The sequence below is a fragment of the Amblyomma maculatum genome, chromosome 4 (assembly GCF_055883805.1).
Source record: "Amblyomma maculatum isolate TAMU_Amacu chromosome 4, ASM5588380v1, whole genome shotgun sequence".
Classification (NCBI taxonomy): domain Eukaryota; kingdom Metazoa; phylum Arthropoda; class Arachnida; order Ixodida; family Ixodidae; genus Amblyomma; species Amblyomma maculatum.
Window position 1 is genome coordinate 141,137,553 of NC_139347.1, and position 71,934 is coordinate 141,209,486.

The 71,934-nt window shown below is 45.2% G+C and overlaps 3 protein-coding genes across 6 annotated transcripts in view; all 3 read left to right on the forward strand.

The window, feature by feature from the left end:
• Positions 1 to 17,125: 17,125 nt before the first annotated feature.
• On the forward strand, positions 17,126 to 27,388 carry LOC146193192 (uncharacterized). Its single transcript, XM_084602610.1, has 2 exons — positions 17,126 to 17,300; positions 20,242 to 27,388. The coding sequence occupies exon 2, from the start codon at positions 20,248 to 20,250 to the stop codon at positions 22,468 to 22,470; it is 2,223 nt and encodes a 740-aa protein (XP_084458736.1). The 5' UTR covers positions 17,126 to 17,300; positions 20,242 to 20,247; the 3' UTR covers positions 22,471 to 27,388.
• Positions 27,389 to 29,911: 2,523 nt separating this feature from the next.
• Vha13 (V-type proton ATPase subunit Vha13) lies at positions 29,912 to 44,808 on the forward strand. The gene is made up of 3 exons (XM_084602611.1): positions 29,912 to 30,127; positions 34,008 to 34,108; positions 44,498 to 44,808. Exons 1-3 carry the CDS (start codon positions 30,046 to 30,048, stop codon positions 44,669 to 44,671), a joined length of 357 nt encoding a protein of 118 aa, XP_084458737.1. The 5' UTR covers positions 29,912 to 30,045; the 3' UTR covers positions 44,672 to 44,808.
• Positions 44,809 to 65,565: 20,757 nt separating this feature from the next.
• Positions 65,566 to 71,934, forward strand: part of LOC146193194 (uncharacterized) — a 14,904-nt gene continuing 8,535 nt past the window's right edge. For 2 of the 4 annotated variants that reach the window (XR_014706795.1, XR_014706796.1), the window contains exons 1-2: positions 65,572 to 66,665; positions 71,762 to 71,918. Coding sequence is in view for 1 of the 4 variants with exons in the window: in XM_084602613.1 (XP_084458739.1) it covers positions 66,291 to 66,665; positions 71,762 to 71,918 (532 nt within the window). In the remaining 3 variants the exon portion in view is untranslated. Of the gene's footprint in view, positions 66,666 to 71,761; positions 71,919 to 71,934 lie in introns of all 4 variants that reach the window. The other 2 variants (XM_084602613.1, XR_014706794.1) reach the window with 2 other exon arrangements.

Here is a 71,934-nt window from a genome sequence, read left to right on the forward strand (position 1 = left end):
AAGGTTTCGTGTCAAAGTTACTAACACTCGGGATCTAAATCGATTGTTCCAAGGCTTTCGATACAATAAACCATACCACATTGCTAACAAACCTAGAGTGATACGGCATCCGAGGAAACACCCTTAACCTAATAAAGCTTTATTTCAGTTACCGTCTGCAATTCGTACCAAAAACTGCACACAATAAATCATTTTTCCAATTAATGCAGGTATTCCGCAAGGCAGAATTGTTGGGCCGCTACTTTTAGCCTATATATAAACGACATTGCCCTCGTCAACGAGACACAAAATTCGGAATATATGCCGATGATACTACCCTGTTTATCACTGTATCCACTACTCAAGACCTGGCCAGAGACAGCAACTTCATATTGGAAAGATTGCATGAATGGAGCATAACCAGTTCGCTTATTATATATACAAAGAAGACGAAATCATTACTGCTTAGAAGTAAAAATAAGGCTCTACAATCTCTACCAGAATTGTTTCTAGGTAACACAAACATACCCCGTGTAAATGATATTATACCGAAAAACTGAAGGTCATACTCTCAAAAGCATGCGGAGCTCTAAAGAAATTTAGGCATGTTTTGCTTTAGAATATCAAGTCACTAATGCATAACTCAATTTCCGCTAGTCATGTAACTTACGCCCATTTGGCAATGACAACCACAACAGAAGCGAATATAAACAAGAAACAAATTTTGCAAAAGAAAGCCCTTCGTATTATAGCTAACCTTCCATATGACTCCTAGGCTACACATATATTTGCCGATTTTGAAATTGTGCCAGTAAAACGGCTATGTAAATACATGCTTATGCTTCAGTATTTAAAAGGAATAAAGACACACAACATAATAGTGCAAGACAGTGCAAACTTAAGACCTAATGCAAAAACAAGATCCTTTCGCCACATACCGCCCTGGTGCACTCCGGCAAGCCGCAAGAATTATGGACAGCAAATAATTGAACGCCAGCTACCGCATATTCTGAACAAAATATATGCCTCAGTCATCTGTCCCCATCCGCTGAAAGCCAAAAAAAAATGGAGTCTACAGTGCCTTGTATAAATCTGTTCTATTCCAGTTTTATTTTCAAATATCTTACTTGTATTTTGTCGTGTAATTCCTAACGTCATAGTGTATTCGTTTTTGCGACGCCAGTTGTGATGGCAGAAAGTGTCCGTCACACACACACAAAAAAAAAAAAAAAATTATGTGAATGGTGCTCGCATTTTGTGGTGAGATTTCTTGTCATTTCTCCGTGTCTATAACTTGACTTATTTCTTCAAATTGCTGATCCACAGTGCCACTAAATATAATTTTCTGGTGCGATTTCTTGTCATTTCTCCGTGTCTATAACTTGACTTATTTCTTCAAATTGCTGATCCACAGTGCCACTAAATGCGGCGCCGCTGCCGCTGCCACTGTTGTTTGTAAAAGGAGCGCGGTTCCCGTGAAGCCAACGACTTTGTTGGCTTTTGCCGCGCTCCCAATACTACGTAGTGGCGCTGAACGAATAAAATTGAGTCGAATAATTTCATTTTCATCTGATTTGATTTTGATTTTTATTCAGACAAAGTCTCGGATACAGAGGGAAAAAGGCAGATGAACTCTGCCTGACGGGGTCCAAGCACCCGACACAATGCTCACAACAAGCAGCAGAAGCAAGATCATCATGCGCTCTCATTACAACTCATACTTAGCCAAAAAAAAAAAAGGGTGAAAGTTCACACTTTTTCAGTGACATAATTATACATTGAACATTCAGAAGGAATATTTAGAATAAGAAATATAAGAAATTTCACACAGTTAACAGAACATCAAGGACAAGGCATTTCTGCATAAAGCAATCCTTTAATCACCCGGACAAGAAAGAAGGTAAGCTATAGCCTTCTTTTTGAAGGCGTTCTAGGAAGCACATTTCTGAATAATTTCCATGGCCAGTGTGTGTTTATTAAGAATGCTGGGAATTAAAAATGAAAGCAACGTATTTCGTTTCTGTCCCGTAGTTAGTCCGAACAAGTGGTACTCTGTAACTGACGTGCCTTAATCTATAAGGCGCATTACTACTGGAGAATAATTGAGCATATTTAGTGGGATTAAGTTTGAAATCGGTAAAGACATAACAAAGCAATTTAAACTCAGATAATTTGTTCACTTTTAGGACGGAATGCTCTGAGAAGTACAAACCTGTATGATCATTGTACACAAGGTTTTCGACATATCGTATCGCTTTTTTCTGCAACACTATTAGCCTCGAGAGATTAGTTTTTGTTGTAGACCCCCATACCAGTAAACAATAATGAAGATGTGAATGAATTAAGGTATAATATAATTGCCACTTCAACCATTTCGGAACAAGGTTTTTAATATTGTACAGTACACAGAGTGATCTTCATATGTTGGCATGAATCCTATTAGTATGCAGAGTCCAACTCAAATGTTCTTCAAAAATTACACCTAAAAATTTGTAGGAAGAAACACGTTCAATTGCACTGTTTTCAAATCTAAGCTAAATTTTGGAGTCATCAGGCTTGTTACGTGCCTTAAATACAACAACCTCTGTTTTATTAAAATTTAATTCTAGCTTATGTATATTCAACCATAAAGATAATTCATGTAACCATGCATTTGCCTCGGCCTGAATATTACTAAGGTGCATGCCAGAAAAAAATACACTGGTATCATGTGCATATAAAATTATTGCTGGAGTTCTTTAGATGGCAATTATATTTATATAAATAATAAAAAATATTTGACCCAAAATAGAACCTTGCGGAACACCATATAATTATTGAACATATATCCCCCCGTATACTTCTAAAGCGCAATCAGTAATATATCTGAAATTCTCGTTCCTGTCTTCTACACCAAGGTCGTCTTCCTTAGTTTAAAGCTTCTTAAAAGATTAAAACAGGTTAAAGATCCTTAAGATTGGTTAAGAGATCCTGAATTCGTCTACAGTCCCTCTCACCACTAACTCGTTATTTGCCTTCTTTCTTACTAGTGAAATGTGTATTTAATAGTTGATTGGAATGTCTAGCGCTGGCAGTAATTCGGGCACAGCAGGATCGGAATACCAGCCGCAGGGCACAGCTTCAGCGCGAGAGAGATGGGCGCCGGAGACCAGCGATGGTGATGGCGATGCCGCAGCGTTGTTTCTTCTTCATCTTCTTTACATTTCCCCCGCGTGAAGAAGTCGCCATCCTGGCGACTCACGGAGAAGAGACAACCAGAGGGTTGTAATACGGCTTGAGGCGGCTAACATGGACAACCCCACGGCCGCGGCGGCGGTGGTCGGAAGAAGGGGTGACTGGCTCGATGATGTAGTTAACAGGGGATGTGCGTTCCAAGACGCGATAAGGTCCGTGGTATTTTGTTTCTAGTTTGCTGGTGGCAGGAACGCATAGCCAAACGAAGCTTTCGGCCAGGAACGTCGGAGCAGGGGTATCGCTATCATGCTGATCTTTGCGATAGCCTTGAGTGTTGGAGGTAAACGTGCGAGCTAGCTGATGGCATTCCTCAGCCTTCTGTACAATATCGGACAAAGCACTGTACTCAGAGGCATCTGGATGGTATGGCAAAATTGTGTCCAGAGTACAAGATGGTTCACGGCCGTATAAGAGAAAGAAGGGCGAAAAACCAGTTGTTGCTTGGGTGGCAGTGTTGTACGCGAATGTTACGAATGGCAGTACCTGGTCCCAGTTGGAGCTCCCAGATTCAGATGTAATATACATTGCGAGCATGTCCCCAAGCGTACGGTTGAAACGCTCCGTGAGGCCGTTGGTTTGCGGGTTGTACGCGGTTATAGCCCGATGTATCGATTTGCAAGACGACAGGAGCTCTTGGACTACTTCGGAAAGAAAGACACCTCTATCGCTCAGTAGTTCGCGAGGGGCGCCGTGTCGAAGAATGAAGTGGTGCAGGAGAAAATGGGCTACCTCTCGGGCTGTCGCCGCGGGAAGTGCAGCAGTCTCCGCATAACGGGTCAGGTGGTCGACGGCGGCGATGACCCATCGATTACCGGCGGCACTGCATGGTAGCGGACCATAGAGGTCGATTCCCACGCGATCAAACGGGCGAGCTGGACACGGTAAAGGCTGGAGAGGGCCAGCGGGATGGCGAGAACTCTTGCGTTGTTGACAGGCGGTACTAGAGCGAATGTAACAACGTACGAAATTGTACATTCCCCGCCAGTAATACCTCTGACGAATTCGATCATAGGTTTTCAGGACGCCGGCATGAGCGCTTTGCGGGTCAGTGTGATGGTGGGCACAAAACTCGAAGCGGAGGTGGCGCGGAATGACAAAAAGCCATTTTCTGCCATCTGAGTTGCAGTTCTTTCGGTAGAGCAGGCCGTCCCGAATGGTAATATGGGAGGCCTGCCGGCGGAGTGCCCGAGGATGCATAGCCGCGGAAGTAGTGCCAAGGACATCTAGCAGGTTAGAAACCCAAGGATCTTGTCGTTGCTCGAAAGGCATATCCTCAATGCTGAGTGCTGACAAAGAGGCTTGAGGAGGGGATGATGAGTTAGGCGAACGCACCGGTGACCGAGAAAGAGCGTCGGCGTCAGAGTGCTTGCGGCCAGAGCGGTACACTACACGGATGTCGTATTCCTGAAGCCTGAGAGCCCAGCGCCCGAGATGGCCAGACGGATCCTTGAGAGACGCGAGCCAGCAGAGAGCGTGATGATCTGTAACTACATCGAAGGAGTGGCCATATAAGTAAGGGCGGAACTTCGTTATAGCCCACACGATTGCTAAACACTCCTTTTCGGTAACGGAGTAGTTGGCCTCGGCTTTGGTAAGAGCACGGCTTGCGTAGGCGACAACGTATTCGGAGAAGCCAGGCTTGCGCATCGGTGTGAAGTTCTGTAGGTGCAGTAGGGTCGTAATGGCGAAGAATTGGCGGTTACGTCAGAACATTGCGCAGCGTCGCGAATGCATCATCGCAGGCTGGCGACCAAGAGGGGAGGTTAGGGGCGCCTTTCAAGAGCTGTGTAAGGAGGGCTATGGTGGTCGCGAAATTGCGAACAGAACGACGAAAGTACAAGCAGAGGCCCACAATGCTTCGCAGTTGTTTCGAAGTGGTCGGTTTCGGAAAGTCAGCAACGGCGCGGAGCTTCTCAGGATCAGGCAGAACTCCATCTTTGCACACATGTCCGAGTATTGTGAGCTGGCGGGAACCGAAGCGGCACTTTTTGAGGTTCAGTTGAAGACCGGCGCGGGTTAGGCAGGTGAAGACCTGGCGAAGTCGAGTCAGGTGGGTCGGGAAGTCGGTTGAAAAGACGACGATATCATCGAGGTAGCATAAACAGATGTTCCATTTCAGGCCATGCAGTACAGTGTCCATCATTCTTTCAAATGTGGCTGGGGCGTTACAGAGTCCGAACGGCATAACATTAAATTCGTATAGTCCGTCTGGAGTAATAAAGGCGGTATTAGCGCGATGCTCCTTTGCCATGGGCACCTGCCAATATCCAGAGCGCAAATCGAGTGAGGAAAAGAATTCTGCGCCTTACAAGCAGTCTAGAGCATCGTCGATTCGTGGGAGGGGATACACATCGCAACAAGTAATTTTGTTTTGGTGGCGATAATCAACACAAAATCGTATGGAGCCATCCTTCTTCTTAACTAGGACCACAGGAGACGACCATGGACTACAGGATTCTCTAATTACTCCGCGTTGCAGCATGTCATCGACTTGTTGGGCAATAACACAGCGCTCAGTCGGGGACACCCGATACGGCCGCTGATGGAGAGGTGGGTGAGCGCCAGTGTCAATGAGGTGAGAAACGGTCGTCGTGCGGCCGAAGGAAGATTGCGGGATGTCGAAGGAGGAGCGGAATTGGTGTAGAAGGTCAAGAAGTTGCTCGCGGTGGTGCGGTTCTAGAGCGCCGTTCACAGAATGGTCAAAAAGGTCCCGCTGTAGCGGATCTGAAGCCACACAAGTTGGAGTCAAGGCGTCAATTTGGCAAACAGGGAATGACAAATCATCAAAGGCGAACAGAAGGTCCACGGGCTCGATGCGGCCGAGGCACTCCCCTTCGATCAACATAACGGGAGACGCAAGAGGATTGGCTACCAGAAGTGTGCAAGCGCCGTTGTTCATGTCAAGGATGGCAAACGGCAGTGGCGGCGGCGGCAGACAACGTTAGAGGGCACAAAGAAGACTGTCGCGGTGGTGGTAAAAGGGGCAGTGAGGGGAACCAGAACAGCGCTAACGGGTGGGATGGTTGTGTCATGAGCTACGAGGAGTTTGGCCGCAAAACGAGGACACGACTCGTGGAGCAGGGCATCAGACGGTGCATCACTTGGTTCAATGAGCTCTGCTTGAGGATTGGCGCAGTCAATGATAGCATGATGCTGGGACAGGAAATCCCAGCCGAGAATGACGTCATGAGAACATGTGGGAAGAACGACGAATTCGATGATGTACAAGGCTGCAGCAATGACGACGCGAGCAGTGCAGACAGCTGTCGGCTGTATACTGTGAGCAGATGCCGTACGAAGCGATAGTCCCTCGAGAGGCGTAGTCACCTTTCGGAGGGAGCGGCAGAGTTTTTGGCTGATAACTGATACAGCGGCACCGGTGTCGACGAGTGCAAGAGTATAAACACCTTCAACGATGACAGCAGTAACATTCGCGGGATTACGACGAGGACTTTGAAATTCTGTCGAATACGCGGTTCGGGCCTCGCGAACTGCGGCGGTTAGTTTTCCGGCTGAGTAGCGGGTCGTCGGCGCATTGGCGAAATGGAGCGGCGACGTGGTGATGGCGAACGACGAGGCAGGAAGTCCGGAGGATCGTGGGGTGCTGTTGGAGGACCCGATGGGATGGGTAACTGGGGGGGGGGGGGGGGGGGGGGCAAATAAGGTGGCGCAGGCCGTGCAGCAAAGGCCATATTTATTCGGCGCCGGCAGTAGCGTGTAGTGTGTCCAGGGATGCCGCAGTGGTAGCAAATAGGCTTGTTGTTTGCAGTGCGCCATGGAGATGGTGTCTGACGCAAGGGGGGAGCAAAAGCTGTTGGTGCCGAATGCATAGGGGGCGAAGCATAGGCATATCCTGGCTCAGGAGGTGGGCTTGAAGTAACTTCGGCATACGTGCGACGCAATACATGAGGAGGAGCCGGCGCGAATGCTGGAGCGTAGCTCAGTGGCGCAACGCCGGACGATGAAATTGTGCGCGTGGGGAACGGCATTGAGGGTGCGACCGGAGCTGATTGAGGAGCAGGATTAGGGACGACTTCAGATACATGTTGCTGGATTGCACGGCGAAGCTCCGGAACAGGGCCAGTTGGTGACGACTCCTTAACATATGGCTGGAGGGACAGTTGTCGCGCGACCTCCTGACGTACAAAAGCCTTGCTGTCTTCAGAGAGGCTAGATGACTCCCTCTCCGCGGCTAGTCCAGCGAGTGATGCATGAGGCTGGCGAATCAAAACACGCTCCTTGCGGAGCTCGTCGTAGCTTTGACAGAGGTCGTAGATTTCCTTGACCGTAGTGGGGCCTTTGGCGATGAGCATGTTGAAAGCGCCGTCATCAATTCCTGTGAAGACATGACGTATCTTAACGGCCTCGGCCATGGTCGGGTCAACGCGGCGACACAAATCAACGATGTCCTCAATATAACTGCTGGACGTTTCACTGGGCATCTGTAGTCGCGATCGAAGACGCTGTTCCGCGCGGAGTTTTCGGACTGTGGGGCGGCCAAAGACATCGGAAAATTGGGTCTTGAAATTCGCCCAGGTGGGTAAAGTCCGACTCGTGGTTTCGAAACCACAGATTAGCGACATCGCTCAAGTAAAAGATGACATTATTGAGCTTACGGTTGTCGTCCCAGTTATTGTGACGGCTGACCCGTTCGTCAGTGGACAGCCAATCGTCGACGTCGTCATCGCTGCTTCCACTGAAGGTAGCGGGGTCCCGTTGACGAAGAGCACCTGTGCAGGTGGCTGGTGGAGGTAGGTGCAATGAAGTAGGCTCCGTCATTGGGGTAGTTAACGTTCTCCTGCGAAGTTCCAGGGCGAGATGGGTACAGGGAACCTCAGCTTGACCTCCACCAAGTGAAATGTGGATTTAATAGTTCATTGGAATGTCTAGCGCTGGCAGTAATTCGGGCACAGCAGGGTCGGAATACCAGCCGCAGGGCACAGCTTCAGCGCGGGAGAGATGGGCGCCGGAGACCAGCGATGGTGATGGCGATGCCGCAGCGTTGTTTCTTCTTCATCTTCTTTACACTAGCCTTTATTGTTCCCTCTTCAAATGTACAGACTAATACGAGACCTTACCATCCTGTAGTCACTGCATAGCCCCTTTCCGATTACATCTACATCCTGCACAGTGCCAACTTTAGAACACAACTCCTTAACGAGTCTGTCCCCATTTACGTCGAGTAAATGAAGCGCCTCTTCCGCCGCACTAACCCAAACATGACGGACGAGGAGAAAGTGAAACTGTTAATGACAGGTGTGAAGGAATCGCTTTTTGCAGACAGCTGTGGCCGAATTCGAAAAAGAAGTGTCGACCATCGAGAGGAATATTGAAGCCGGCAAGCGCCGATACAGTCGACCACTTGAAGCGGAGTATGCAAGCCCTTACATCATCATCATCATCATCATCAGCCTGATTATACCCACTGCAGGGCGAAGGCCTCTCCCATATTTCTCCACTTAACCCGGTTCTGTGCTAGCTGCATCCACTTGACCCCTGCGAACTTCTTAATCTCATCCGCCCCCCTAACTTTCTGCCGCCCCCTGCTACGCTTTTCCTTCCCTTGCAATCCAGTTTGTTACCCTCAGCGACCATTGGTTATCCTCTCTTCGCACTACATGTCCTGCCCATGTCCATTTCTTCTTCTTAATTTCTACTAGAATGTCGGTATCTTGAGTTATTTCTCTGACCCACTCTGCACGCTTTCTATCTCTTAATGTTACCCCTACCATTTTTCGTTCCATAGCCCTCTGGGTTGTCCTCAACTTAAGTAGAACTCTCTTTGTTAGCCTCCATGTTTCAGCTCCATAGGTGAGTACAGGCAAGATGCAACTGTTGTATACTTTCCTCTTGAGCGATACCGGTAAGCTGCTAGTCATAATCTCTGCGAGTGCTTCCCAAATGCGCTCCATCCCAATCTTATTCTTCTTGTTATTTCCTTTTCATGGTTCGGATCTGCGGTTACTACCTGTCCTAAGTAGACATATTCGCCTACTACTTCCAGTATTTCGCTACCTAATGTAAACTGCTGTTCCTTCCCGATGCTGTTGAACATTACCTTAGTCTTCTGCATATTGATTTTCAAGCCTACCTTTCTACTTTTCCTGTCTAGGTCATCAATCATTATTTGCAGTTCATCCCCCGAGTTGCTTAGCAAGGCAATGTCATCAGCAAATCGCAGATTACTGAGGTATTCTCCATCTACCCTTATCCCTAACTGCTTCCATTCCAAGTCTCTGAATACTTTCTCTAAACAAGCTGTGAATAGTACTGGGGAGATTGTGTCTCCTTGCCTAACACCTTGCTTTATGCGAATTTTGGTACTTTCTTTATGCAGAACTATGGTTGCTGTGCAGCCACTATATATATCTTCCAGCACTTTCACGTACGGCTCGTATACCCCCTGATTTCGCAATGCCTGCATCACCGCCAAGGTTTCAACTGAGTCAAATGCTTTTTCATAATCAATGAATGCTATGCAAGCCCTTACAACTGATCCCCTACAAGCGCAGACAGCCTGCGAGACATAATCCACGAGGTCGTTCGCGAAGAGCTGCACCGGCTGCTTTCATCATGCCAACAACCACAGGTAGCGACACTTACCGACGTCGTACGCGAAGAAGTGCAGCAGGCACTGTGCGTTCCTCAAGCGACAGCTCCAGTGCAAGAAACAGCAGCGATGAACTATGCTGCTGCTTTACGTCGTCCTGCACCATGAAAAGATCTTCCAAGCCGTCGTCGCTACCGTCCTGTTCCCGAAAGCCGCCCCTTGGACCCCGCTCGCCAAGCCTACGAACGACTTTCAAAGAAATGCGACAACTAAATGACGTCAACAACCGACAACTCTGCTTCCATTGTGGGGAGGCTGGGCACATCTTCCGTCACTGTCCCTACAGGCGTATAGGCCTGCGTGGTTTCGCCCCGTCCTAACAACCCCGTCCTGACAACCCCGTCCTGACGAGCGACCAAAGGAAATTGAAGACTTCCTCCGAAGGAGAAAGCACACGTCGACAAGACGTCTGTCATGCTCCTCATCGCCATACAACGCCCGATTTGCGTCATCGGGTCGCGGTGTGCCCCGGCCGTAACCTCAATAAATGATGGAGCCGAGATCGGACATCAAGGCCCATGTGTAATGCGAGGACGCGGACAAGCGACCTTGAAGTTGCTGTCTACGGTAGCGTAGTCACTGCCCTAGTAACGCCGGAGTTGACTATTCGGTCATTAGTGGACCGTTTGCCTCCCAGCTCAGAAAAGTAACGACAACGTGGGATGGCCCGCTGATCGCACCGCTGGTGGTTTTTAGCCTCATTACTCCGTCGGGGCGATGCACTGCGAGAGTAACCGTAAATGGGCGTACTTACCTCACGAGCTTTGTGGTTCTATAACAGTGTTCCCGTGACTTGATTCTGGGCATGGATTATCTGAACGAGCATCAGGCGATCACCGACCTCCGATCCAAACTCATCAAGCTCTCCACCGACAAAGTCCTACCTGCTACGAGAGCTTCGACGCACCACGCCACTCTCAACGTTCTCGACAGAGAATTGACCTTACCGCCCCGATCAAGCGTCATCGTCCCTGTGGTTACAACAGAAGTCGAAGTCACGGAAGGGGTTGTCGAAGGAAACACTCAGTTGCTACTGGATAGAGGACTTGGAATCTCAAGAGGCGTCGTCCGTTTCCGTCATGGACAAGCTCATGTGCTCGTCACGAACTTCACCAACGAATACCGGCACCTGAACAAGAGCATGGCGATTGCTTTCCTTGACGAGTTAGCGTACTCCCGAGAAGTATTCGCCCTCCCCAGCCAACTTGAAGACGATGCACCCAACCGAACCAAGCAGCTCAATTTCGACATTAACCCAGCGCTCCCCCGAGACAGACAAGACCGGATTCACACTCTTCTTGAAACCTACAGCGAGTGCTTTTCTTCAGCGTCGAAGGTGCGGCAAACTCCGTTGGCAAAGCAGCGCATCACCACGGACGAAAACGCTCTTTAAAGCGTATCGCCGCGAGAACGCCAGGCCATACGAGATCAAGTTTAGGAAATGCTGTGTAATGACGTGATCCAGCCATCCAACCGCCCCTGGGCGGGACCAGTCGTTTTGGTGAAGAAAGACGGCACACTTCGCTTCTGCGTTGATTACCGCCGCTTGAATAGCATAACTAAGAAGGATGTCTACCCGCTCTCCCGTATCGACGACACACTGGACCGGCTCTGTAACGCTAAGTACTTCTCGTCGATGGACTTGAAGAGCGGGTACTGGCAAATTGAGGTCGACGAAAGAGACCGCGAGAAGACGGCGTTCATAAAACCGGACGGGCTCTTCGAATTCAAGGTAATGCCATTTGACTTGTGCTCCGCACCAGCCACATTTCAACGGGTAATGGACACTGGCCTGGCGGGCTTAAAGTGGCAGATTTGTTTGGTACATTTGGACGACGTCGTTGTGTTCTCGTCAAACTTTGAAGACCGTCTCAGAAGGCTTCGAACAGTATTTGACGCAATCAAGTCCTCAGGTTTAAAGTTAAAAGCAGAGAAGTGTCACTTCACCTACGAAGAGATGTTGTTTCTTGGTCCCGATCGCGCTCATCCACTTCTATCTGCCAATAACCACTTTTTAAATCAATGGAGGAAAAGAACTTGGCGTTGCGAAGTCGATCGAGTGAATCGTCGATACGGGGCAACGGATATACATCTTTTTTTGTGATGTCATTCAGTTTCCTGTAATCAACGCAAAAACGCAGCGTGCCATCCTTTTTCTTAACCAACACGATGGGCGACGACCACGGACTTTTAGACGGCTGAATAACATCATCATTAAGCATTTCCTGGACTTGTGTCCGAATTGCCTCACGTTCTTTGGCCGAAATACGGTACGGCTGCTGTCGAATAGGTCGGGCATCGTCAGACGTTATGATGCGATGCTTGGCGATAGAAGTTTGCCGGACTTTCGATGATGAGGCAAAGCACGGGGCGTACTCCAGCAGTAAGGCACGCAGGACGCGTTGTTGACAGAAAGAAAGGTCACTGCTAACATTGATGCGGTCTAGAACACTGGGAGTATCGATAACGTCAAACGCAAAACATTCAGAAACTTCATTTAACAGTTCGCCGAAAGCGATGGCAGTAGAGCGATAGAGGTGGCGAGATTCATTCGTGAAGTTCGTGACGAGAAGCTCAGAGTGACCATTGCTGAGAATAATTAAGCTTCGAGCTGCACAGATGCCATGAGAAAATAAAAGAGAACGGTTGCTTTCAGCTATTATCGGCCCGTCACGAAGCCCGTCGCACACAACACTCACAAACACGCTGGAGCGGGGAGGCACTGAAACACACTCGGCTGAAACCCGTAGGGCGCACGTACGTTGGCTATCGGTGGGGCTGGCAGCCGCTTTCTCCGTTGAGAACGAGACCGTTCGCTGTCGGAGATCGATGATGGCGCCATATTCCCGCAGGAAATCCACACCGAGAATCAAATCACGAGAACATTCCCGGAGAACGACGCAGCTGACAACGAACGTTGAAGTACGAATCTGGATTCTAGCCGTGCACTGTCCAATAGGAGTAATTACATGCCCCCCAGCCGTGCGTATATGCGTGCAACACCATGGTGTCATAACCTTCCTAAGGGTCGCTGCCAGTTTCCCACTCAAAATCGAAAAGTCTGCTCCGGTATCCACTAAAGCGCTGACATTATGACCATCGATGCACACAGGGATGTCCAGCGATAGCCGGTCTCGTGAACCAAATGCTGTCGTTTCTGCTCCAAAATCCATATCTGTTCTCATTGGGGGGACTTCTTTGTGCTGACATTTAGCGGCCCCGCCCCCGGAGGTCACTCTACTCAGTTTTCCCGGTGGGGGCTTGGCGAGCGACCAGGCGGTGCTCGCGGGAAGTTGCCAGTTGTTGAAGCGGTTTGCCGACGTGGGGATGGAGACCTGGATTGTCGGCGCGCCATCCGGAGGCTCTCTTGTGCGAGGTTGTCTCCAATGTCACGAGGTAGTTGTCCGAACGTGCGTCTAGGTGCGTTGGTGTAAAAACCCTCCGGTCCGAGTTCCCGATAAGGGCACCACCGGAAAATGTGACCAGGTTCCCCACAGTGGTAGCAAAGGCGGCGGCTCCGAGGTGCCTGCCAGACGTCCGTTCGTCGAAAGTTTGATCGCGGTGGCCGCACGTACCGCGTAGGCTGCTGTACAGGAATGTATTGCATTGGCTGCTGGACGGGCATGCACTGGGTTGGTGGTAACGTAGACAACGGAGCTTGGACGGGAACTGGGCGTCGGAGAATGTCAGCGTAAGTCGGACGAGAATAATCAGGAACAGGGGTACTTTGAGCCTCAGCAACATGCAGAGATGGCTGCGTGACTTGCTGAATCTCTTCGCGGATCATATGTGCGAGAGAATCACCCCTGGGTTGGAACGTGCCACAAACCTTCTGCAGTTCCTCGCGTACAATCGCACGAATAAGATCTCGGAGCTGTTCAGTATTTCTTACAGCAGCTGTAAGAGGCTCGGCAGCAGTCGTAGCGAGGATTGGGCTGTCGTAGACCGCCGAGCGGCGCTGGTGTAGGATCTTTTCCATGGTGACCGCCTCTGTTAAAAATGAGGTAACTGTAGTTGGTGGGCTACGTACAAGACCAGCAAAAAGCTGTTCTTTAACCCCATGCATGAGGTGGCGCAGCTTTCTCTCTTCAGACATGTTGGGATCCGCACGTCGAAATAGTTTCGTCATGTCCTCAACATACATCATGACGGACTCGTTTGGCATCTGTTTTCGAGATTGTAGAGCACGTTCTGCTCGTTCGCGCTTATCCAGGCTGATATACGCCTCTACGATAAGACGGCGGAACTGAGGCCATGATGTTATTGTGCCTTCTCGGTTCTCATACCATGTCAAAGCATGGTCTTCCAGGCAGAAAATGGCGTTCCGTAGCTTTAAGCTGTCGTCCCACTGATTAAAGGATGCGACTCGTTCGAACTGAGTTAGCCAATCCTCAACGTCTTCATGCGCAGTGCCATGGAACGATTTCGGCACTCGGGGGTTTTGAACGTAAACAGGAGTACCTTGCATGACTGTCGTAGTGCTTTGCGTGGCTGGCCGGAGGCTCGTTGTTGAAGTGGACTCCAAGGGCCCGTGTTCGGGAGGAAGGCCCAGGTTCCTCCGGCTGACGCGATGAACTGGCGTGTCCACAGGCAAAAGCTCGGTGTCGTTGGTTCGCGGAGGGGTGTGCGACATTGAGAGGACAATTACCCAGCACCTCCACCAAAACTGTCACGAAGACAGGGATTTAGGGGTATCGGCAACAGGGGCAGATACACACAGTCAAGAGAGAGGTTCCCGAGAAACGGTAGCACGAAGACACAAGCTCAAGAGTCCACAAGGGTTAACTAGCCGAAGCGCGCGAGAGTCTCTAACTTCTTTGTCGTTCAAGCGCTACCTCGAACCGTCAGGTGGCAATATTGTAAGCAATGAGGGAGTTCGTCTCGACCCACAGAAAACAGCTGCGATCGCACAGTTTCCACAGAGATGTTACTTACGAGATCGAACCCTTGGAACCCATCTCCTCGTCACCCGCACCACCATCTGAGGTCGCACACGTGCCCCGTCTCAAGCCTTGCGGAGCCGCCTTTTCATGTGACGAAGAATTGAGGGTTTGTGCTGAGAGACGTTGAAGTGTGTGCAGTTAAGTGGGCGGTAGTGTATTTCTCGCTGTGCCAGATAAGGCAGGCTGAGTTAACTGGCCATCAGTATCAATATAACCTGTTTTTATAGAATTCATTCTCAGTTTCAGTTTTCCTTGGTATGTGAGCTTTATGAAAGTTGCGAAGTGCCTGAAAAAAAAATGGAATATGCTCCTCAACACGTGGAAAAGGTTCGAACTGCGACTGAAAATTCGAGTGTTTCGGTTAGTAGCTGCGCCAGCGGTCATTAAAAGTGAATTGACTGTCTCCGACAGCATTCTTGTCTCCAATTAAGTTGTAACTTTAGTGTTGATATACACGACCGCCCCTGGCAACAAAAGCAGTTGAAAATATGCAGTAGCAACTGTTCTTAGACACACTACCGTTGGGATAGTTAAGAGAGGGGAAAAAAAAGGAAAGGCGGCGTTTTTCCAAAGGAAATGACAACGATGGCATAAACTTGTTACGGGCGCGTCTACAGGTTTTCCATCTGAATTTAATCCTAATGCCAGCGGAAATAATCTCAGCGCCCACTGATACCGCGCAGTGTAATTTAATTCGAGTTCCAAGCGCATAATCAAAACGCCAGCGTATTTAATCCAAGATCCGACTCGAGTAACGCCATCGCCAACCAATTTAATCCGAGTGCCAATGTAATTAATACCAGCGCCAGCGTATTTAATCTGGGTGCCAAACAATTTAATTCATATGCGGAAAATGATTGTGGTAAAGGACTCCAAAACACGAAAAACGAATTCCAGAAACGCCTTCCTCCCTTCCCTTACGGCGCGGAGAGCAAGCGTGACAGATACTGCGCTTTTCCCTTCCTGTGAACCAATTAATATTTATTAAATCGAAATTGAGATCACTTTGCAGACCATGTAACACTGAATTGTAACATCTGCGTGCACTATTTCGCTTTGGTCTTATATCTTGCAACAACCAACAACAACACGCAGCTGAAAAACTGCCGTTTAGGACATGTTTTTTGCACTTTTTATCTTAGTGACATGTCAAGTGAATAAATATGTCATCTTCTAATTGGACGGTTAAGCACTGCTTATTATGAGTTGTCATATGCACATAATCTGCATGCTGATGGCAAGTGCAGCCTTCACATAACAGCTGGCTGTTTTTATGAAATTGCAACCCGTGCAAAAATATATTTCTGTTTATAATCATGATTCAGCACCACTAGCAGAAAAGAAGGATTAGTGTAAATTAAAGTTGGTCCAGGCGAGAACACTTGGAGCAAAATAAATATTACCTCATTTTACCATTTTTTCAACTATACACGGTCACTACCATGTAAAGGGAGAGCATACGCCGCTGCATTCAGTCTGGCCGTATCATGGCAAAGTGAATGAAACTATATATGTACAGCGGAGCTTGCAACCCAGGCCAGGAATAGCTACTCCTCATGGTCACCTTAGCAGCAGTGCATAATTTTCCTGGGCGGCAATCCTAGCGGCGTATGTTGCTAACAAGCTATGGGCTTGTACAAGCACAGAAGGGGCCGTCTTTGTAATCCAATGCAGTATGTGCTTTGTACCTCATCGTACTTTTTCTATTTTTTCAATTGTGCAATTCTTTGGACCTCCTTTCTTTTTTTTCGATTCTTTTTCTCATTATTATAACCAGGCCTTTTGTTTTAATTTGTTGCAGTTTTTCTAAAAACCCACAGCTCTGAGCCCCCCTGCTTCTTTGTTTGTTTCCTACCTGGAGACAGGTTTCGATTCGTCGGTCTTCAAGCTCCCACTTGTTTAACCATCCTGTTAATTTTCGCCGGCACATACACGCGCCGACAGTTTTTCATTCATTCATTCATTCATTCAAGCCGCATCGCTCCCCGTTCATACGTCGTAAGGTGTGGTTTTAATTTTCCAGGGCAGCTGCATGCAGTTACCGTTTAGAGCAGACGATGCGCTGCAGTCGGCGCTGTTTATCTGTGAACGAACATGGTTTCTTTCTTCTGGGCGTTCAACATTCGCTTTGTTGTCTACGGTAACGCTGCTTGAACAATATAGTAACATTGGCTTGAACAAACTACGCATAGCAAGCGTGGATTAAAGCGTTCCCGTTGCGCATGTAAAATGCGCACGATACTGGCAACGTCGGAGCACGCTAGGCAGCCGACTGCGCCACTGCACAACTCTATGCACTGCACAATAGAGGAGGCTATGACTGCACCAACTGCACTCCGATCGCTCCGACTGCGTGCAGCGCCACCACAGCGTGAATCACGAGAGCGGAGAAAATGGGTCGGGAATGAGCAGACGCATGCGGACACTCCTCTCCGTGGTATTCCAGTGTGGATGCTGCAGGCTGTCAAGTTTTTCCAGGGACCATAACAAACAGCCGTCATTTACTTCTTTTGGGCACGATTGACAGAAAACAGGTATTTTAGCGACCCCTGCGAGGCACTTAGGAGCAGTACATGACGGAAATGGTGCCACGTCTTCCGCGTCGAGTGGCCGGCCGTCGCATGCGAATTGGGTGCTGCAATCGCTATCGCATTGGCACCCCGAAACTCGAGCAGCTAGAATTCCGCCCATCTGCTTGCCCAGCGTATCGCTTACCGGTGTGGTAGCTCTTTTTGCTCTAGTAATGACGAAGAAATTTGTGACGAATGAAAGTCACGCGAAACGAAACCTCGGGAAGGCTTCGCCGCATAACCGCATAGACCGCAACATGGCGCGGCTCAGGTCCGGCAAAACTATCGCGCTGACGGGGAAGCTCAAGCGTAAGATAGACATTCACGAAGGCAACTGCATGCTAACTCAAAGGTGACCTGCACGAATCCCGCGCGTAACTGCCGTTTCAGGACTGTGCCGTATATAGGCAGTTGAAAAAATTCTATGTGGTGTAGCACATACGTCCACCTGTATGACAGAAAAAACCTAACCTCGCACACCGTCCTTTACGAACATATGCATCTTTTCAATTTTATTTGATTTTAGCATAGCCTCAGTAGTACAAATCGAAATATAAAGGTGCTCCGAATCGAAATATACTCTGATCGAAATATAAAGGTTGGGGAAAAAGAAGTGGAACGCGACCTTTGAGCAAGCTTCTCTGCAAAATCTCCGCGAGAATATTCTAAATGTTCAAGGCGCCTTCGTATGAGTGGGGACCAGTGTCATTATTCACTCAGAAATTGGTATGAAATCTGCTGATAAAAGGAGAGAAGATAACTATATTTCGAGAAATATGTTTAAGAAATCGTGAGGAAAATGGCTTAATCAACAGCATACCCACCATGCAGCATATAGCGCATATGAGCATCAAAATCATCATTTTGTCAAACTATAGTTATTCATAAATGAACCTCTAATTAACAGGTTACCTCCCACAAACTCTATTACTTTACATAGTACATATGCCCAAAAGTTGACTTTGTTTGCAGCATGTTCATAAATTAATTTATATTTATTTCCTACAAAACAGACAAGTGCCAATGTTTAGCGCGAGCCTTCTCAGGTGATGCGGCACTCTGCATGTATATGTTGAAATTTTGATGCAGTATAGGATCAGAAGGGCAAAGTGTTATGAAAAGGAGATGCTATCAGTAAACCATATATGTATGCAGTAAATGAAACGTGGAGAAATGCACTGTTTGCTTTCTGCTTTCATTCCCGCGTAGAATGTATTTTGTCCAGAGTAAAAGACGCAGGCGTTTGTGTGACTGCTTCTCACCTTGTGACACCCACTAACCAGCTGCTATCGCGCTATTTGTGGTGGTGTTACGTGGGGTAAGTCTTCACTGCAGTGAAATTGCTTCATTGAAGGCACCATAATTGTGTTCAAAGCTCTACTGCAAACCCCACCTGGAAGGTCTTCCCTGTAGGTTGGATTTTTTTATGCATTAGAGTAGCCTGCACTGCTTAGCACAAACAGCAAACCAACAAAACCACAAAGGCCTGCAAGGAGTGGAGCATTCTTTTCCTGTTTTGGGAAAGTAGCAACACGTGACTTTTAGTTGAATCCTGGGCCTCTCTCACTTGGTGGAAAGAATACTTTGGATGCCATGCTGTGTTGCCATTCCAGCGTTGTTAGTCTTCATTGCCAAAAGAGAACACTGAATGGCCAAGAAGCAATCGCATTCTGACACCACCTGCTCACATTCTGGGGAGTAGTATAGAAGCATCGCTTGCATGTTTTAGTGTAACATGGTGCATTTAACATAACGACGCATGTACTTGAATCAGTATGTAATTACTCTTATAGTGCAGTCCTCCCACCTTGAGATAATGTTATGAAAGTGTGATTGGATATGCGAAACAAAGAAGACTTTGGAAAATGCAAATGAAAGTGCATATCTAAATGAACATAAGATTGATTGTCTTATTGTTGAAATGAAGTGTTCGACTTCATGGCAGTCGGTAAGGCCATCACTTTATTAATAATTACAGTCGTAAAAAATGGCCTCTCGAGTAACCTGGAGGAGCTGTAACTGGTGAATAGGCTATTAAGAGCAAATTTACAAGAGGGCTATTTTATGCAGAATTCCTTGCTAATGACAAGATCATGGTAGAGCAGGCAGTTGGTAGGAAGAATGCAGAGTAATGTGCACTGTGCATCTTGTGGTTTCAAGTGTACTAAACACAATCGGGCCTACAGCACTGAACATTGCAACTGCATTATGTCATCACTAGAAAAAAAAAGCAAAGCACAACGGTAGCAGTGCATTTTAAAAACAGTCGACCATGCTTTAATATGCGGTGCTATGCCAAAAGCAGTCTTTTCTGTTTGAGGTTGGCAGCATGGCATGGAAATGTGGCATTAGTGCCACTGTGCGTACGAAGAGGTGACATGCATACTTAGTTTTAGCAGGAATGTTACTGTCAGAGCTAGTTGCTGCAGAGGGAATGAGGCACTCAGACCTCGTAATAATGCAGTAGTATACGCAGCATTGCAAAGGCCATGCTTTTTCTCTTTTTGCTGAACTCTGTGACCACATGCAAAGAGGCCACTTTATTTGTGCCCCACAAAACAGTGCAGTAGATGATAGCCACGCTCAGGCTCATTGACAGCCCGGATGGAAGTAATGCTTTAAAGTGAGCATGGTTCAGGTTTAGGCATCAATCAGTAAATCATTGGATTGTTTTCTTCTCAGCCCATAGCTGCAACTTACTTAGAGATCATCAAAGAGATGTCGCTGACATTGGTAGCATGTGGGGCACATTGTCACAAAAAAACAAAAAACAAATGTACCAACACATGGCTGGCACTGGCATCACGCTGCCATAATCTTCAAATTAAATATTGACATTTTAAGGCAGCGAAAGGTGAATGCTTGTCAAGAACAGTGTCTGACTACACTTCTGTTTGCTTTCTAGCATACCATGGCGTCAGGACAAAACATGCTGCGTTCACACGCTGCCAACTTGAGGAACCTGTGTCCACAGTTGCCTAGGGCATCTAAACTTGTGCGCATGCTTTGTCCAACCATTGCCGGCTCCAATGACTGCAGTGCTGTGTTCTCAGTGGTGTGCACTGGCAATGATGGTGGCTGTTGTAGGATATTCAAGCACCTACCTCTGTGCAACAGGCTTCTGCACTTCATCAACCTGGAGCTCATAGAAGCCAGTCCATGCAGTTTAGCCATTGTCGTTCACGAGTTCCCCGTCATTTTGGCGAGCAAGAGCAAGAACTTCATTCGTGCTGCCACCTTGTTCCACTGGTTGCTCTCAAAGCACGAGTGCATTGAATCACTCGCTATTGAGTGCAACACATTCGAGCAGTACCCTCAGCTTTTTTGTGACGCCATGCGACGGAGCACGTCCATCAAGAAGGTCTGGCTAACCACGAACAACCAAGACCTGTGTACAAAGAGTGACCTTGTTGCTGCCATTTGTGAAACTAGCCAGCTGGAAGAATTGCAATGCGACGTTAAACTGGTGGACAATGACAGGAAGCTTGAGGCTCGCTTTGCAGACTTCGTGAGAAACTCAATTTCACTCAGCAAGCTGAAGCTGGCTCACAGTGGCCTGTTTGGCAATGCCAAGATGGTAATCCGGTCCCTGGAGGACAACTTGAGCATCACAAAGCTGGACATCACGGCTACCTTCCTGAATCCAGACAATGAGGCCACTTTCTCTAAGTTTCTCGCAAACAACACTGTGCTGAGAGAGCTGACAGTTTTGGGGGGATCCAGCGAAAGTTCACTCAACATGGCGGCACTGTCCAAAGGCCTGGCTAGGAACCATACAGTTCGCAGGCTTGTCTTGAGGGATCACAGTTTTAGCCTGGCCGATGCAGCTGCATTCTCCGACATGCTTGCTGCGAACACAGCAGTCCAGGAAATCGATGTGCAGACTTGCGAATGGACATTCCTTTCACACATCAGCAATGATGAGCAGCCTGCGAGTGAGATGGTGAACAGCACTGAAGCAAAGAAGTGGGGTCAGTGGTGGCGTGTTGAACCATTTGCCAGAGCTCTTAGGAAAAGTTCTTCTATTAGGACACTTCTATTCGGGCAAAACCACTTCAGTGATGATGAGCTGAGAAGGCTCTTCACAGCAGTGAAGGAAAGCCACTCACTTCGCAAGCTCTGTTTTTCCCGCATTGAAACGGACATTTGTAGTTTCCTGAGATGCTGTTTTGATGCTCGTGTAATGGGTAAAGTTATTGTCCTTAGCAGCCTATCCAAGCCAGTATGCTTCGCTCAAACTTTGAAGTTGTTCAAGTATTTCTTACCTATCAGGCAATACGAGTTTGACACTTCTAGCTCTTTACACTTGCGAGATATCTGTGACACATTGTCATCATACGACAATGTCACTGCGATTAGCTTTGACCTCGATCTTACCAAACAAGAAGGCATAGACACAGAATGTGCCAAATCTCTTGCAACTTATTTGGCAAAATCCGTTACTCTCGTAGACCTCAAGCTGTATATTAAAGGCCAGAACTCATGCTCTCGTATCATTATTGAAGGCCTTACAAAGAATGAATCCATCGAGTTGCTCACCATGCAAAGGTGGAGCCCACATAACAATGATACGGGCATCTTCTGCAGATGGCTTCAGCAGAGCTGTACTCTGCATTGTCTTTCCTGCTCCTTCATTTTCACTGAAACAGCCGGTTTGTTTCTGTTGGAGCTAGAAAAACACTTAAGTGAAAACTATACGTTGACCATGCTTGATAGCGACCAATTTGGTGAGGACCAAGGGCGATGGCAGACCGTCAAGGGTCTGCTGCGGCGAAACGCATCGCTGATCAACCGTGCCGCACATTTTGTTCTTGGCTCAAAGATGAAGCGCTGTGCTGTTGCATTTGAGTATGTCTCGTGGCACCCACTTGTTTTGTCCAGGGTGATGGAGCTGGCACCCGTGAGTGCAGAATTAGCGCAGCTGAAGCTTGAGAAGAGCCAGGCACGTTTGTTGAGAGACTTTTGGCAGCTGACGGGTGTTGTGAAAGAGTGTCTCAGCTGCCACGAGTGTGCTGATGGCAGGATTCAGATAGACGAGCTGGGGATCGATGCCTGGATGACCATTCGAAAGTTCTTAAGTGTGAGTGACGTTCTTGACAGCGAACCAGAAGCACAAAGGAAGGTACGCAAGTGAGCTGTTCGTGAGTAATGTATTGTGAGAGCCCTCTTTTTGGTTTGCGGTATGGCTGCAATGACTGGACTACCGTTCTTTCCCTCCAGGAAACATTTTTTGTCATACAATTATGACCCAGTATTCCGTATGGCAGCAAACTGTACAACTTCAACGTAATGTGGCAGAGATGTGCTAGCTGGTTTGAAGCATGAGGAGTATGTTTCGAATTGTCAATCGATGCATATCAAACTGAGCCTGAGTGGTTTGACTGTGCCATTCTTTTGGCCCCAGTAATTTTCAAACTTATGGCCTTGAAGAGATTGGCGGAAGTGCTGTGCTGAAAGACAGCTTGTTGTGTGATTCTCTGATCGAAGCAGCTTTAGATGTATCAATGGCGAGAGGGCACTTTGGCTGCCATGTCAGAGGCCCAGATGTGTTTGTGTGTGCTTTGTTCTCTGACATGTCACTGCTATGATCATGAAGTGCTGACTGCTGCTGCTGCTTAGGCAATAGGATACAAGCAGAAGCCAGAAAAGGACTAATTAAATGTACCTAACAGTTATATGTACATCGTGCCTAGGTCAAGAGTTCTCTGTGTAAGCTCTCCTGCCTGCTTTTTAAGGGAACCAGAGCATGAATCATCATAAAGGTCTACATGCATTTCAGCAGATGCAACTGAATATCCAATATCGGACCTTTAATGTGGCAGAACCGGCTATCTCAAATTGTATACCCGCTGCTTGCAGAAAACAGTGGGGGAGACAAATCAACGCGTCTACAATGACTGAGCAACCAGTACTGTCACAGCGTTGAATAAGCCCAGCGTTGCAGCTGAATACAAAATTATTCTAGCGCAAATGCATACGCTAATATACATAGCCTTACGTGTGTGCATATATAATTGCCAATAATTCAACAGAGGTTTCATGGCAGGTAACAGGCATTTTTTCTGCTGACTTGAACTGAATTTGGATTTGAAAGAAACTACGATAAGAAAGCTATGATTGTAATTTTCATAGTGTAGCATATGTTTAAAGTTAGCCATTTGTGTGGTTCTATGAACTGAATGCAGGTATAGAGCCGAGTGCTGAGCTGCACTCTCTTCCAGTTTAGTGCACCTCTCCTGATAAATTTTGAATGTGAGCAATCAGTGCTGTCTGGCCTGCAAGCCCACTGTTCTTCACTCAAGCTTTGTTCATCAGCATGCTGTTATATTCTGCATGGCTTGCAGATCTAATTGCCACCGGTGACTTCTAGTAGTTCTCATCTGGACTCTTTACTTATAAGCTTGTGCACATTCCATAAAGGATATAAGTGTGACACAAGCTCTGATGGTATATTGTCAACAACACGTCAAATTCACTGCATTTTGTCATTGCTAGGAGGCCCCTGTTTGAAAGCAGTTGAAATGTAGCAGTGAAAGATTCCAAATTTCAAGCTAATGAGCGAGCAAGCTCGCAGGGTTTCCACTTGCATTCAGGCCACAGCTGCATTCAGCACCTTTGACAAACTTCAGAAATATGTGGGCAGCACTGAAAGCTGTGCTGTTCTAGGTTGCGAACGAATACTCCAGTCCGGGGGTCTGAGTTAAAATAGTTTATTGAAATCAGTCTGCTTTTCTTCTCTCAAAAAAGTTGAAGTATAGGCATCACTTCTCGCACATCCTTTGGCTTGGCTCATTTGTACGAAAGCAGCTGCTCAAATTTGTTGGGAGGAACTTTTCCCAACCAGCTGCAAGCTTGGCCAAACTCAGTTGCATGCGTGAACAATGGCATGGTTTCACATAGGCAGTGTTTCGTGGTGTTCATAAATGGTCTTACAATAAATGCAGCAGCTAAAGCAGCACCAAGTGCTGTAAAAACGGCTAGTTAATTGGAACTTCATAACTTTACCAGTGCTAGTACTCAGCACAGACAAAAAAACATAGGCAATGCACTCATTTCTAAGTTTTTGTTTTTTTCTTCACACCACACGCATAAACTTCATGATGTATGAACTGCAGCAAGCAAAGCCTGGTGGGCACATGGAAATACAAAAACAAAAAGTCAATGCATAATGCAAAGCTTCCATTGCATGTTGCCAATGCCTTAAAGTGGACTTGCCCTTTCCTTGATATAGCATTAACTTAAGAAAGCAAAGTACCTCATCAAGAGAGAAGCTAAGAAAGCCAGGACAGTCACAGAACTCTGGGGTTTCCTCTTCTCAATGCACCACCAGCAATATTATCTAAGGAGCGAACATACTTGAAGGCATACTTAGAGGAAGAGTGTGCTGTTGAAAATGAATGTGATACATCAATTCCTTGTTCATCATTATGAAATATACACGTGTTATGTCTAACGAGCTAACGAGCAGTTCGTGGTTAATGGCTCGTTTCTCAATTTCACTGACCTTTACTGCTAAATCTGTGTAAACCAATGCTCTTTGTTTTGGCATTGTATCCTTCTTGTCAAACCTTTAGTGTAATATTACCCTGTAGGAATGTTCTAGAATTTGCCCCATAAAGTCTACCGAAACTGTACCTTGCTTTCACAATAATTTATAATTGTATAATTTTTGCAGGAAACATTGCTGCATTTTTTTTTTCTCAAGTAGCACAAGTATGCAGAAGGCTGTAGTTTAATGAATGTGCAGTGCTGCTAGTCATAGCATATAGTACTTGGAAGAAAAGGGGATATCCACTGTATGGAATTACCACACTGCAGATAATATATGTGCAAGGTATCTACGAGAGTATGCAAGTAGATAGCATTTAAAGACTAAGGGTATTTAAAATGTTATCTTATATATCAACTACCTTGCCCTCTGCATTTTAAGCAGCTAAACAGGCATTCCCTGCTTTTACGTGGCCATGAACATTTTTATGTGTTCCTATTAGAAAATAGGTTTGAATGAATCGTTGCTGGCTTTAGTGTATGTGTTAAGAAAGAGAAGTAGGCAGCTTTCTGCATCATGTAGTGTTTAATGTCTGCAGCAACTTTTATGAAAGAAGGTAGTGAAATGCCCATTGAAGTATTGAATAGTTCAATTTCTTCACTGGCTATTGTGAAAGCAAAGAACATGGATTCATTTAACAATTTCAAGTTGTGGGTGAAGAAAAGCCACATTGACTGATTCCTACCCTCTTACAGCAGGGTGTGATACTTGTGTAATTTAAGGCAAGAACTATTTTTAATCCTGACTTGCATCGGTGAAGATCCTTTTAACAAGAGCCGCTGTATCAAATCAGAAAAATTGAAAGGACTACACATTACGTGTAGCATGATGAAACGAAGAATAACACTTGGTTGGCACCATTGTCAAGGGCTAATAAATATTGCTCCAATAATAAGTCCAATAATAAATTGGACTTGATGCTCTGGTGCAAGCATGCTTCCCATCTTCGCATAGAGTGTGGTGTCCAACGCTTCATGTCCCAATCCTGTGTCTGTGTTGCGTTGGATTTCTAGCAATCGGTCGGGACGATCGCTCGGTGGCTCCGGGTAATGCTACGAAGAGATGACGAAGCGGGCAGTGGCGCGAGGCGGAGCGCTTGCGCCAGGCCCGCTGGCCATTAAAGCATATTTCATCGTCATGTCATCATGTCGTTTTGTTTCTGTTGCATCGCCGTGCTCCATCGCTTGTCATGCCACCACGTAACAATATCTTGCCATGGAAATCCAGTGTGTCCATGTTTGATTTAATTTTATTTTATGTTTCACTGTGTGATGCACATGATGTAAAGTGCCAATATGTGTACTTTTTCTTGTTGCTGGAGTGCAACATGGCATGCACTATACCCCGCGTCAACATTTTTTTTTTTTTTTTTGCACTGCAGTCGCTACAAAGCCATAACGCGACCTCTTTTCCTACACAGTGGAATATATTCCCCACTTGCGTTTATTAGTTTCCTTTTGAAATGTAGCATTTTTCCAATATTCGATATCCAAGCCATATTTCTTACACAGCGTCCAACATCGAAAGTCAGGAAAAAAAATTTCATGATCACAGCGAATTTGAAAGGCATGTCTGGCTGCATGAAAGCTGAATTGAAGGCACCAGCTTCTCCAGCTATGAAATGAAGGTGCCAGAGCAATGCACTCGGTTGGGCAGGTATTTGATCTTGCGGCCAAATTGCTGTGCAGAGTGACACAGTTGCAGATGTTCCACCCCTGTAGCCTTCACAGCAGTGCCAAAAAAAAAATTTGTTGTGGAATGTAGATGCTAACTCAAAGAATTTACTATGCGTGCCACTTGCCTTGGGATCTTGTTACAGATTTTTCACACCATGATGCATTTTATATCGGTTTCAAAGTGAGAATTTGTGTTATTTTTTTACATCTGTAATTCTTGAACTTGCACCGAAATTTGAGCATATAAGCATTTCTGTGCTTTGCCTCCATCAAGAGTGTGGCTGCTGCAGCAAGAAGTCACATTTGTGATTCAATAAAGAAAGGTAAACTGGATTGCAGTGGCTTTGTATTACTTACCACCCTATGCTAGTCTGTTATCATGTTCATCTTGTACTTCCTGTGCAAGCAGCAATCATGCACACCTGGAAATAGATTACAGCGTTGCATTTAGTGTTTAAAAAAAAAAATCTGCTGGTAAGATACTCTGTAGACATGTAAATAGTAGCCAAGCAACAAAAAAAAAACAATGGAAGTTGCAAATCAAACCTATTCCAATTGCACTGCTTTCGTTTGGGTTTTCAGTGGTTTTGAAAGAAAGCCAGCTGCATAGCTCTCAAGTGCGAGAACAGTAATCTCAATAGGCATACCTCTAGTGAATACTGCTGAGATTTTTATTCAGGTTAAATCCCATTTCAGGTCACACATGTTGGTAACAGGCCTGAAATTATCAACAGTCACTGTTTCTAGAACTGACCACAAATAACTGTTAACAAGTTTGAGTCCATCTTACCATATCGGGAAAACTCCAAGTACTGTATAATCACCATTTTCCCCACCATAAAAAAAGCACCTTTTGAGGCATAAATTGCATTCTGCAGAATGTTTCATGAATATTGTATCTTCTATGAAAATGAGGAAAGACTTTGGTTTATCCCCTTTCTTTAAAAAACAAAGTGGGGGGGGGGGGGGGGGGGGGGGGGGTGCTTTAGATATTGTCAGCCAAAGCCTAATTGTTCTTTGAAAGATTCTGGTTACAGTGCTGGCTACTTGTGAAATGTATATTGCTAACTGCTTTACAAATCAGCCAAACTGCTATAGTATAGAACTATACATTTTACACGCTTTGGCCATTGTTGTAAAAATTTATATATGCATCATCATGCTTGGGCCACATTGTATAGAATACTTATAATAAATATATCGCAGCTGACCTGCGTGATGAATATTTAAAAAAAAAATTTCAGCATTGGAGATAAAATGCATTCATATTGCGCTGGGTGACTAAACACCTTAAAGGGAAAACTGCTAGCGGGTCGCCTAGCAAAATGCATGTTATAGGATAGTAGAAAATGTAGCAGGGATAACATTAGTACACTGGTAAAATATCAAACTAGCAACAAAAAGCAAATAGTCAAATGCAATGATGTAAAAATCATCCCATTACTTCATTTGGCATCAATCCCTTTCCTCATGAAATGCTGTGTGACTCTGAAGGAAGTATAAAGCAACAGCAATGGGTGTCAAGGAATAGAAGCAAATAAATTCTTTTTGTGTGATGAGTAATGGCACCTATTCTAGATTTTTGCAACATATATTATAAACTAATTATGCAACATTATTAGCGTAATTTTGGAGAGTTATTGACTGCAGTACCCGGGTGTCAATAGGAAGCTGCTTAAGGGAAACGTGAATCGCTCATTTTGACTGATATTGTTGATATGCCATATTTTTCGTACAAAAGAAAAAGTGCAAATGCATGCCAAATGAAAAAAATGAAGTGGTACATCTGCCTGCCATTAGAATTCAGCTGCTGGCATAAATTACGAAAACTGCACCAGCATATGCAGCCCTGGCCTAAATGCCACAAACAGTGCAAAGCAGGAAATTTTTCATCTGGTTACTGTAAATTGTGCTGCAGGCACAATACATGTGACACCATGCCATGCATGTTGTAATTTAAGGTCTCTAAGGAATCCTCCCCCCCCCCCCCCCCCCCTTGAAAAAAAAAAAAGAGGAAGTAGCAATAAAGCGCATCCCGAGGGATACTCAACTCTCAGTGTGCTTACAATGGCTTGTCTTCAAAATTACAATGTTGCCGTACAATTACTGCGGTTTAATTGTGCTGCTCTTGCTGCCATTGCATTCAACTGTAAACTTTTTATTTGCCGGGAGGTTTGTGGTTGCTTGTTCATCCTGGCAGATGACAGACGTCTCAGAGATTTTTGCTATTCTTCATCATCGTTATTTTGCATGTCCTGAAATACACGGAGGTAAAAAATTAAAAGGGGTGCAGGTGCTTTATTATTTAATTTTTTTTCACCTATCTCATCCTGCGCACATCTTCTCCTTGTGGTGTTGCAAAGACCAAAAAGACGTTCGAAAATGTGAAATCACCAGTCTGCTGTAAAAATTTGTTCGCATATTTCTGAACAATAAAAATACTCTGACAGTAGTTTTCTCAGTAAGAGCCACGTACACGTACTCGCGCGTTCCGCGTCAGGCAATCCCATGACCCCGATTTCCTTTGGCGCGGTCACTGAACTGTGAAATGATGATCGGATCTGCAAATCAGACTAGTGAATCGAGTATGTTATGGGGCTGACTGAAATCCCTATCATCATTCAGCCACTGCAATGCCTACATACAGCACGTTGCACAATTACCGGCGCGCCGTAGAATGCCTCTCCCAGATAAATCGCGAAATCCTCGAAGCTGATTCAATTTAATCAGATTCAATCAGAAGTAGTCGGATATGTTACCATGCATCGTATGCGGCGGCGCCGATTAGAGCAAGTACCCCAAACAAATTTGCTATTAAAGAATATTAACGACAAAATGCAATTTCTGTGCGAAATTTGAGCTGCGACGATTTCGAGGTTTATCTGGGAGAGGCATTCTGCAGCGCGTCGGTAATTGTGCAACGAGCTGTATATTAATTCATCTTTTCATGCCTCTTCTCACCACATCATCACCCATCACTCTCCTCTTCCCTTTCCTTAGCGCAAATCTTTCAAGACAACTTTTCTGCCCTTGCAAACAATAAACTCATCTAAATAGTCACATATAGATGAAGGTAAGAGAAACTATGGTGTCCGTTTACTCCACATAAACTGTTCCGAAGCGAAAACTGTTCTTTGAAAGCCCGCGCAACTGTCTGACAGGTCGGCCTCAGTGGCGACCATTTGGTGGCGACAACCATATCTTAAAAATATTAATAATTTACAAACATAATAAAATAATAATTTAAAGCAATGTGCTACTAAAAATAGACACCTTTTTCGAGCAAGAAATAGCTAAATTAAATAATATATTAACTCATAGCTTGGTCAGCTTGAGCAGGCCGCCTTGGGCCGCATTGTAAACTGTTACAAATGCACGAAGTCACCTGACTGCGGCCTGCTTTCGGGAAGGAGCGCGGCGGTCTTGTGACTGATTCTAGTCAATTTTTCTTGGCGCCGCTCTGTGACCCTGCGCTAACCCGAGCATGACCAGCCAAAGCCAGGGAGTCCAGCAGCTCCTCGCCGCCGAGAAGAAGGCCTCCGAGAGGGTCGCCGAGGCCCGAAAACGTAAGTTCGAACACGACGCTCGGGGAGGACACTCACGTGAGGGGTTCGTCTGTCGGTTCGGTTTATCACCTGTGGCTAGCTTTGGTTCCTGCTGCTCACTTTTCGTATTGCTGAAGTTCCTCATTCATCTTTGGAAACCTTTACGGCGCACTGTAACACATTTTGCCGCCTTGAGCCTTGGCGATATGCAGCGATCGTCGCTCATTGTAGATGTGAAACGATGTTTCCTATAAATATCGCTTTCCCTTTGGTATTTTAAACCTAGCACTTTTGCATTTGCCTTTTATTACCTTCCAAATGCGTTGCAGTGAACACATTTGACGCTTTTTATTTTTTTATTTTTGTTGGTGGGCGTTCCCAGTCAGCGGCGGGAAAAGAAAAAAAAAGACTGTTTCCTCGATATTTCCTTTTTGTGTAGTTTAGAGATCTTAAATGCTTGAAACAAGGCCGGATCCGGCACCGGTATTAATCTTTGGACTACGCTTACCAGGTTTGTTCTGTCTACGACGGTTTCGCCTTGCTCTGGATTTGTTGCACGAAGTGCCCAGGAGTTTGTGGAACTCCGAGCAACTCCGAAAAGAACTGACCCTGCAGGTAGTAAACTCTGATAGGAGCCGAAAGTGGATCCTAATTGCGTGCGGGCCTGCGCTGCCCATTCCCAGGATCATCTGTTCGGGTGAGGGGACCGAAGGGGAGGTCGATAGGCGTTCACTTTCGGATAGGACTTTACCTACCGTTTCAACATTACACTAGTATCGCGATGAAAACGGTGTAGTATTGAAAAACCGTGGGTTGCCGTTGGCTGCGACGGAACTTCGTGACTCCATGTTGTTTTTTACAGGGACTGCAGGGTCTAAAGGAGTAAGGATATATTGTTAACTTTGTTAAGAAATGACAGGTTCTTTGGTATAGGCTCGAAACACACTAGGAAGTCTCCGCAGCCAGTGCGCATTACTTTCTTGACACTTCTGACTTGAGTTTTTGGTGAGCTGGTGCTTCCGCTTTGCGACATCATTTATAAAACTTGTAGAGGCTGCAAGTGACTGTGAAGCTGAGGTGGCAGAGTTCAGTTTTTGCTGCGCTGTGGAGCATATTTCACGACATTCTAGGCAGTCCCCGCAGCATTTATTTCTTAGCTCTTGCTGCATGCACTTGTACAAAAATAGAGGATCTCTTAGATGTCTCTTAAGAGGAGAACGGCGAAAGCCTGCCTTCCTCTCCCATCATTTGCCTCTTTCCCTAGTTTCCAGTCGGTTGCGGTCATTCAAGTTGCCGTTTGACATATTCATTTCGTAGTCATGCCTAGTCATTGTAATCATTACCACTCTCATAGCTAAGCATATTTACTCATTTCCAGTCAGCTGCAGTCATTACGTCGTTTGTCATATTGGTCGTTCTGTAGTCATTATGAGTCATGCGTAGTCATTGTAGTCATTACTACTCATAGCTAAGCATATTCAGAGAGCACTGTGTAATCTACACTGCAGAAGTGCGAAAAATCTGAGCGTTGCTGCTGTACACTGTGCATCACATTTGCTCTCATTATTATCAACTAAATGCACTGTTATCATTGCTACAGTCATCATTGTCATTATCACTAATTGCAGTGTCATTGTCATCGCTACTATCAACCTCATGGTAGACAAAGAGAATTATAGTGTGCATTTCACAATCCCGGGCGTGGCGCAGTTGGTTAAAGCGCCCGGCTGGGGATCTGACGGATGGAGGTTCGATTCATACATTTTTCTGCACATCCGCTATTACCAGGTGACACATCAGCGCACTGGCCCGATGCACAGATCCTGCGCACAACTCTCGCTCACAATCTCAAAATGATGCCAACCTGAAATTTCATCTTGTGCAGGGAATAACGTGCAGGGAATAAGGCATAGCAACTTAATTTTTTCAAGTTTGCAGCAACTCCTTTTTGCATTCTTCAGCACTGATTGAAACATCATGCACGCATCCGTCGATGCAGCTCATTCTTAGTTCTTACAGGAGGTCAAGGGAATAGTTAGGTGTGGTAACTCTCCCCCACGTTATCACACTGCATGTAACCAATAACTGCTGCTCGTTGTTTATCAATGTGACGATCGCGGCTACTTAATTGCTTACATTGAAGTAAGCTTTCAAGATACTTGATGCGTTGCGGCTCATATTGGTATTCGCTTCACCATGGAAAGCTAGTCATGCACGGTCATATACTGGCAAGTGTCAAAATGTGATTGCAGGCCTCTGTTTCTTTACAGATGTGATCCATTGCTACACCTCTGCGAACTGTACCGTATTTACTCTAATTTAAGCACCCACTTTCTTTTTCTCAATCGCGATGGCCAATCTAAGGGGTGGTGCTTAGGCTTGAAAAATCAAAAATGATTCCTCCCACTTCTTTTTGCTGCTATATCTCGGTGAGACGGGCACAAGAAATAATTTATTTGGCAAACAAAGTTGGCAAACATATTTAACAAACACTGTTAAAGTTCGCTTAAACTTTAAGCTGTTGGCCGTCCTCTACAAACTCGTTCCAACTTCCGTTACGGCTCTCAAACGACTGGCGCCAAACCAAGCAATGTGCGCCCACGATGCCTGTAAAACTTGTCAAGCGCCGCCAATACCAGGCGTTTGTGACACCATACTGATGGTTATCGGGGTCACCTTCAGCCATTTTTGTTGTTTTATGTCGCCATCTGTCATGTAATATCTTGACAGCAACACATGAATCCCGAGCAGCGCCACCTCGAGACTCTGTTAGCTGCCGTTCGATGACAGAGTGAGTAAGCACGCTTGGTGACCTTGGATATGCGCACTTGTTCGTAAAAACAAAAGGGGGGGGGGGGGGGGCTTTTTTACTTTTCTTTCAAGAATGTTTTTGCAAGACTTGGGAGGGTGTTCAGAATCAGCGGGTGCTTAGATTCACAAAAATGTGGTATATTGCGACAAATAAAGTACAGTTCTAGTGCACGAATTTTTTTTTTTTCACGATGAAGCTACTTCAGTCGATCATAATTCTTCAGAAGTGCGGCAGATAAGCATCGCACATGTTACTATACTTAGCATATGAAATGTAATAGTAGTAAATGGTTTTATTGAATAAAAAAAAATAATAATAATAAGGGAAGGAAAAGATTTTTGCCTGCCCCAGTATCTGCTATCAAAATGAACTGAAACATCTGAACTGGGGCGGCGGAAATAAAGGGATACATGAAATACGCAGGAATCCATTTGGATGTTGACGCAAGGTCATTTCACTTCGCTATCATATTTCGCCTCTAGTAGAGATGCTTGATCGCAGCTGAATCATATTTGTGTATGTAATTTGCTCTGCAGAGATGCCGCACTTAGCAGTTTCCCATAGAAAAAAGAGCTCATGACAAATTTTAAACCTATGCATAGCGATGCTATGGTCTCCATAATGCAGCAACAGTGCTGCTCGTAACCAAGTTGACAGGCAGGTGTTACAGTAGGGTTGCACTTTTAATCAAATTTCTATAGACAGTAGTTGTTCAGAGCAGTAAGCCTGAGATAAAAATGCTATGCACAAAAGAGAAAGCTTGTAACCTGCCGGCCAACTCGACCATGCTGTGGAGACTAGTCTGCTCCGTCCTGCTATACGCTTGCTCATTTTAAGACCAGGTGGCACTCTGTGTCTGATTTTATTCCTGCCTCCTGGGCAATGCTTCTTCCCTACAGGCTGTAAAATAAACATTTAAATCAGGCTAGTCTACTATCTTGATACCCTTAGGATCTTTCAGCTGCCAAAAAGCAGACAATGTTACTATTTTCTGTCTGCCCATAAATATTTTTCTTCTCATGTTTAACGGCAATATTGATGGTTGCCAATATGATAGATTGTACCGGCTGAATTTCGGATACTTTGCAGGTAAGGCCAAACGCCTGAAGCAAGCCAAGGATGAAGCTGAAGTGGAGATCAGCAAATTCAAGGCTGAAAAGGAACGCCAGTTTAAGGAGTATGAGGCCAGAGTAAGTTTCTAAAGTGTACTTTCCAGGGTGGCATTTAAAGTCATCCTTTCACAAAGCTCTTTGGAGCATGCACATATCCTCAATTAATGGTAGTGGGTACAAAAAAAAAAAAAAATTTGGGACTGAAACCCCTTTCCATCAAGATACTTTGTTGGGCGAGTTGGTACTTATTCATTATTAATATAAACAGCGGGAACACGAAGACAAAGGACAAGATAAAAGAAAGCCACAGTACAAGCGCTGACTCACAACTATGCCTAAGCCCTTTTTTTCCAAGGCCCAGAAAAAACAAACATGAAGAAAACGAAACAGTCACGTGAAAGAACCCCTGGGTTCACCTGCCGCACAAAAAATCGCTTAAATAAGACACCTCTTTGCTTGAAAGAGCAAGAGAAGTCTTGCTGACACACTTATTGTCCGTTGAAATAAAATATGATTCCACTATCTCTCTCGTCATCTTCTCTTTGTGGCGATACAAAATCCTAACCTTGTCAAACTTAGGAGTGCACTTCTTCTTCTCCTTCTTCATTATTTCACATGATTGGCAATGTGATACCAGAAACGTTTTGTCCTTTTCTCTTTCCAACCCTTTCCATCAGTTCTACTTTGACAGCATTTAGTTACCTGTGTGCATTTAAAAAATTTAAAGCCATCAAGGAGATCAGAACATCAGAGGTCAGGGATCAGGGAAAACCTAAGGGAGGTGATGAATCAGAATTTCACCTTGGCCGCATATGCATTCAGGTAATTAGTTCCCAATTTTAACATGTTCAGTACTTCAGCTTGGTGTAACTGTCAAAGATTTGAACTCCATAGTATAATTTTTTGTGAAATTTTTAGTAGACAGCAGACTCACTCATGCAGTTTTCACCAGTGAGAACATGGCAATTATTGCAAGTTACAGCCTCTTCGGTATACCAGGAGAGGCTGCTGATGTTAAGTTGAGCTTGTTGGCACAAGTTCAAATCATGTACCATTTTAATTGATTGTAGCAACAAATATTTGTCGATGTTTGTTTCGCAAGACGTTAAATGGCATATCAAACAGTGTGGCAGTTTGCATGCATTTCCTTTTGCAATGTGTGCTAGCTTTCTTACTTGTGTCTTGACCTTGGTGTTGCTTCTTACTTGTGTCTTGACCTTGGTGTTGCTTATTTGCATAGTACTATCGTGTGGCATATCGAGGCGTCTCTCTTGGAACTTTGCTTGGCTCTAGTTAGTGCTTGTTCACACACAAAAAGGCCTTCTGTGTAACCCCTAAATCATCTCACATAACTTTATTTCTTCTTGAGGTCAATGTTTGGTGTCTTATGGTTACTGAGCACTTTTTTTTTAGTGTTCGTGCACTGTGTCAGTAAAAAGGCCATACAGTACTCTGTGTATGGCGGTCAATAAACATATTGCATGCATTTTATTCTTCAGGTTTGTAATATCTTGGCATGGCCTTCTGAGAAGCACATGAACATCGGGCTTCAACAGAAACTGGTGTTCTATTTCTTTTCTTTCTTTATCTTTTGTGCTGCTGAAGATAACTTTTGCCGGTCTAACTGGCAGCTGGAGTTAATATTTTCTTAGCAAGAAGATCAAGTTTTCGGATATGTGGCTTCTTTGCTGTTCCAAAACTGTGCTAGTCCAGACTGAAAAAGGGGTTGATTTCGTGGCCAAGTAGTCGGTGAGCATGTCTCACTTACCATGTGCCTTTCACGGCGCCAGCAAAACATCTCCACTGCATTATCTGGGTCCAGAAACAAGAGGCAACTCGGGCACCTCTATTAGCTTGACTAGATGATACGTTGCGATTCCGCCTAGGCTATGTCGAGGATAAGAGTGAGCCGCAATGGAGATGCATGAGAGGCAACTGCATGGTGCTATTCTTGAAATGGATACCAAGTGCAGTGCCTGTCGAAGCTAGAGATGTGAAAGTCAAAACTCAGTAGGCCACAAGTGACTTTTTCGTTCGGTCACGATGGCTAGCATATATCGGTTCTCGGCGATGGTGTGTAGAGAAGGGGATCGACGTTAGGAGAGAACTCGGGCGCTCTCACACGAGGTGAATGCTGGAAAACTCACTGCTGTGCATTCAAAGTGTCTAACACACCACTGCCGTATTCCTGCTTCCACAGAATTTATTTGTACTCTGGGCTAGCAAGGTCAGCCTAGCCCGCCCGAGACAAATGTGCCTGGCCCAGGCCTGACCCTAGGCCGAGGCAGAAAGTTACCAAACAGCCGAAGCTCGTACACAGCTCTGCCCAATCTTTTTGCTGTGAGACATTGAGATTCTTTGATTAGGGAAATAAGCAGTGAAGTGATGGTCGTAAATTTAGGTCTTCGTTGTTTTGTTGTTTTTCTAGTTTTTGAGTTCTCTGTGAAATTTAGTATTATGTATGCTAGCGTTTTGCAAGTGCTAATTGTTGGCACACACCCTATCCCTTCTCCCGTCACTAGTGGAAGCCTCCGCAGGGTAGTAAGGCAGTTACAGGGTCTCTCTTGAAAATGCGCAGCAGCTCGAAGAGCATCGGAGGCAAGTGAGAGGATAAGAATTTGATGCAGCTTTTGTTCTGTTGCCTGAAAAGTGTCATGCAGAGAATAACAATGATTGAACCCTCAGCAGTTAAGTGTAGGTGCCTTGCTGAAGTACTGTTAGAAAATCCACCGATTTCTTCTCAATAGCCCATCAGCTGTTCCCAGCAGCATTCGGAATTTCGAAATGGAGGTTCATGGGGGGAAAAAAAATTGCGAGTTCAACCTTGTGTTTCTGATGCCCACACAAAGGAGAATGATTGGGAGGATCGGGTTTTGCTTCTAAATGAAGGGTAGTGCTCGTACATGCCACTTGGTAGACCACTTAAAATATATTCGTTCAGCTTGTCCTTGCATCTCTGAGTTAGCCCCATGGTATGGCTGCCTGTATGAATCCTTGCATTACTAGGCCTATATTGCTTCCTACCTCCTCTGATTTTACTCAGTTTTTCACCTTACATTCTTCACAACTTTCTGGACCTTTGTGTCGAATTTCTCAGTGGTGTGATGTTTTTTTTTCAGTGTAAATGGATTTTAAACTTTCCAGCTTTGTAGCCTCAGTGCGGGGGAGGCTTTTACCAAGTAACCTTGCGTGTCCGACGTCATTGGACGCATGTTCGCTGACATTGGCTGTGCTTTTGCAGAAGGAGAAATTTTGAACTTGTTTTTAGTGTTATGGGACAAGTAATGATCCAAGCTCTCGCTAAGATTCACTACTTTAGCCAAATAATGTGAACAGGGCAGGTTTCATGACAGTATCCATGACATCATAGGTTGGCCTGTCTTGATTTTTTCTTTTGCTTGAAGCCCGGTTTTGGTTTCCTGGTTTTTGCTCCTTCAAAACTTGGTATACTGAATCTTTTTATACTGGAGAGAGGGGACTTCAAGGAACTGTATTTGATTATCAACTCAGATGTTGAAAAAGTGTCCGGAGTTGTGTAATTATGTCAAATATTTGAACTCCATGGCAATTTTCTGCGTGATTTTTAGCCACATGTATCTGTGAATTAAAAGAACTTGTAGACAGGCTAGATGGTTTTCATCTTCAGAAGACACTTTAGCATAAACCAAATACACACACAGGATACAAAGTAGGACACAAGACTGTTGCTAACTACATCTACATGTAGATGTAGACATCTAACTACATCTGAAGAAAAATCAAGAATATAACGAAGAACACTCATGCGCAGGCCGAACAAACAACGCCCCTTCAAGAACTGCTCTAGATAAGCCATCTCTGCTTCAATATGAGCTGCAAGTTCTCTATGTTAGACTAATTGTAAAGAACTTGTAAATGCTGGTCACAAAGTGATGTGGTACAATAGTGTGGGCAATGTCTTGCGTAATGCAAAAATCGTGTTTTCAGGCATCGGAAGTGAAAATTGCTTGCATACTTATTGTTGCGCCGATGCTGCTTTTTGTTTTCTTCTATTTATTCTCAATCTGATCCGCACTGTGGTCAGTTCTTGCTGCACATATGGAATGTTAGTGGTTTCGGAAGTGAGAAATTCTGGCAGCTGTTTGTCAAGCGAAAAAAAGAAAAAGAAAAGAAATTTATTTGGTATTTCCTGGGATTAGGCGCTGATATAGCAACTTGCTACTTGACCGCACAGTTCCTGGGACGCAGTGACAGCTTACGCCTGATATAAAAGCGGCGGTGCGCGCTCGTATGCCAGTCTGAAGCAAACATTGCAAGGCTTTAGCGTAATGTGCTCTAGCGTGAAAGAGTTCGTAAACCTGCCACATTGTACACCTAAGGATTCATCTTTTACCTCAAAGTAGTGCAGACATTTTCACTTGCACTGGTCTTGGAGCTGAGGTCTAATTTGCGAGAATTTGAAATAAACCAGACAGTGTATTAGACATGACATTTGAGAAACAGCAGAGAGAACAATGCATACTTTAAAACTGCAGTAAGTGCATTTATACATAAATTTGTCTAAAATTCTTGCTCTTCTCACTAAAACTCATGAGAACTGGCAAATATTAAACGCTTAGAGACTTTGTTGCATTATTGCTACTTACTCAGAAGCAAGCAAATGGCAAGGTTATAGGTGGCATCCAATCTCATTGAGCTCCAAGCATGCTGGTTATTTCAGACTTACTGGTTGATCAGCACGTGCATATAGTGCTATGCTTGAAATGTGGCATGTCCAAGCTCAAATTGGGCTCTTCATGCATTTTATGAGCGCTAATGAAGTCATAGTAAAGGTCAGCATGATCTGCATACATTATTATGTTCATGTTAACATTTTGTGAGTGGAGAAAAAAAAAAAAAGGGTGAAAAAGCATTTCAAGTGCACCCGTTTCAGCAGAGCTAAGTTTGCGCCAAAGGTTAGGATGTCTCATTCGCTCGCTGAAAGTTTGCCAGTGGTTCCTGTTATAAGGCAGCTGCTGCATGAATCTTTGATATTGTTACGGGAATGGGTTTATTGTTTACAGAATAGGCAGGAAATGTGTGAGACCAGGAAGAGTCGGTCAGGCTTGTCACAGTCCCAGTCCTCGCGCTCCCACCTTTTTCTTCTCTTCGTGTGCAACGCTGTGCTGCATAGCGTAATTAGTGTAATAGTTGTTCGTTGTGCATATGAAGCTAGTCTTCGAGTGAGTCGGCAAGATGTGATAGCAGCGCTTCATTCATGCCATGCGAGCCGGCTGCATCTTCTGTGAGCACCGATTCATCGATGTCACTTTAGCGATAGCATAAGTTACGCCAGTCAACCAACTTAGGACAACGAAGGGTCCGGAGTACCACCACAAGAACTTTGATACAGTCTGCGCCATAGCAATGGTGTCCAAAGCCATTACAATGCAGTCCAAAGCCATAATAAATGCTTTTTATAACACCTCTAAACCACCAGTACCTTCAGAACATAAAACCAATGCAGCATCTCATCAAGGCAAGGAGAGCCTGTAACCATTTTTCTGTTGTGTACTTTGTGCTCAGATCTCAGCCAAGCAGGAACTGTCAGCCTATGTACAGTAAAGATGTCTCCAGTGGTTGGCATTTCAGCTTTTGATGCATATGTACAGAATGTGCTGATGTACAACTTACACATTGTATGCAGTATGTTAAAGGTAGCATTAGGTAAGGTTGTGATGTAATTAAGGGCCCAGGATCAGCCTACCTTTGCTCGGAGACAGGCGAAGAGTTCTATTTACCTGTCAGTCCGCAGCGACGCCAGATCTGGTGTTGTGCATGCTGCGAAGATGTGGCTGTGGGTGTGGTTTGGATGCATGGAGGTCCGCTCCAGAGGATTGGATCCTGGGGATGGCCACAAGGTACCAAAACCCTAATCCAGAAAGATGAAGCACCAACGAACATGTTCCTATGCTCTTTTACTTTCTCTTCTCCCTGCACTTCTTCCTTCTCCTCTTTCTCTCCTTGTGCTACCACAATTCACTGTGCTACAACAATATGCTATTCACTTCATGACAATGGTAAACTACTATGTGTCAATTTGCCCAGGTTTTCATCCCAATATTCCCAACCCAAAGAAAAAGAGGTAGTCAGGCATGAACAGCTAGGTGAAAGATGACCTTGCCTTGTGGTTCTTCTTAATGAAAATCTCAAGTCAGTGCATAATGCTAAAGCTTGCTGCATAGCTTTGCTATAGTCACAAGAAAAACAGTCTGACACAAGGTCGAAATAGGAAAATAACCATAAGCAAAACTAGCTCTTGCGACACTGTTTTATTAAACAATTGCAAAAAGGGAAAGTTTCTTGCTTGTTAATGGTAAATCCCTACTGTAGCATGGGTGAAACACTGTTCCTTGTCTTTCAAAAATCTTCATTGCACATTTTTTGTAGCAGGTAATAAACAGGTTTAAACAAGGCCTGTGAATGAGACATAGTAGGTTGTAGCAAAATGCATGGTACACTGTACAGAGCTTTAGCTTTGCCTTTTCTGGCACACACAGAAGCTTGATTCAAGTTCATTTCAGCTTAGCTACACCTTTCTTTGCCCAAATCTTATGCAGTGTCAAATTACATTTCAATACAGTTTTAGTTTTGGCATTTCCCTGTGGTGTAGCTTTAGTACCCTACTATAATTTAGTAAACTATTCCCGAGATGTTGGCACCAAAGATTTTGGAATATCTGTGGGCACAGAGCGAATCTACTATCCCTGATCCTATTGGACCCAGCAGCGCTACTAACTATACCTGTTTCTGCCTGCCTTGAAGCACCTTGCACTTCTTGAGATAGCCAATAGCCCTTACAGTGGTGATTTCATATGACAGTACATTTCTGGACCTCTTCTCCTTCAATGCTAATAGCTGTTGCCTTGCTGTTGGATAGGAAGGCATGGTGAGTCTCAAAATTGCTTCGTTAAATGTGAGCGGTTATGGATGAGGGTTGATAGAGAATAGTACCTCAGTAACTCGGAAACAGAAACGGTAGCTCAATAGGTAGCGAAGCACTGGAAATTATAAGCGATTATGTCTACTTAGGACAGGTAGTAACCGCAGATCCGAATCATGAAAGGGAAATCATTAGAAGAATAAGATCGAGATGGAGCGTATTGGGCAAGTACTCGCAGATTGGGACTAGCAGCTAACCGGTATCACTCAAGAGGAAAGTATGTATATAACAGTTGCATCGTAGCAGTACCCACCTATGGGACTGAAACATGAAGGCTATCAAAAAGAGGACAACGCAGGGAGCTATGGAGCGGAAAATGGTAGGTGTAACGTTAAGAGATAAGAAGCATGTAGAATGGGTCAGAGAAAGAATTCTAGTTTATGGCATTCTAGTCGAAATCGAGAAGAAATGGGCATGGGGAGGGCATGTAATGCAAAGAGAAAATTATGCATGGTCGTTAATGGTAACAAACTAGATTTCAACGGAAGGAAAGCATAGCAGGGAGTGGCAGAAAATTAGGTAGGCAGATGAGGTTAAGAAGTTTGCAGGGGTCAGTAGATGCAGCTAGCACAAGATGTGGTTAATTGGAGGAATATGGGAGAGGCCTTACCCTGCAGTGGGTTTAGTCTGGCTGATGGTGATGGTGTTGAAGAAAGCCTCTGTCTGCCAGCAGTTGGTTTTTCTCCTGAAGGTTATAGAAGAGACCTTAAAAACAAGAAAAACTGATGCATAAACATCACATATGGCGTATCTTGGAAATATTCAGCGCCGCATCCTATATTGAAGCATGCAATGGACCACGTGCATATTCAGCACCTAGGCTGTTAACTCTGCTTTGCTGCACAGCTGCAAATGCTGCCTTTTGTTTCAGCTGCCAGTTCTGCTACATGCTGTGCAATGAAAGGTGAAAATTAGGCTATGTTGGCCCTATTATTTTAGCTTTGTATTGTCATGACACTTTTTGTAACAGGTTGATGCAGTGGAGAATGCTTGTAAAGCCTGAGCTCCTTCTAATATGATCATCCTGTCTGTAACCCTCTTTCTTTATGCGTATAGTATTAATAAACGGGCCTGTACTATGTGCAACTGTACGAATAGGAGCACGTCTTGCTGGTAATACCTCCACAGTTCCTTCTTGCTTAAGTGATAAGTCTGCTTCATCGTGAAACGGTATTGGTAGCGGTGCCTGCGATTACAATATTTACACTCGTGATAGTGTCTAGAATCGTACAGTCGTCTCACTGGCAAAATGTTAAAAGATGGCGATGTCCATGCTCCTCGCCCTTATTTCCATGCTACCAAGACAAGCCAAATCGAACAGACTCTTTTCCAGTTACTCTAAGATTTACAGCATTGTTTGGTGACTATTGCATGTGTGTTTTCTCCTTCCTGCAAGTGCTTTGCTGCGTGCATCAGAGCGCCCGCGCGCAGCGACGATTAGCACCGTAATTATGAGCGCAAAGAGGATGCCTGAGCGCTATTGCAAGAAATCAGCGAACGCATACAGAGATGAAGCCTTTCAAGGCTTTGAGTAATAAGTGTTTCTGCTCTCACTGAGCGAGAGTTCTTTCGAACATAAGTGTTGCATCTGCTTTTTGCTATCATTCGCACGTGAACATAACGAATTTTCTCTCAGGCACATAGAGTACGATGGTCAAGTACGCATGCATAGTCAAGTCTTATTGCCCTAACCTGAATAAGTCGAGGTGCATCTTATAAACTGGAATATATGGTACTTAAACACTGCGGCCTGCAGTCAGCCAATGAAACTGAACCATGGCAGATATAGTTGCGCTTTTTCGGTTCTCACTTCATGTGTATGTTCAAATAGGGCGCAGTCATATCACCCTTCACAGTGTCACTCAAGCACTGGATTGAGTGCAGCAAATTTGGGCCCGTATGCAGAGCTTGCGTCATTTTCAGAAGTGTCACTTTAGCTGCTGTTGTCCTTATCTGGTTGGTAGAAACGCCAAAACTGGAAGTGGTGGCAACCAATCAGAGGACTCGAAGTGAGGGCGAAAACGATGCAAACTTGGAATACGGGCTCTCGTCACCATTATACTTCCCATTCATCTCGGGCATGTTAGTCCACCTCACGAAGATCAAAATCTTTCCTACAGCTGGCCATGTGCTAATGTAAGCATATGTAAACAAAGCAGTCAGCCAATCTTTCCTGTGCTGTTGCCTCATCGAAGGCAGCTATCATTCTAGTAGATACTGCATGGTGGTTTGTCATTGATGAAAGTTGCCAATAGCATAGCACATGGTTCGAGCAGTGAAATGGGGAGTCCCAGAACTGCTGTGAGCAACTAGGCATCTGATCAGTGTGGAAACAGGAAAACAATGGCTGAGGTAATTGACACCTGTTGTTCTCTGGTTTCTTTACTAAAAAGATAACAGCAGTGCTTCGGAATTATTCCTCCCAATGTTCAGAACTGAAATATAGAAGAGCATTGTGGGGTTACTGTTGGGGAAGTTGTTTATTATTGGGGTGATGGAAATTACCTTTGGTTTTCAATTCTTTTCTTTATCACATTTATCGAACCATTACCTTCCCTTTATACTATATCTGACGTGCTGTTTCACTTGTTTACTTTGGCAGACTTTTTTTTTTTGGTCCGAGGGCTTTCCTGGTTCTGAAGTAAAACTTGTTGCTAGGCTAGTTGATCCATATTTGAAAAGTTGGTGTAAAAACAGGACGGACACAAGAGAGGTCGTCCTGTCTGCATTTCTGGTGTTCATGTTTTTGCGCTTGCTTGTATTCATGTTGTACCGGTTGTTAAGTGAAGAACCTGTTTTCTTTGCACAGAGTATTTCGACAGGAATAACAGCTCTTTGCTGAACTGTCAGAATTTGATGTTAGTCTTTTGTCACTTTTGTACCAGTCAGAGGTCACAGCCCTTTAATAGGAACGATACTTATACAATTCTATATACATACAGCCTCAGAGGTCAGATTTTATGCTAAACACATACAGGGAGATAATAATGCATTGAACCTGTGCAATTTATGCCGATTCTGTTTGAAAATAAATGGAGAACCTGTGCTAATTTTATTTCACTGTGTGCCTAACCATACTGTGCTTCACTTCCATTGCGACACTTCTGACAGCACTTTCTCTCTGTGTCCTTGTGTTCTTTCAATGCAGAAGGGCAGCTTGCTGTTATCTAATTTGTGCTTGTGCTTCTCATCTCGTACGAAACTTTAAAGACTTCAGGGGAAGTTTCGTCACCATTAGAGAAGGGAGCCAACAGCCACTGACAGTATCGTAACAAAGTCCCTCATTTTTCCTGCATTTGTTTGGTGAACAGTAAAGGTATCAGAGGACCTTATCTTGACTTCTTCAGCTTGTATTTATGAATTTACAACTTCACTTTGTCTGTGGCATGAAAACAACACAGTTGATGCACACTGAACGCATTGCGGCACATTGAAGCACATCACGGTCTCAAAAAAGTTTTGCGTCCCAGCATATTGATGCTAGGTGCCACTCTCCTCTTGTGCAGCACATGGGCTCCAAGGAGGACATTGCAGCCAAGATTGAGGCAGAGACCCGTCAGAAGATGAACGAAATGAACCAGCTGGTGGCACAGCACAAGAAGGCAGTCATCGAGAAACTGCTTACCCTGGTGTACGACATCGACCCACAGGTACACCGCAACTTCCGGCCCGCCCAGTGAGCTCAGACACTGCCTGCTGCTGGAGAGAGGATGCAAGCATTCCACCACATTCCTCCATGTGCCCTTCTCTCTCTCCCCCATCCAGGTCCGTTGCTTCTGTCTCTGTGTGTAGTAAATAAAAATGTTTGCCCCAATTAGATTGACCTGCTGCCTCTGACATTCTCAGTCTGTACAGCCAGGTGGTACATTTTAGATTTGTCTTTAAATTGTTCTCAGGGCTCCTTCATGCACATTAAGACAATTTTTTTTGTGAGGTAAAACTGCTGCTAGGGCATTTATATTGTATGCACTCTCAACTGCATTGTTTATACTGTCATGAAATCTGATGGCTGTTTTGTCATTGGTGGTGTGATGAGAGCTGCTAGTTCTAGCCAGTGTTTGTTAATGGCGAAGTCAATACTGCAGATAAGTTAGATGCATTAAAACTGATGGAGTTGCCAGATGCTTAGCATCTCTCATATTATACACAAATGCTTTGGAGCATGGCTGAGAGACAGTGCATCGTATATCTTAGTCTGCTATATGCAACCACAATTATAGTTTGCTGTGCCATAAGTGTTGACATATAAGTACGCACCTATTAGTTTTTATTTTACATATACAAAAATGACCACACACTTTAACCTGTTATGTGCAACCACTTCGAGAGTGTACTTTATTCCCTGTGCACTAGTTGTTCCTATATAATTGTGTACAATGGCCACAGAAGGCACTGAAGTATGTTCATTGGTACAAAATGTAAAATTTTACTTTAAAATTGACGTACTGCACGGATGAGCTATGTGTGCAGCAAGAAATTGCGGCAGCAAAAGTGGTAAGCTGCAAGCTGGTGTACTTGAGACAGGTGGAACATTTCTCTCTGTTCTCCAGTGCTTGGCAAGCAATATGGAGCAGGCCTACTGACCATGAGAAAGAAACATGCAAGCACGTTTTCTCTGGGCCCTATTACATGGGTATAATTATCAGTATCTACACCTGAGCCTTTGAGAGAGAGAGATATATTTTAATGGCAACAGGAGATGTCTGCCTGGTGGTAAGCCTAGCATGCTACTCCTGATGAGGGTTGAGGGATGAGGGTGACAGATTGTGGGAGGGGAAGGGGAAATAAATGAGAAAAAAAGAGAATCGGTGTCGCACACTTTCACACGCGCATAAGCACACACATGAGTTTTAAAGGGTATTGATCAACCCTGTGTCCTTGAGAAAAGTTAACTTTCATACGCACATAATCACACACAGATGAGTTTTAAAGGGTATTAATCAACCCTGTGTCCTTCAGAAAAGTTAGTAAGGCCTTGGTAGCTCGCGCAGCAGACGATCCGTCGCACCAAGGACCCAGGACATGTTCAAGGCGCAAGGCTGTTTCTTTAGGTAAGCTTAAATTATTGCGCAGTGTCCTGCGATGTGCAGTAAACCGTTGACAGGATGTTACCAAATGTTCAAAATTTTCACACACATCACATGTAGAGCACAGAGGCCTGTTCGCTATGCCTATTTTATGTAGGAAGTAGTTTGTGTATGACACATTTAGGCGGATTCTGTGTAGACAGTTTCGATGCCACCTGTTCAAATTGTGAGGAATTCGAAAGACTCAAGTGGGATCTATTCGGTGTAGAGGTCGATATTGATGGTTCGGGTCACACCGCAGAGAGCGTTGCAATCGCCACGATTCAGTTGCTACAAGTCTTGCTGCATCTCTTCGTGAGAATGGTATTGAAATTGTCCTTGTGGAATCTTTTAGTTCTTTTGCAGCGGCGTCTGCGAGGTCGTTGCCCGCGATGCTGCAGTGAGCAGGTAACCACTGTAGCACAATGCTGTGACTCAGGTCATAGGCCTCTGTGTGTAGCTCATTTATGTCAATGACGAGCTCTTCCTGAATTCTTGATGATTTAAGCAATTGTAGTGCAGCGCGACAATCGCTGAAGATAACCCATGCTGCAGGGCGTTGTTGTAGAATATATATAATTGCTTCTCTCAGAGCTGCTAACTCAGTAGCCACAGCTGAAGTGCGATGACTGAGTGTTGCCGAGATTGTGGTGTGCATTGATGGTATCCACACGCCGATGGATGAAGAAATAGCTGTGACAGAGCCATCAGTATAGATGTGGCAATGATGACTGTAGCGTGCACAGATGTGCTCAAGGGCGAAGTATTTAAGTGCGGGTCCTGGGGTGTGGGCTTTTCTTTTGATGCCAGGTATAGTTGTCGAAATTTGCCATGAAGCAAACCTCCATGGTGGGAAAGATGACAGTACTGCACGTTGATATTGCGCAGGCAGTAGATTGGAGAGTGATGTCAAGCTTTGATCTGAAAACGGGTGGGTAGGTTCACGTGCAAAGCGCAGCTGGGCGCGAAGCAGCTCCTGCGGTATCAGCACGGTTACAGATAGACGTCTGCTCTCCGCCAGAGTGCCCACTGTGGAAGTGTTTTTTGGAAGACCAAGGCACACTCTCAAAGCTTTGGCCTGCATGGCTTCAAGTAGTTTAATGCTTGACTGCGAGAGGCCTTGAAGAACAGGGAGGCTATAACGCAGAAGACCTTCACAAAGTGCTCCATAAAGCCGTAATAAGGAATCGGTAGAGCAGCCTCTTCTGGTCGTTGAGAGCATACGGAATATAGATACGTATGAAGAGAGTTTGGTCTTAAGTTGTTGAACGTGTGGTGACCATGAAAGAGACCTATCAAAGGTCACACCTAGAAATTTTAGATGGTTGACATACGGTATAGGACTGCCAGCAACTTTCTGTACATAACGGGAGAGATCACGTCGTGAAAATGAAATTGCTGCGCACTTTTCTGGAGATATAACAAGACCTCGCTTGTTTAAAAAATAATGCAATGCCAACTATTGCTTTTTGTAGCCGAGCATGCACAATGCGCCTGTTTCTTCCGGAGCACCATATGCAGATGTCATCTGCGTAGAGGGAGATTTGAACAGTAGGTGGCAAGGACCTGTCCAAACCAAGAAGAGATATATTGAAGAGGGTTGGACTTAAAATCCCTCCCTGAGGAACGCCACGAGACACATGATGTAAGGACGTGTCACCTTGATCCGTTGACATGTAAATGGTCCTATCCCGAAGATAGTCAGAAAGCCAGTTATACATTCGTCCAGCAATGCCAATTGAACGCAAGGCTTATTGAATCGCCTCGTGCGTGCCTCGTGATGCCTGAGCCTTTGATGCGGCAGTTTTAATGTATGTGAAGGCAACTAGAATACAGTGCAGCTGTATTCTATTTGGGCATTGAGTCAAAGCTTTTGTGTGAAGGGATGGGTAGAGTTTCAGGTGGGTATGTCTAGGCTGTGGGTTCATGCATGGGCCACCAAGAATGATGGTAGAGTGCAACATGAGGAGTGGTCTAGCAGCAGACTGAGTATAGGTGTAGAGAGCTGACAGCAAACTGTTCATTGCTCCTTTGCCACTTGGCTGAACAGTGCACGTGGAGTATGTGGCTATTGGAGATTCAGGCTTCAATGAAGGCCCAATGTTTTTTTCACCGCAAGACCTTTACACTGTTTCTTGCAAGGGGTGAGTAATGTCCAAATGAATTGGATGTCTGGCTGTTCTTGTTCCCTACTTTCAGTTGTAAGTTTACATGAAGCGTATACAGCTCATTCGGTAAAAAAAGCCACCGCTATTGCCTCGACATAGAATTAAGAAAAACTGTTAGTAAGAATATGCATGCAATTTTGTATAAAAAATGTGATTGTGCAGAATTCAAGGTGGTGTTTTTGCCATTTCGCTTTGCATTTGGCATCCATCTACTAGTCAATTTGGATTTGCGATAGGGATTTGAACCTCAGATAAGTGTACATTTCTTTCCCCAAAAACAAACTTATAGTATTGACAGGAAGAAAATGCAGTGTCAGTCTCTCACGTCTACTCTAAGGTGAAGCTTGAGTGTCCCCCTAATTTTTATACCTATGCTGTGTTATGTCTCCTTAAAAAGTTAAGCTCTCGATAGGAAAGGGTTGGTAATTAAGTCCAATTATTTTTGTTTAGACTACTTGGGAACATGCTTTCAGTTCTGGATTAAACCTTTATAATAGTGCATGTTCTGCACTTTGAAGCTTCAGTACAGCTCTGACATGCCAGTGACGAAGCAGTCAGATGTATAAGACGGCTCATGAATGTAAGAGAACCTTAGAATAAGAATGTGCAGAATAATTTTACATTTCAAACCATTGCTTTCTGTTCACATTCAGCTTGGAGTCGTATAATAAGCTTGCAGAATGTTGAAGCCTGTTGTGTGCAAGCGTTCTCTGCGAAAATGCTGAAAATTTGCCAACGTGATTTCAATGCTGAGATCGTATGGGTCTTTAATTTGTGTGTGCAGATGACTATTGTTTATTTAATTTGCAGCTGACAGTGTTATACAAAACTAGGAATAGAAAAATATGAAGTGCTTATGTATAACGAAATGTAGTAGGAAATGTTGAAATGAAATTTAGAAATATTCTCTGCACAGATGGTTGAGCAGGGACTTGCCTGATACAAGTATAATATAACATATGTGCACCTGAGTAAATGTGTTCCAAAGCTATGCTCAGGCTATGAAGGAGCAAGGCAGGCTTTGGATTAATTTTAAGTACAGCATGCACTGACATATTGGAGTGTGTCCATCGAAGAGTGGTGCCCAACACAGCTGGGATTCGATTCCGTGATTTTAGGCTCTGCAGCTGGGCACTATAGCCATGCACTGATCACTGAACCACTGTGGCGGGTTAGAATTGTGGTAGGCTTGTGTCTGAATGGGAGTGGTTTACTGCTGCATAATTGGACTGGATTATTTCTTTCAATATAACATGGTGGTACTGAAGTTTTGAAGTCTGTTGTACAGTCGAAACTCTACAGAAACTCTAAAGGTCAAGTTCAGTGCGACTTTGACCTTCAGCCGTCTTAAAGGCGGATGAGAAGGTGCGACAAGAAGAACAGAAGAGAAACAATTCAGTCTCATCCACGATTTTTGCTAGCTTAGCCGAGTTAAGCCATTGCCAATTCTTGTACCAAGAGCTACACTGGGCTACCAGTCGAACATTTAGGCTCACATATAACCCATCTTTTTCGTTTATCCTTCTCTGAATGTATCCTTAATGACTGACAAATGGCCAGAGTGGTACCAATTCATAAAAAAGGTGAGCGTCTAAATGTGGCGAACTACAGACCTATCTCAATAACTTCTAGCACATGTCAACTTATTGAACATATCATAGTAGACTACGTCGTATAATACCTTGAAGAAAAAAAATATACTTGCACCGTTGCAACATGGGTTCAGAAGAGACATCAACCACCACACAGCTTGTGGCCGCGATTCATGAATTTGCTTCATCAATCGATAAGGGTGGTGAGACAGACGCAGTTTTTTTAGATTTCAGCAAAGCCTTCTACCGCGTTTGTCACAGCAAACTCATATATAAGCTCCACAGCACCGGTCTTCCTGATAATCTGATCAACTGGATATGTGCATATCTTTCAGAACGACAAAAGTCATGTTCAGGTAAAGGGCCACTCCTCTGGCATCCTCTCGGTGTCCTCAGGAGTGCCCCTGGGTAGCATCCTTGACACTGTCCTTTTTCTCGTATACATTAATGATATTGTTACAGCCATTGATACTACAGCTATAAATATTAGACTATTCGCAAATGATTGCGTTCTCTTCAAACCAATAAATAGTCACCGTGATGAATCCTTAGACAAGCCTTTTTCAGATTGGTGCGTGGAATGGTTATAGAAATTAATGCTGATAAAGCATTTCTCTTGCTGATCACGAATAGGAAGAAACCATTGCTGTTTGCTTATACCCTGAACCACGAGAAATTATTATACGTCGATAATTATATGTACCTAGGCATAACTTTTAGGTAAGCATCTAAGTTGGGCTAGTCACATTGAAACAATTTGTGGTGCCGCTTCCAAAAAGCTTTGTTTTCTCCACCACAAATTAAAATCCACCCCACAGCTCATAAAACTATTAACTTATAACACATAAATACAACCTGAACTTGAATGTACTAGTGTATCGTGAGATCTTTTTCCGAAAAAAAGATGAACATTCTTTGGAAATATGGTACAAAGAAAAGCAATTCGCTTCATATTCAGCAGTTACCAGAGGCACACTTCACCCTCCGGTATCATAGTCACAAATAATATTCTGCTCTTGAAAAAAATAAAGAGCACTTGCCAGGCTAAAATTTATTTACTCACTTTATCATCAACAGTTCAATTTCACGCATAACTCGGCACACTAGGCACACTCATGATCGCATCCTTACGCCATATACTTCGCTGCCTTCAAAAACTTTCCCCGCACTATCGCTACAGTGAACTAGAATATTTTCTATTCTAGTTCACTGTACTATCGCTCAGGAATAGTTTGCCAGCTCATGTCTTTGCCGCGCGTGATGCTGCCGATTTTGCACGTGTGTGTGTATATATATATATATATATATATATATATATATACAGTGGTGCCTCGTTAATATGGACACTTTGGTTTCTGACCAAAACTGTCCATAAAGCGAGTCATCCATAATAACGAGTCATGAATAAAAACGAAAAGGATTTTATTGAGAAAAAAGAATTGCAATTAATGGATGCTTTTGTAGATAACGGTGTGCACTGGACTCAAAATTTGACAGAACACCGGCAATTTTGAGTGCATTATCCTTATCATTGTTGTCTTCGAAAAATTGTAGTGCAGTCTGAAGCGACTCTCGTACCGTGACATCCGTGATGGTGGGCTTTGTGTTGGTCGAACGTTCGAGCACGAACTCCTCGCTGGCCGATGAATCAGCGTCCGATTCTCTACTCACCGCCACTTCCAAAATGGCGTCGTCACTGAGCAAATTAGCCGCTAAGTAGGTGCTTGAGATTCTTTTGAGGCAAGGAAACAGCCGAGCTCTCGATACTAGTCCCTCACGGCCTGGATTGACTGAGATGGCTTTTGCCGCTTCTATTCACAGATTGCTTGCTTCGCGCTACGTTCAGCTCTGTTCTTTAGCATTTAACTTCCGCCATGCCAAAATCCAGATTCAAGTTGAGGGTTGCAAGCTCCTGATGCTTCGCACTTTTTTTCCTAGTTAATTCCTCTCTGCCTTTCCGTTCTTCTGATTCTCTTTTTTGTCTTGTACTATCGAACATCCCATCTTCTTGGCGCCGTTGCTATGTGTTCCTATAAAACAAACACTGCAAGATGAAGTACAGTTTAGAACGACTGCTAGCCGACTACGAAGAGCTCAGACCTTGTCAAGGCCGCATCGTTGACTCAAAGCGAAGCCGACATGCGGACCACCTGGGGTGCAAAATGTGGCAGTTCGACAACGCAACAGGGACGAAAACCAGGAGCATGAGAGGGAAGCGCATCCAGGACGGGACGCCCGGTCTCGGTTGCGTGCTCGTACGTCGCCTTTCTTTTGTCGCTCTACTTTGTGAGTGTGTCTTACCTCTACCGAAAAGCGTTAACGGCTTCATGGAACACATACTGTGCTTTGGGAAAGAAAACTTCAGTTCCTGCCGCCACTGTAGGCACTTGTCTTTTTTCCTGTCATTTCTTTCTTATGATTTTACCGGCCTCTCTGTTCACGTTCACCAGAATTTATTGCAACCACATGTTGCTGTTTTCCGACTGCGGCGGCACTGCCGCTGCATCCAGAAATCTGGTGCCACCCATTCGGGGTCTTTCTTACGCTGACCCTCGGTTTGCTGTGTACGTTCCTCTCCGCCTCGCGCTCGCCCCCCCCCCCCCCCCTTCCCCCTAAAACGGCGACACGCCCGCTTTGGTTCTTTCCAACCCCACAGGACTCGTTCAGGCATCCGGCTGTATCGGCTGTCGCGTAGGTTCGCGGGCGGTGCGCCCTTCTTTAACTTGCGTTCGGACTCATCTGCTTTTTTTCAAGCACTGTCCATATTCAAGTTCAGTCGTTCAGTCGTGTCCGACTCTTCGTGACCCTATGGACCATGTCACGCCACGCTTTCCGGTCTCTCACTATCTTCCTAACATCACATAACTTCATCTGCAGTGCCTCGAGGATGCCATCTAACCACCGCGTTCGCTGCCTACCCCTTCTCCGGCGACCCTCAACCTTTCCCAGCATGAAATCTTTCTCCAGCGACTCCTCTCTTCTCATCAGATGACCAAAGTAGCTGAGCTTTAACTTTAAAATTTGACCCTCCAATGAGCAGTCAGGTTTTATGGTCGACAATATCAACTGATTTGATCTTCTGGCAGTCCAAGGAACTCTCAAGAGTCTTCGCCAGCACCACAATTCAAACACGTCAATTCTTCGGCGGTCAGCCTTTTTCACAGTCCAACTCTCGCATCCATACATCACAACTGGAAAGACCATAGCACGAGTTATACGGATCTTGTTTGGCAGACTAATGTCTCTGCTCTTTACTATATATAGCGGTCAAGGCTAACCATTGCTCTCTTTCCCAGAAGCAGGCGTCTCCTAATTTCATGGCTGCAGTCTCCTTCCGAGGTAATCTTGGAGCCCAAGAACAGAAAATCATTCACCGCTTCCACTTGGCCATGCTCCAGGACTTGATAGGGCAAGACGCCATGATCTTTGTCTTTTTAATGTTCAGTTTAAGCCCAAACTTCTCTCTCTTCTTGTACGCGCATCAGAAGTCTCTCGAGTTCCACTTCACTTTCTGCCATTAAAGTGGTATCATCCGCATATCTAAGGTTGTTGATACGTTGATATTAACGAGACAAAAATACATGGGCCCAAGTGGGCCGTGTGCATTCTTCCCCTGTCCATTGTCCAGACAGCGAGTTTCCATATTAACGAGGCATAAATACACTGAAAAACTGTCCATAATTCGGGTCGTCCATATTAACGGGGGTCATATTAACGGGGCACGACTGTATATACTCATCACCTTCTATTCACATCTCTATGTATTTTATATTTATTGCTTCCGTCACCTTTTACTCCAGGACGATGCTGTTTCAATAAATAAGTAAATAAATAAAATTTCGAGGTGGCCGGGAGAGGCCAGTTGTGCGCATGCGTCGGTACCATGGTAACTGGAGAGGAGCAGCAGGTGTGGCGCACCGTGGGCGTGCGCTTCGCCGTCGCCGCGCGCCCGCTCCACCGTTGGAGCCGCAGGTGGCATCACGCGGATAAGTAGTTGTGTGCATGCGCCGATTGCGCCGAAGAGACCCCGAAGAGACCTAACAGGTGCCACAGGTGCGCCGTGCGCTTCGTCGTTGCCGCACCGCACGCCGCTCATTGCGAAGCGCATGGCAGAGAGGGAAAGTCCAGCCGCTGCTAAACGGCGGTATAGACAAGAGAAGATTAACTCTTCCGATCCTGAGGTCGTAGCCTGGCACTTCGCTGCTCAACAGAGACAGAATGAGCGTAGGAAGGCGAAAAGAGCAGCGGAGACGCCCGAACAGAGAGAGGAACGGCTTGCCAAACGGAGACGTCAGACTGCGGAGCGTAATAGACGGCGCGCAGAGAAACGTGCCGAGCTAAGCCAACGGAAATGTTTTGACGACTGCAAGGTAAGGAATGATCTCTCTCTCTCTCTCTCTTTTTAAGCTGCTTTTCAAGCATGCTGGCCATGCCGGCGGGTGCCTCGAATTGCGCAGCTCGTGAAGAGGCGCGGCCGGCGCGGCGTTCTGGCAGTTCGTGGTTCCGTTTCAGCGGTACAACATATGGCGCCCTCTGAACGCCGGGGCAGACGCCGTAGAATTGGAACGCACCCTTTGGGTGCGTTCCAATTCTTAGACGTCTAGCAAGACTGCTTCGTAGACGACGTCTACGTAGACGTCAACAGGTTCGCGTATTGGAACGCGCTATAGTGCCTAGAATATACTGACTAGTGTGTCGAGCGCGCCGGCTGGGATGGCTCGATTAGCAATGAAAGCCGCCGGCGGCCGCATAGCGGCGCTGTGGTGCGAGAGGGTGCGAGCCGGTTTCTCGCGCACATTGCGCCGCGCTGCTGAGAGTTGGAAAGGGAGCTGCGCGTTGCTTTGGCTCACGTTTAATACTTTGTTTTAGAGCTCTTTCAGGAGCTTAGGATTGATATAACGTTTTAACATGCTAATGTTAATATCGAATTGCTTTGTGCGGATTGCTCGAACTTGAAAGCTAAATCGGTACGTGAGCCACACGCTAACCCGGTAAACGCACATGAGAGCTTTCGCGTTTGGAGGAATTCAAACTCAAAGAATACAAGTCACGAAACACAGGTTCGGTTTAATAGAACGAAGGCAGCATGTTTAATCAAAGGTGATAATGCGAGTGGAAGGCAATGCTGGCATGTTCTTCCCACTTGTCCAGATATCCTAAAAAGTCTTCCAAGAAACGCATGTCTGGGCTACCCGGCTTAAGTGCACGTTTGGTTATCCTGGAGGTCATTACTCGTATCAGGCGATTGATTAGCTTGACGAAGTCTTCTGTTGGTTGCACCCGAGTGTATATAGTCTCCACATGCCGCCGGTGCTAAAAAAAGTCCTTTAATAACCTCATCTCCAAAAAGTTGGAATGCAAGGTCAACCTTATTCATCTTTTCAAAGATATTGGGTCTTAAGCATAAGCTAGGCTGTCATCCACGGAAGGTATCCGCATCCATGTAACCGGAATGAGAATGTCATCAAACGGATGACGGCCTCCGTGGTGGTTAGGTGTCTGCAGTGTAGCCTGGCTGCCACTCTGTTCACCCACAATGCCCGCTTCACTGGAGCCGGAGGAGTCGTTGCAGTCTTGAAAGCCAGCTTCGAAAAAACAGGAGTCCTCGTTGATTTCCGAGCCCGAATCGCCGGGTCCAGTCCCTGCGTCCCGCTTATGGCGTTTACGAGCTGGTTGCTGCTCGCATATGTTTCGTTCCTTCCTTTTTGGTGCCGTCTTGGGCACAAGGTGTGGAGGGTAAATGTTAACGTTTTGAAAATAACGATGTTAAAATAACCATCTTTTACATGCTTCTGTTTCGCACCCCAGTTATGTAACCCCCCTCACATAATACTCCAATCGGAGCCCGTGAGGTATTTGAATTAAAAAAAAAAAATAAAAAACAGCAGAGCACAAACGAGGAACCTTTACTTACAGCGGCTAAGGTACATCGCGGCCTGTTGCACAAGGTTTTGCCGAAGTCACCATCTTTTGGAATGAAGAAGCTGACGAAGTTTTTTTTTTTTTTTTCTCAGATACACAATATGCACGAGACGCGGCCGGTTCATCGCGATGAAGCTCGTTGGTAATGCCGCGCTTACGGTGAAACATGCGCCTAATATATAACTGCATCCGTATGACATATGTGTAGCGCAAAAGGACAATCGAGGGACACAGAAAAGATACACAACACAGGTGCTGTCTGTAGCGCCTGATTGTGTACACTCTGTGCTACACACTGTCATGGAGCACCGTTACCGACTCGCCCAAGTTTCCATCCTTGTGAATATAACTGCATGCTCTAAAAATATTTCTCGCCAACAAAAGCAGCTGTCGTTTACCTTCCGTCATTTCTATCGATGCTTCGTTCCCATTGTACAGAATGCGTACTTACGTAGCATCAGATAGCGCAGTAATACGTACGCTCCTTGTTCTAGCGGTAGCCCCGTTTGCCAAAAAAGCAAGTCTTCTCTGTGCACCACCGCTTTCTCTTTGGCATTTTTCTCTGCAGTCTAGTGAGAGGCACTGGGGAAAAAACAATCGGGAACCGCGCTTGACCACTGGCGACACAGTAAAAAAAGATACAGGCGAGCACAGAACGCGTGCACAAAACGAGAAAAAAAAACCGATGCAATCGTCGCCGAGCAGGTACAAGTGCGGAACGACTCGCATTAGCAAACACCTACACCGTAAATAAACTACTGCACCTTCGTGAAAGCAAAAGACGCGCAGAAGCAGGTTTAACACGCACGCACAACACCAACAGATTGCCGTATTCTGAACAGAGAAAACTGCGTCGTCTGCTCAGGTGGCACCCTCCCGACAAGCAGCGCCCTCTGCCGCTAACGATTGGCTTTCATTGCAAATAGCGCCATCCTCGCCCATAGGGAAGCGCGGGCGCTCGTCACACTAGCCAGTATATTCTAGGCACTATAAACGACCAGACCTTCTTTATTGGAATGCTCCGTCGCTTCTGCGCATGCGGAAGCAGAAAGGAGCGAGGAGGAATAATTTGCCGGACGTGACGTAAAACTTGTTTTATGTTTTGGCTGCCGCTTCTCGCCGTTTTTAGCGATATGCCGATAGCTGGTCGCCAGTGTCGCCGGCTCCGTGATCGCTCGCGAGTCGCAAGCCGGACTTGGCTGTGGCGATGGTGGCGGGCGGGTTTCTTGGCATCGTATTTTGAATATCGTAGCCGAATGGCCTTGTGTGGCCGCGTTCCTTTCCACTTGTTATAATACTCCTTAAGCTTCGGCCTCGCGTACTGCTGTTCGTCAAGCGGCATGCTGTGATATTCCCAGTCTCCGACCTGCGACGCTAGTTCAGCCCGCCCTTGTCAATGGAACATGCCTCAGTATGTTGCAAGTAACTGGTATGGTCAGCATTCCATGTACTTATTTGCATTTCCCGAAATTATACGAGTCACTGCCTTTGGATCATACTGAGGTGTGCAGCGCAAGTAGCGCAACACAAGGGATGAGAAAAACTCGTCTCCGATCGAGTGCGTAGTTGAATGGAATTTCGCTGTCATTTTTATCGTTGTTCTCGACTTCGACACCACTATTTAGTAGCAGTGGTAAATTTTAATCACCTGGAAATACCTGTATAAAAAGGCCGGTTGGAGCCTGTAATTTGTACGAAATTGCCTCTCTATCCTGGATTTCAAGAGGTCGGTTATTGTATCCGGAGCGCAATTGTTCTGCCATTTTCGTTGCCTTTATCGGATGTACAAACACGGAATTCGGTGTCCAATTGATGCAGGCAGCTTGGCACAGCTAATCTATTATGAAGCTCCGGTGCGGTAGCCAGCCCGGGACTAACCGGGAAATAGAACCTCAACCGGGAAGGCCAGCTATTCATCACAGCTCTGAAGCGACTCGCTGCCGGCCTACTGGACTAGTCATGCAACCGTGTATATTCTCAAGTAAACTTCTGTACTTAGGAGTGCCGGGAGGTAGAACGCCCGCGCAAAGAAAAAAATGCTCTCCACATCTCCCGACGCAGTCCTGCCTCTAGTTTTGCTCCTAAAGTTGAAGGCTCGAAGCGCAAGCTGTGAAATTCCTGCTATTTTTGCACAATATTTATCTTCCAGCTGCTCTAGCTCTAGACAGGTCTTGTGTCGAATTCCTGTTCTTTTTTTTTTTTTTTTTTTTCAGAAAACATTCCACGGCATCCTATTCAATCGATGTTATTTCTACTTCCCCTGTTGCGCTTATCATTGTAGACAAGCATGTAGATTAGTGTCAAAACAATAAATAAACAGTGCTGCATTCTTGATTCCATCTTTGTCCAGTCATTGCCCTTGCGACTAGTTGCAGCATGCACCAAAACAAAGTTTGCCAGTAATTATTTCCTCTGTCTTAGGGAAAACAGGCTAGCTGTGCAAGCTGGAAAGATATGGACTGATATCCCTTCATATTGTTTCACACAATCATGCTAATGATGTGTTGCATTTTCAAAGATTTAAGCAGTCTGCTTGCATGCACAAGGCGGAACATTTATTGCGGACTGCATATTGGTTGTGTAGTGTCAAAATACACACATGCATCTCGATTTCAGGACATTCAATACCCTCGGGTGGTTGCAAAATACTCCAATTGTCATGATATCCAACTGCAGCTATGGGATAAAAAAGGTATAGGGACATAAATCATTGCAAGAGTAACAAAACTGCGTAAAACTGACCCAGCCTGCACTTTCACCCGGTTGTGATTCTTGCCAACGAGATGTTATGAACTTGAGCGTTCAGAGCGACCTGCAGTGATTTTTGCCGTTGTACTGAGAGTTATAGATGATAGGTGTGCTGGCCATGAGCCATCCTTACAGGCTCTGGCTGTGTATAAGCACCTTGCCGAAGAGCCAAAACCAGGGAAAAACTCGCATAAAATATAGCTAAATTATTGGAACAGGAAACCAAGCCCGTGCATGTATGGATGTTCTGTGTTTTCTGTATTATGGTTATGCACGGTGTACTATGGCTGGATTCGAGTGGCGACGGTGCGCTCTTTACGACCTATGCATGGAGGGTGCTTCCTGTCTGCTACAGCTGCGAAATGTGCACTGTGTGGCATTGACGCGTCTACTCAGTGATGCCGTCATTTCGTGTGCAACAAGCTGGAAAAAGAAAAAGCGGAGGCTGGCCAAGCCTGCACTTTCATCCGGTTGTGATTCTTGCCAACGAGATGTCATGAACTTGAGCGTTCAGAGCGACCTGCAGTGATTTTTGCCGCTGTACTGAGAGTTATATATGATAGGTGTGCCGGCCATGAGCCATCCTTACAGGCTCTGGCTGTGTATCAGCACCTTGCCGAAGAGCCAAAACCAGGGAAAAACTCGCATAAAATATAGCTAAATTATTGGAACAGGAAACCAAGCCCATGCATGTATGGATGTTCTGTGTTTTCTGTATTATGGTTATGCACGGTGTACCATGGCTGGATTCGAGTGGCGACGGTGCGCTCTTTACGACCTATGCATGGAGGGTGCTTCCTGTCTGCTACAGCTGCGAAATGTGCACCAAAACAAAGTTTGCCAGTAATTATTTCCTCTGTCTTAGGGAAAACAGGCTAGCTGTGCAAGCTGCAAAGATATGGACTGATATCCCTTCATATTGTTTCACACAATCATGCTAATGATGTGTTGCATTTTCAGATTTAAGCAGTCTGCTTGCATGCACAAGGCGGAACATTTATTGCGGACTGCATATTGGTTGTGTAGTGTCAAAGTACACACATGCATCTCGATTTAGGACATTCAATACCCTCGGGTGGTTGCAAAATACTCCAATTGTCATGATATCCAACTGCAGCCATGGGATAAAAAAGGTATAGGGACATAAATCATTGCAAGAGTAACAAAACTGCGTAAATTTGCACTGTTAAAAATATTAAACACTACACAGTGAAAGTAGTTTTGCTAGAACCATTGCTGTGACTGACATGGTAAACAGTGCTTGTTGCCTTTAGTGATGTGTTGAGCACAAGGCCTGCATGGAGATTTTAATCCTGTCAGCTAGGCAGAGTTATGTCCTGTTTTTGTTGTGTTATCATACATGCAGGCCAAGGTAATGCCATATGGTCCTTGTTTCCAACACTGCAATTCTGAAAAAGTGACTGCCAACACAGGTCCGATGTACACCGTCCCACTGCTGACCGTGTATATTCCTAAGTGATGTCCAAGTCTTGGGCAGACACTAATCGACGCAGCTCACAAAGCAACATTCCTGCCAAGGTGGTTGCCTACCATAAAACCCACATGCCATAGCTGCCATTCATGTCAGCCCAGAAGTAATGAAGTGCTGACAAAACACATTTGAGATGTTTGGTGAGTTTACACAAGAGGGAGTTGTTAATATGGTTAATTAGTCATCCAGTGAAATTTACACTGTATTGATTTTGTTAAACAAAGCTCCTTTTGTGAAGTGAAACAAGCTCCTAGTAGCCACAGGCAAAAAGTAGGCAAATGGCTATACATATTGAAATACTTATTGTGAATTGTGTTTTATTGTCGGATTCCTTTGAAGGGACACTAAGGAGGATGGAAAGCAGGTTTCCTGCATTGCTAAGATGCAGTGTTCTAATCTTAAAGAGACCACACGAGTCGCTTTGGGACTTTAAATAATATTCGTGATGACGTTGCCCGCCTTGTCCCTTATCGCATACATCTGGTTTTTGCCTATGCCCAATTTCTTCTTTACCGCTTTAAGGCTTCCCCCGTTCATTACAGCATGTTCAATTTTCTCCATGTTATACTTTTTTATATCAGCCACCTTGCGCTTATTGATTTGATCTGGTCTGTTCGATTGGAAGCTTTCATACTCTTGTGTTTCTTAATCAAATCTTTCGTCTCTTTAGACAGCATACCGGTATCCTCAAACCGGTATTTGTCATATTGATCGTATTTATATGCTGTGAGCAAGAACGTTCTGATACATTCTAGCAATGCTAGGAGGAGAAAGCTGTCTTATTGAAAGGTCAGGACACTGATTGTGGGAAGGTGCTGCTGAGAGGTTTGTGATGAGCAGAGCCTGTTTAGTTCATCAGCAAGCCTCACTGCACCATAATTACGATATGACATGAACGGCCAACACTGTTAAGTTGCGCTGACATATTCATGTGTTTTATGCATGCACAATGTCCGTCATTTTTGGTTGCTGAGTGGGCTTACACATATTTTTGATGTGATACCCAAAATGTGAGCTCTTTTTTTTTGCCTTCTCTCGTGCAAATGTCCGTGCTTAGGCTACACATGACCACCTCTCTTGCATATGCTCTGGTCGACGGCTGGCAGAGATGCTCGTTTAGGTAACTTTTGGGTCGTCGAACATCGGACCTTCACATTTGGATGAATCCACCGTCAACTGGTTAAAGGAGAATGATTCTCTCCTTGCTCCTCCAGGAGAGAAACCTAGCACATCTAATCTGACCCCTACACGCCCTTTTTTTTGTTGACCGAAGGTGTGGCCGTATATATGAAATAAATAATTGAAGCCACAAATAAATCTCTGCAATCTGCAAAATATGCTTGCACATTTAATGCCATTACATTTAAAATAGCAAACACATTTCGTGACATTCTGTGAAATGCAATGCATGTCTGCTAATTATTGCGATTGCTGTATATGCTGTACCAGTGTACCTGGGCAGCTGTTTTCCCTCTTTGTGGTGAATTTGTCAGTCTTCTGTTGGAGCAAAGATTGTGTTACCTCAGAATATTTTCTTACATGCATCAGTGCATATTTTGCTTCAGTGCACCCTTTTAAAGGGACACTGAGTACAACTCCATTGAGTCATTGGTCTCAGTAAATATTTGATTATTTCTCTCATTATGGCTGTGTTGTCTGGCAGCAGTCGTGGCATATAGTATTTATTGGTGAGAAAATTTAAATTAGAAGCCTTCCCATGAGTCGATTCATGATGACCTTGCTGAAAAGGACGTGTCACTGCCATATTAGAGTGGATCATGACACAATATATTTTGCAGTAATCTGAACCAAAACTTCTGTGTGGAAGCATGCATTTTACTTGCAAAATTGGCCGGCAATGGCAGCATCTTTGTTCTGTTTTTTGGTCTTTCCATCCTTTTAAAACCTCTGCTTTCATTTTAAGTGGTCTCTTTAATGGTTTGTGGGGTTTAACGTCCCAAAGCGACTCGTGTGGTCTCTTTAAGATTAGAACACTGTATCTTAGCGATACAGGAAAACTGCTTTCCATCCTCCTTAGTGTCCCTTCAAAGGAATCCGACAATAAAACACAATTCACAATACGTATTTAAATATGTATTGCCATTTGCCTGCTTTTTGCCTGTGGCTACTAGGAGCTTGTTTCACTTAACAAAATAAATACAGTGTAAATTTCACTGGATGACTAAATAACCATATTAACAACTCCTTCTTGTGTAAACTCGCTGAACATCTCAAATGTGTTTCGTCAGCACTTCATTACTTCTGGGCTGCCATGAATGGCAGCTATGGCATGTGGATTTTATGGTAGGCAACCACCTTGGCAGGAATGTTGCTTTGTGAGCTGCGTCGATTAGTGTCTGCGCAAGACTTGGACATCACTTAGGAATATACACGGTCAGCAGTGGGACGGTGTACATCGGACCTGTGTTGGCAGTCACTTTTTCAGAATTGCAGTGTTGGAACCAAGGAGCATATGGCATTACCTTGGCCTGCATGTATGATAACACAACAAAAACAGGACATAACTCTGCCTACCTGAAAGAATTAAAATCTCCATGCAGGCCTTGTGCTCAACACATCACTAAAGGCAACAAGCACTGTTTGCCATGTCAGTCACAGCAATGGTTCTAGCAAAACTATTTTCGCTGTGTTGTGTTTAATATTTTTAACAGTGCAAATTTACGCAGTTTTGTTACTCTTGCAATGATTTATGTCCCTATACCTTTTTTATCCCATAGCTGCAGTTGGCTATCATGACAATTGGAGTATTTTGCAACCACCCGAGGGTATTGAACGTCCTGAAATCGAGATGCATGTGTGTATTTTGACACTACACAAGCAATATGCAGTCCACAATAAATGTTCAGTCTTGCAGTGGCAAGCAGGTCTTTGAAAATACAACACATCATTAGCATGATTGTGTGAAACAATATGAAGGGATATCAGTCCATATCTTTGCAGTTTCCTAAAGCAGAGGAAATAATTACTTGGCAAACTTTGTTTTTGGTGCATGCTGCAACTAGTCGCAAGGGCAATGACTGGACAAAGATGGAATCACGAACGCAGCACTGTTTATTTATTGTTTTGACACTAGTCTACATGCTTGTCTACAATGATAAGCACAACAGGGCAGGTAGAAATAACATCGATCGAATAGGACGTCGTGGGATGTTTTCTGAGACAAAAAAAAAAAAAAAAATACAGGAATTCGATACAAGAACTGTCTAGATCTAGAGCAGCTGGAAGATAAATACTGTGCAAAAATACCAGGACTTTCACAGCTTGCGCTTCGAGCCTTCAACTTTAGGAGCAAAACTAGAGGCAGGACTGCGTTGGGAGATGTGGAGAGCATTTTTTCTTTGCGCGGGCGGTCTACCTCCCGGCACTCCTAAGTACAGAAGTTTACTTGAAAATATACCTGGGTTTCACGGTTGCATGACTAGCCCAGTAGGCGGGCAGTGAGTCGCTTGAGAGCTGTGATGAATAGCTGGCCTTCCCGGTTGAGGTTCTATTTCCCGGTTAGTCCCGGGCTGGCTATCGCACCGGAGCTTCATAATAGATTAGCTGTGCCAAGCTGCCTGCATCAATTGGACACCGAATTCCTGTTTGTACATCCGATAAAGGCAACGAAAATGGCAAAACAATTGCCCTGCGGATACACTAACCGACCTCTTGAAATCCAGGATAAAGAGGCAATTTCGTACAAATTACAGGCTCCCACCGGCCTTTTTATACTGGTATTTCGAGGTGGTGTAACAAAACTTCAACAAAACTTTCGAGGTGATTAAAGTTTACCACTGCTGCTGAATAGTGGTGTCGAAGTCGAGGACAACGATAAAAATGACAGTGAGATTCCATTCAAGTACTCGATCGGAGACGAGTTTTTCGCATCCCATGTGTTGCGTTGCTTGCGCTGTACACCTCAGACCGATTGTATACATACTTCCGGATGATCCAAAGGCAGTGACTCGTATAAATTTCGGGAAATGCAAGTAAGTACATGGAATGCTGACCACACCAGTTACTTGCAACATACTGCAGGCATGTTCAATCGACAAGGGCGGGCTGACACGCATTGCAGAACTAGCCACGGCTGGTCTCGAGGGGAAACCCGTCCGCCACCAGCGCCACAGCCAAGTCCGGCTTGCGAGCGATCACGGTCACGGAGCCGGCGACACTAGCGACCAGCTATCGGCCTATCGCTAGAATCAGCGACGAGAAGCGGCAGACATTTTACAAACAAAACATAAAACAAGTTTTACGCCACATCCGGCAAGTTATTCCTCCTCACTTCTTTCAGCTGGCGCATGCGCAGAAGCGACGGAGCATTCCAATAAAGAAGGTCTAGTCTATAAACGCGCCTACCTGTCTACGCCTGGCGTCACCTCGCGGCATAAAGGTTGAACTAAAACGTTTGAATAACTATCATAGCGCTGTTTTTTTTAAAGATTTACGACAATACAGGTGAAAATCCTGTTTTTAACGGTTTGCCGATTTTTTGCAGCAACAATATTATATTTGTAATCGCCATAACTTAGATATGCTATTAATAGGTTAACTTGTAGTAGACCGACTTCTCACGCAATGAGTCCGCTCACGAATTGACGGAAGAGAACGTTAGTCCGTTTTTCCTTTTTTATTACTGATGCTGAAGTGTACATGCTTCTCAGATGTCTCATTCACACAGCTGTAAGAATGAAAACATGCAAAATACTGTAAACTTGAGGGGATTATGGACGAAAGGTGATAACCGGCTACAGCAAACGAAAACTTTGTACCGTTACACCTGTTGTCCGTAGTCACTAGACGAGGAAACCAAAGACAACTCGTTTTAATAATGTACAGGCACAAAAAAATCAATGCGCAACAAGTCGGCATCTTCAGGCGAGTTCGTTCTTCCCAGATTAACTGAAAATCCGCGGAACAGTTTGACACGGCTACTACAGCAAGGTAGAAACACACACGTGCGCCGTACAGCAGCCGTCCCGACTCCCGGCGAGGTGCCCAGAAAGCGACGAGTTCGTCGATAACATCAATATTGAAGAATCTCGTCGTCAAGTTAAAAAAGAAGACCAACAGCATCCAACGCACGCTTTCCTCTCAGTGCGCGGTACAAGAATCTGCACTGCTACGAATCTTACGACCATAAAGACAGCTAAATTAGCCTCTAGCTAGCGCATACATTGACGTAACAACTCACGTTTGAAAGATCGTTCATATGCATACTCCGGCGTTCGCAAATAGCACGACCACCGTACAGCTACTGCAACCACCGCACGCACGACTCGCTCAGCGCGAAACGCGTTCTGTCCGCCATGTTTAGACAGCAAAGTAGTCTGCATCGATGTTGACTTCGGCGAAGCCGTCTACGCGAGACTGCTTCGCGAGAATTGGAACGCGTCCCAAGATGGCGGCTGCTCGCGTAGCCGTCTAAGTAGACGTCTACGAGGGGGTATTGGAACGCACCCATATAGTTTCTTACTCTTACCTAGAGGGAAAGCTGTGCTGCCGTTTATGGGAGTTTACATGGAGTTTCCAGACGGCCAGTACGGCCAGTTCAGCCACCATGGGCGCTCAAAGCATCATGGGCCGGAAAGCTACCGAGTGCAGAACTACAACTTTTGGCCAAAACTAATGCAAAGATAAACGTTGTTCTACCGTAAATAATGTCCTAAGATTGAATATTGTGACTATAAATTACAAAAACAGAGAGAAACAGAATGCCAGTGTGAGATTTATCCAATATAAGCGATGACTCTTTCTCCTATTGGCTTAGTTTTGAGCAGCACAAATACCAATATTTCGCACTTAATAGGCAAAATTTGAAACAGAAAAACGTTATAAAAATATTTATGGTTGTGCAATCACTTAAGGAAGTTTTTAGTGGCATTTCGGGAAACAAAAACCATTTATTGGCGACGTCTGCTTTTGCGCCTTCGCTACTATGGCTTTCGCGGTCTATGTACGCACCTTCAGATGATGATGATAACGAAAAAGAAACATCGCAGTAACGCCACTCCACATACCCGAGAAAAACGGACTGTCCCGCAACAAGTAGCACACCGGCCCATGATTCTTAGCGCGCCCATGGTGGCTGAAGGGCAGCGCCCTCAGCTTTCCCTCTAGTTAGTGTAAGGAACTCTATGGAATGGAATGGACGAGTGGCGCGACAAAGGCCCATCGGTGACGATGCCAATTGGCCACCAAGGCCACGTTCAGAGGCGGCCAGTTCATACAGGTTATTCTTGCTCCATGATAAACTCAGCGGGCTAGACGTCTACTAGGGAGTATTGCCAAGGATCCATGGCGCAATGGATAAGACGCGCACCGGTCCGAGTGCGTCAACTCTTAGGCGCAGGCGCCTGGCTCTGTCTGATCATCCTGCCGATATAGCTCGCCGGGAAGCAGCAAAGAAAAGGAGGCGTTTTAAATTGGTAACAGAGCCTGACGAACAGCGAGAAGCTCGACTAGAGAAGCAACGCAAGTATGCCCGTGAAAGAAGACTGAAGAAATTGGCAGCGGAGGCTGCCGCTGCTGCTTCGTCTTCGCCGTCAGCGACAGCATCGCCTGTGGGCTATGTGTGTTTGTCTGCTACAAAAAGGTTCCACCGAGAGTTCACAAACAGTCCGTTTGACCATGTGTGTAGCGTCTGTGATAGACTGTGGCACGCCAAGGACTTCTCCACGGTGAGCTTGAGTCTCGCACTTTCCCGAATTGGGATGAACATTTAAATCATGTGCAACGTAAGCAACCATCAGTAACTATGTGTAAGCAACTGTGTGTAAGCCAAGTGCTACCGGGATTGATTTACGCAGACGACATTGTCCTGCTGGCAGACAAGCGAGATGGGTTGCAGGAGCTAACAAGGAGGGGCTTAAGTTGGGACTGCTATTCAGTAGAAAGAAATCGGGACCCAATAGTGGTACAGTAAACAAAGATTGACCATGTGTAGAAATGTAAATATATGGGCATATGGCTAAATGAAGGCAGATACTATCTGAAAGAACAAGAAAGAACTATCAAAGACAAAGGAAAAAGGAATGAAGATATGAAACACAAGGCGCTTTGGAACTATAATAGGTATGAGGTAGTTAGGGGGGCATGGAAAGGAATTATGGTATCGGGCCTCACTTTTGGGAATGCGGTCCTGTGCTTGAAATCGGAGGTTCAGTCAAGCCTTGAAACCAGTCAGAGACGGGTGGGCAGGTTAGCCCTAGGGTCCCATGGAAACGCTCCGATTGAGGGTACCCAAGGGGACATGGGCTGGTCGTCTTTTGATGCGAGAGAGGCAGTTGGCAAACGAGGCTGTCCGAAATGGAAGAAACAAGGTGGCCAAGAAAGGTATGCAAGTACTTATACATGAAAAGCATAAATACAAAGTGGACAAACAGAACCCGAAAGCTAAGGTTTCAGTATGTACAGACGACTGATGTGACACAGCAAAATACTAACGTGGAAAGTGAGGTAAAAGAAACGGAAAGACAGTTGTGGAAAGCAGGAATGCAAGAAAAATTGGTGCTGAGTGTGTATAGAAGTCAAAAGCAGGACATAAGGAAGGAAAATCTATTTGACAACTCACAAGGCAACTCACTACTGTTCGAAGCTAGAGCTGGGGTCCTGCGAACAAAGGCAACATTTGAAGAAGTAGATGTATTATGCGCAGTTTATGGAGATGAATTAGCGACGATAGATCATATAGTGCTGAGGTGCAAGAAACTTCAACCGGTCATCCCAGGTGGAAAGGAGACAGATCTGGAGAGGGCACTGGGATTTGTTGGAGAAGGTGCACAAATAGATGAGAAAAAGTTAGTATAACGAAAGAGCGGTTGGGAGATTGGTGGAGTAGGGCAGGGGAGAAGAGAAACTACGAAACACGGGCTGATTCTTAAAAGAGGGAAAAAGGGATTATAGGCTAGGCGGCGCAAGCTACCGTCCAATACAAAGGGTAAAGCCACCATCCATCCATCTGTAGTCATGCTTAATTATAGAGCTTAGAATGTATTATTATGTCGCTTGTTTCTTGTACACAATCTATGCTTTTGTGCTAACTTCTACGAAAGAATATGTAATTCTCAGTCTTGAATGTCTTGTTTTTGAACTGGGAGGCGGGGGCCCCACATTGCGAACTGGTCCCTGTCCAGTAACCGACTTAAAGTGGTCCCACATGTAAAATTTCCACCTGGTATCGAAAATTGGGAATGTTTCCTTCGTCACTGGCAACAGGCCACATGCCGGGAAGCATAATGTGTGATCATGTCTGGGTCAACACACAGGCGCTGCTTCCTTTTGTGGCACTTCTTGTCCTGAGAGAAATACCATGTTTCTGCTCTGTAGGGGCCCCCATCTTGTCAGATGGCTCCACAACTTGCATCCCACTCAACTCGGCAGCTTCCACATAGAGTATGAAGGTGGCGATGTTGCTCAAGAAGACACACAAAGCACAAATTCCATTGAAACTAGCACTGATGCTAGAGTGTTTCGTGGTATCGGAAGAAAATGAGTGTGGATCATGTAGACTTCTGTAGAGGAAAAAATAACGCAGTTAAGGTAAGGGGGAAATTAACACATAAGACAGAGACACGTCACTGCATATATTTGTCTTTTTGTCGTTGGCTTTCTTGAACTTTTATTTTCCTTTCCAGAAGTGGAACCAGGTAGATTAAAATTTGACACTCATTGCTTTTGAGGTGCATACATCATTCGTGCTGGTCTCACCCATCCTACGCTGATGTTGGAATGAAAGGTGATGCAGAAGTTTGTCAGCCCGTTCAACCTCTGCGTTGAATGGCTAAATTCAAACACTGACCTCCAGGTAGCCGTGGTTGTTTATGCGTGTGCGTCCTATGTCATGGAGTATGTTAACAAAGAATTGTGGAATATCAAATGTGAGCAAAATATGGTCGATTTGAATAGTTAATCAAATACGAAGTAGGTGTGTAGCACCGCTTATCCCCGCTATACCTTTCATGCATACACTTCAGCGATTTACACTCTCTCCAAAATCTTCCCTGAGCTCACGCAAGAGGTAGCCAGCAGTCACAAACAGCGCCGGCAGTTGCGCTTCTAAAACACACAACACACAAACCTAAGGCCCAAACATTCCGATCGCTGCTCTTGGTCGGTTGCACCCGGGCGGCGGTTTCAAAGGGACATATGTCCAGGCACCTTCCCGAGAAGGCACCGAAAGCAGCTCCCTCTGCCACGCATTTTCCACAGCTCGTGTTTCGCCACGTTTCGGAGATTTATGGCCTCCGCGCCCTTTCCCCTCAAACCGAGAGACAGAGCAGTTAGCGCCGAACCGGAACACATGCGCGACCGAGACACTTCTGCAAAAGGGATGCCGGCTTGTAAACACGCGCACACACTCTGTCCTGCAGCAACCGGTCGCTCTTCCCATAATTCAGTCGGTTTGGCGCCAACTGTCTAAACTCCAGGCATGTCGAGCCCAACACCTCCCTGTCAAACTGTGCTGCACAGTCTTCAAGCTTGCCGCACACAACAAGATACAAGAACTCGACGCTTTTCCACCACTTCACTTGTCGACAAGTGCCCCTCGGCCCCCCCGCCGGCACAGCGACCCACAGCGAGCGGCTTCGGACAGACTCCGGCGAAATCCGTGATTGCGGCTAGTAGTGCTACGTACTAAAAACATCAAACTACTTGTGGGGGCCAGTCTAGAGGCTGAGATTTTTATGTATTGACTAGGTGTGTAAAAGTGACTAACAACGGGTAAATTTCTTCCAAAGAAGCTGTTTGGTACCTGCTGCGCCTTGCCATGAGCAAGACTAGCACCAACATAGTCTGCGTGAACATCAGTTGGCCGGAAGGCAGGCACAGATTGTGCAAGACCAAAGCTCAAATACAAGTTGAAAGTTTGCCAGATGGCAGTACTAACATTTGGAAAAATATTACAAGGGTTCAACGCTGCTGAACCAAATATTAAGCGAAAGCATTAGCTGCGGTTGACCGAGCGTTCTTCTTCCTCAGCCCACATATAAAGCCCTGCTTTAACCAACCCATATGAACGTGCCTTAGTGGCCTATAGGGGTAACGTGAATGCCAGGGTCCTAGCAGGCTGATTCTGACATAACCGTCCCATGTGAAATGAGAGACCCAAGTTGGCAGCTCCTGCCAGCCCGTGTGTCACGTGGGTTGTGACGTCACAGCGTCACGTGGGTAAGATGTAACTGCGGCCGGGTCACGCGAAGACTTGAAAGTGCGAGTAGTATTGCTTTCGCAATAAAAAAAATTGACTATCGGGAAAGTACGAAGAGAGACCAGCTTTGATGGAAAACATTACCTTCACCAAGTGTAATGCTGCCAAGACTGCCAAACAAAGGAAACCGGGCATTCTTTGTTGCTGTGACTTTCCGACGGACTATGTTGGTATTGTGGACAACTAGTTCGGGACGATATTTGACGAGCACCTGAATGATACTCATTAAGCAAAAGTACTGCAAATGAATTTCCAAAAAAATGAGTGCTTGTCGTTTGGTGCTTGCAGACAACAGTGGGGAATTGGATGAAAATGGCTGTGGAAAAAAAAAATGGTAGAATTAAGAGATAGGAAGTGTGCAGAGTGGGTCAGAGAAATAATGAGTTAATGATATTCTAGTTGAAATTAAGAAGAAGAAATGGGCATGGGCAGGGCATGTAGTTCGAAGATGGTCTTTAAGAGAAACAAGTTGGAAAGTATATGACAGTTGCATCGTAGCTGTATTTACGTGTGGGACTGAAACATTGAGGCTAACGAAAAGAGGATGGAGTGGAAAATGGTAGGTGTAATGTTAAGAAATAAGAAGCATGTAGAATGGGTCAAATAAAAAACAGTAATGTCATTCTAGTCGAAATCGAGAAGAAATGGGCATGGGTAGGGCATGTAAGGCTAAGAGAAAATAATGCATGGTCACTAAGGGTAACAAATTGGATTCCAAGGGAAGGAAAGCGTAGCAGGGGGCGGCAGAAAATTAGGAGGGTGGATGAGATAAAGAAATTTGCAGGGGTCAAGTGGATGCAGCTAGCACAGGACCGGGTTAATTGGAGGAAAATGGGAGAGGCCTTTGCCCTGCAGTGGGTATAGTACGGCTGATGATGATGCTAGCACAGGACCGGGTTAATTGGAGGAAAATGGGAGAGGCCTTTGCCCTGCAGTGGGTATAGTACGGCTGATGATGATGATGCTACCAAGGAAGTGGAATCAACCAGTATTGTCCAGATTATGCATGCTCAAGCAAAATGACATTCAGGTTTTTTGGGGGGATGATGGCAGCAATGACAGCAAACCTCTGCCTGGCTCAGTGATTAATTTCTAGAAAAATGAGCAGAGCATGAAGCGGACTATAGTAGCACAGCATTTATGGATGAGGGCTCAGCTGATCGTGTCAAAGAAGACATATATTGTTCTTTATTGTAGGTAACTGTATTTTGAACTTGCTGAACAACAAAAGATGTTCCTAGTTTAGGCCGATGCGAAGTGTTTGCAGTATTGTCTCAGCTGTTATGGCGCAGTACTGCATTAGTTTCCTTCTGCAGGAGTAGCTTAACAAATTTGCATCCCCAACACTGAACAAGCCTTGCCGCTGCACCCAAAGCTATCAAATATTTATTGCTACACCTGCAGTCATTGTAGATACTTGGTCGTGTTACAGAATGGAATGAGCAAGTTGGCGGGAGATCTTGCACTTATTGCCATAATTGTGGAACCGTATAGAAGAATTAGTGTCAATCTTGTTCTCCTGATAATGAAAGTTAACGTGCATTACTAGTCTTGTTCTACTTGCAGGTTCGGAATGCCGTGTGTGCGCCCGATGAGCATTGGCCAGGCCTCACTAACGAAACTGGTCTTGATGCAGTGGTGCGCATCTGTCCTGGTTGCAATCACCTCATACCATCCCATCCTATCCCAGGGGTTAGTACACAGACAGAGAGGCATCTAAAAGGTGAGTATGTCTGGTA

Excerpts from the sequence above, each read along its gene's own strand:
- LOC146193192 (XM_084602610.1), top strand. The coding sequence starts at position 20,248 with ATGGCGTCAGGACAAAACATGCTGCGTTCACACGCTGCCAACTTGAGG.
- Vha13 (XM_084602611.1), top strand. The coding sequence starts at position 30,046 with ATGACCAGCCAAAGCCAGGGAGTCCAGCAGCTCCTCGCCGCCGAGAAG. Across the intron at positions 30,128-34,007 it reads GGTCGCCGAGGCCCGAAAAC|GTAAGGCCAAACGCCTGAAG; the intron begins GTAAGTTCGAAC and ends GATACTTTGCAG. Across the intron at positions 34,109-44,497 it reads TTAAGGAGTATGAGGCCAGA|CACATGGGCTCCAAGGAGGA; the intron begins GTAAGTTTCTAA and ends CCTCTTGTGCAG.